This window comes from Copadichromis virginalis, linkage group LG20, assembly GCF_057382275.1.
Source record: "Copadichromis virginalis isolate Kocher_CV1m ecotype Utaka linkage group LG20, C_Virginalis_male_GT1.1, whole genome shotgun sequence".
Taxonomy (NCBI): Eukaryota; Metazoa; Chordata; class Actinopteri; order Cichliformes; family Cichlidae; genus Copadichromis; species Copadichromis virginalis.
Window position 1 is genome coordinate 12,221,913 of NC_140637.1, and position 70,120 is coordinate 12,292,032.

The 70,120-nt window shown below is 40.4% G+C and overlaps 4 protein-coding genes and 1 long non-coding RNA gene across 7 annotated transcripts in view; 4 read left to right on the forward strand and 1 right to left on the reverse strand.

Annotated features, from left to right (window-relative positions):
* The window catches only part of tmem240a (transmembrane protein 240a), a 15,686-nt gene extending 1,351 nt beyond the window's left edge, over nt 1-14,335 (forward strand). The window contains exons 2-4 of the mRNA XM_085444156.1: nt 1-58; nt 3,567-3,775; nt 13,670-14,335. The exon at nt 1-58 is cut by the window's left edge and continues 49 nt beyond it. Of these exons, the coding sequence (XP_085300282.1) occupies nt 1-58; nt 3,567-3,775; nt 13,670-13,824 (422 nt within the window). The 3' untranslated portion in view covers nt 13,825-14,335. The remainder of the gene's footprint in view (nt 59-3,566; nt 3,776-13,669) is intronic.
* A 13,756-nt stretch (nt 14,336-28,091) lies between these two features.
* On the forward strand, nt 28,092-31,361 carry LOC146684428 (succinate dehydrogenase [ubiquinone] iron-sulfur subunit, mitochondrial). Its single transcript, XM_085444193.1, has 8 exons — nt 28,092-28,253; nt 29,067-29,200; nt 29,310-29,395; nt 29,512-29,648; nt 29,759-29,875; nt 30,541-30,642; nt 30,757-30,879; nt 30,961-31,361. The coding sequence occupies exons 1-8, from the start codon at nt 28,194-28,196 to the stop codon at nt 31,039-31,041; spliced, it is 840 nt and encodes a 279-aa protein (XP_085300319.1). The 5' UTR covers nt 28,092-28,193; the 3' UTR covers nt 31,042-31,361.
* A 2,343-nt stretch (nt 31,362-33,704) lies between these two features.
* Nucleotides 33,705-50,530, forward strand: atp13a2 (ATPase cation transporting 13A2). Of its 3 annotated transcripts, none has more exons than XM_085442897.1 (29): nt 33,705-34,028; nt 37,728-37,804; nt 38,215-38,382; nt 39,070-39,128; nt 39,239-39,305; nt 39,383-39,462; nt 39,626-39,703; nt 39,782-39,851; nt 39,999-40,133; nt 40,227-40,293; nt 41,216-41,347; nt 42,114-42,275; nt 42,544-42,654; nt 42,750-42,796; nt 42,878-43,066; nt 43,165-43,371; nt 43,542-43,646; nt 43,974-44,130; nt 44,251-44,362; nt 44,476-44,600; nt 44,740-44,918; nt 45,376-45,468; nt 45,551-45,630; nt 45,776-45,928; nt 46,072-46,168; nt 47,405-47,628; nt 47,776-47,927; nt 48,099-48,271; nt 49,224-50,530. In XM_085442897.1, exons 1-29 carry the CDS (start codon nt 34,016-34,018, stop codon nt 49,386-49,388), a joined length of 3,477 nt encoding a protein of 1,158 aa, XP_085299023.1. In that variant the 5' UTR covers nt 33,705-34,015; the 3' UTR covers nt 49,389-50,530. The 3 variants fall into 3 exon arrangements, with proteins under 3 accessions (XP_085299023.1, XP_085299025.1, XP_085299024.1); XM_085442899.1 differs by lacking the exon at nt 33,705-34,028 and adding an exon at nt 36,719-37,097; XM_085442898.1 differs by lacking the exon at nt 33,705-34,028 and adding an exon at nt 36,719-37,092.
* A 435-nt stretch (nt 50,531-50,965) lies between these two features.
* szrd1 (SUZ RNA binding domain containing 1) lies at nt 50,966-54,214 on the reverse strand. The gene is made up of 4 exons (XM_085442900.1): nt 54,082-54,214; nt 52,805-52,854; nt 52,316-52,579; nt 50,966-51,595 (listed from the first exon to the last, which is right to left on the reverse strand). Exons 1-4 carry the CDS (start codon nt 54,127-54,129, stop codon nt 51,484-51,486), a joined length of 474 nt encoding a protein of 157 aa, XP_085299026.1. The 5' UTR covers nt 54,130-54,214; the 3' UTR covers nt 50,966-51,483.
* Nucleotides 54,215-68,083: 13,869 nt separating this feature from the next.
* On the forward strand, nt 68,084-69,202 carry LOC146684431 (uncharacterized). The gene is made up of 3 exons (XR_014917320.1): nt 68,084-68,281; nt 68,413-68,572; nt 69,038-69,202. It is a non-coding gene; the product is annotated as an uncharacterized LOC146684431 (long non-coding RNA).
* Nucleotides 69,203-70,120: the final 918 nt, after the last annotated feature.

Here is a 70,120-nt window from a genome sequence, read left to right on the forward strand (position 1 = left end):
ACTACATCTTACCGCATCTACGAGGGGAGGACCGCGTCTGTCATTGCAACTGTGGAAGGTAAATGCCATCATCCAGCACGATATTCGGGTTAAACATGGTGTGCTTCATGGTGTGTGTGCACGCGTGTGTGTTCTCTTCTTTAGTCGTCCATTCTTAATTGCTGAAGAGGCCTCGAAGATTTCCGGCGGTGAAGCCAAACCTGTCGGCGCTCTCACAGGCTACACGACTGTCAGACCCGTTATTATTCGCTCGATCTCACGTTTGATCGCCGTGTGCTGCTTTTTTCTTTTTCTTTTTTTTATACCACCGGTGGCGGTGAGGATTTCTGATTTTGCTCCATACACGAAGGTGTATGTCGGAGCCATAAATAGGTAATGAACTACGAGCGATGTGAGGCCGTTTCAAAAACAATCTGAGCATCAAGTGCGCCGTGCTATTCACACGCAGGCCTACACGGCAAGAATATAACCTGCTGGGGCCAATTATGATCCTAAGTGCCGAAGTGAGGTGGTTATGGCTTAGGAAGTGCTACAGGGCTGAGGGAGCTGGCTGCTCACCAGCCTACCTGTTTGCTGTCACGGTGAGAGCGGGGATTGAAGTGTGGAAAAACAACAGCATGACACTCATTAATGTATTAATTTGGATTTAATGAGCATTATTACGTGTTTTCCATCATCATTAAGCACTTAATATGACACAGGCTAGATATATGGGTGAGCCATGGCACAAGTGGGCCTCTGTGTTGTGTTTTTTTCTTCTTCCTCCTAACTCTCCTCAGTGCCTGAGGGTATGGCAACAATATTAGAGCAGGATTTAAAGTAAGACTCCTATTTTACAAACGGGTGCACACCTATAGTGTCCTCATGTTGGATCCTGATTGGTCTGTGCTCTGCAGACAAGCAGCTAGAAGAACACACAGAGGCTTTAGAGGGAAGAATTTTCACTATTCATATTGGTGCAAGCTGAACAGATGCACACTCAAAGAAAACAGCAGCCCATAGTGTTCATGCTGCAGTGAGGGGGCTGATGTGTTAGCAGTTCATTAGCAGCATTAAGAGGGCAGTTCCACAGTGTGTGTGTGTGTGTGTGTTTTCTTAGCCTCTAAATCCAGAAATGGGTCACCATCAATCATAGGCAATTATATTATGCTTGTCCAAGTCAAAGTTTTGAAAGGCGTCTAATACATGTGATGTGATATAGTTTACTCAAGGCCAAAAAAAAAAATAAAATAAATTGCATGTTTGGGTACAGCTCTGAGATGAGATGATGCATCACTGATGGGCTTTTTTTCCTGGAATATTTAGACAGGCATGTCATGTTTGCTACTGCTGAGAGGCCAAAGGGATTTCTTTCAGTAAGTAATGCAAAAAGACTAATGATTAAAAAAACCCTTCTCATATAAGTGATCAAATAAACCTCCATGCTAATGAACAGTATGCACAGTAAAACCTCTGCTCCTCCTGCTAGTGCTCAGGTAACCACAGTGTCTTTCACTGACCTGGAAATACTCCTGAATGAGAGCCAGTCATCTGTTTTCACACAAACAGCAGAAACGTGGGATACGTGGATGAATAGAGCAGAGCGTTGACTTCGCCTGCCTGCCCTTCCATCCATGAGGCGTGGAGGTGTCGGGACGCCCACAGTGCTCACCTTATCAGGCTTGAGGACACAGCCAGTGTCATTTTATTTGGCAGTGCTCATGCTCTGTTTTGGATGTGGTTGTAGGATCTATGATGGGCTCAAGCCTGGCCTTAGAACAGCTGTATCCGTGATGGGGAAGATACAGGAGTGGACTGCGTGTGTTACACAAAATTCTTGACCTGATTTTTTTTATATTGGGGGAGGGAAAAAAGGTGCACAAGAAAACTTATGTGCTACAAGAAACTTATAAGTATTTCAGCAAGGTCCTTCTTCAGGGGAAATAAATGAATCTGGATAGACATTTTGGGTTATCATTACACATTGCTTAGCTTTTTTTTTTTTTTTTTTTTAGATGTTTCCCTGTTAATGGACTTCAGAGGCTGCTTTGATCCCCCATGTGGTCATACTTCTTTAGCAAGATGCTTCAGGTGCTCATCTGCAAGATCTATTTGTGTTTTAAAGTGCTGTAGAGTTCCTGCAGCGCAGTGTCCAGAGATTATCTGTCAGTCACGCAGCGTGGGTGGAATTTACATTAATGAAGTTCAAATTTGTGCTTGTCTGTAGCTGCTCATGATACAGAGAACAGAGTCATACCTTAACTTTTAACGCACTTTTAACAGTCTTAACTATAGTAATGTCAGAGACAGAGAAATCTAATCAAACAGTTGCAAGCCATTCAGATTTACAGAAGTTAGAAGCTATTTTAAATTGCTGCAGCATGTCTTTAGTCTAGCAGGTCTTCACAAACCTCCTTCGGTCCAATCCTGCTATCAAAGTAATGTCCCAAAGAGCGTGAGTGCATCTGGACTCACTTCCAACAGGTAAATCTCTCAGCTCCCACTGCGTTCCCTCACCGTGTTTGTCAGACAGCTGCCTGTGTTGTTATATTGAAAACGCCTTCATCCCCTCCCAGGAGGCCAGGCAATACCTGTATAGTGAGGCTTTCACATCAAGTGAATCTATTTTACAGTAGCGGGGAGGGCAGTTCTGGACAATGAGGCAATGTGATAGCCATAGCTAGTTACTTGCTACAGTAGTGGATGTACAGAGCTTTATGGATGTTCTTTTATTCTTTATTCAGATCCTACTGTGTGTATCTGTATATATATATATATATATATATATATATATATATATGTACACTCTCTCTCTGTCTCTCTCTATACACATGTATATATACACATATGCACTGGTATCTGTCTATGTATCTCTCTCTCTATTTCTCCATCTACCTCTCTCTATATATATATTTACTTGTAATGCAGCATAAGCTGTCCTCTTCCTCTCTGTGCATTATGGGTGGAACATTTCCATGCGTTCCCCTGTGAGATGTGAACACCTGTTTAGTAGCAATCAGGCACCCTGTGAATTTGTGGTAAAGGTATAAAATTGCCTTCTTTCTTGCTTCTCTTATTTGGAGCAAATTAAAGAGACTTTCTAACAGGAGCTGGTTTGGCTTTAAATTACACTTTTAATTCTAAAGTAAAGTGAAAAAACAAACAAACTGATGTTTACAAGATCACACCAGAGCACCCAGTACAGTTTGCATTATATACATGTCCTATTTGCTCAGGAAGGCATTTATTGAGCTGGTAGAATATGGGAGTAAATGCCTTGCTTAGAGGCACTTCAACTATCGTCACTGAGAGAGGCAGAAACCCTTCTGTGTTCAGTCCTTGAGCTGCTTCTCCAAATTTAAAAATCACAACTCTGCCGTGAATTTTTCTGCCTAAAGTGCAGCCCGGAGATACCCATGGGTTCCCTGAGAAGGCTTCTGGGGTTAACAGCAAAGTGCGGATTTGTGCAATCTTATCATAATTTAGAAATCTCCAGACACCCCCCTAGTTAGAAGGGTTATATAAGATGCAAACATAGAGCATAATTAACTCTTCCATCACTTTGCCCTGTCTGCCCTCGCCCCCAGGCATCATGTCCACTATGTAATCCCATACGATGGGGACCATTCCTTGGTGGACTCTTCAGAGAACTACTTTGTGAGTGACAGTGTGACCAAGCAGGAGATGGACTTAATGCTGGGACTGCTACTGGGCTTCTGCATCAGCTGGTTGCTGCTGTGGTTGGATGGAGTCCTACACTGTGCCGTCAGGGCCTGGAGGGCGAGCCGATACTACGGTAAGATGGACGCTGCCTGCTGTTTATCTGCTGCTTATACGCAAGCTCAGCAATACTTTAACATCATATAAGTTTTTATTCATTTTAGTTGAACATCCTGAGGCACAAATGCTTGAAAGACTGGAAAAAATGTAATATGTAATGAAATAACGTGTATTTTATTGCAGGGTATTAGCAAAAACGCAGAAAGATCTTTTCGTGTAACTATCCGCAATGTATCTGGATCTCTAAGTGCTTGCCAGGTTAACGCAGCAGTTGGTAGAGCTCTGGAAAATGACCTTACCCCCATTGCTTGGCCCACTTTTGGCTCTTCTTGCTGATTTTTTTCTCAGTTTACTGCGACCTCTTGGAAAAAAAATCACAGCGAAACCTTCCAACTGCGATGATTCAGACGTAGGCACATCAGACAAACCAGCTGAGCTGAAGCTAAATTTAAACGGCTGTCCTCTTTTTCTTCTTTTTTTTGGACAGTCCACATATCTCACACCTTATTTCACTAATAATACTTAATTTGTTTGCAGGAAACAGCAGTCATATGCTCATGTAATGGCACTGTCATTAAGTGTAATTTCTATGCTCGGGATGTATTCAGCTCATTACTTGATAGGACAACATAAAATCACTCTTTAATGTTGTCTTTCCCAAACTGCTGACTCACATTAAACTCCCTGCAGGTATGTCATTTTTAAATACATTAGTGCAATCACTTGTGTCTATTGCTGCACGCTGGTATGTTATTCAGCATCGGCCTCTGAGCCCGAATGTTGTGTTAGCATTAAGCCAAACTGAACAGCTGACATCTTCGCTTGGATTAAAGTTCACATATTTAAGCTCAGTTTACCTGAGAAGAATTAAGCCTAGTTCTAGACTTAAACTTACTTATTTTTGCATTGGAAGATGTGTGTCCTTTTAGCCTAGGGCTAGGTTTACATCAAGTGTTTGGATAAACGGCTCACCCAGAAAAGTTCTGTTTAGGGTCTGTGATAAGTTAGAGCTTTAATGATCTCATTGGGGATGCTATAAGAGCAAAATAGCAATGCAAGTAAAACAGAATATTAATGGGATTTTAAATATGTAATATAGATGATGCAACCTCCAATTAAAACCTCCATTCGGTTGAACTTAATTGGGACGACTAGACAAAGTGGCTTTGCAGGGTCCGACTTAGCAAATTAACAATTATGATTATGACATTCGTGGCTAGATAACTTCCTTGTTTGAAAGTTCAGCCAAGCATAAGTGTAGACTAATAATAAATAATGAACATGCGTAACACTTTTCCAAAACAAGTAAACAGCGCAAGAGGAAATGAAAAACAAAACTTTGGGGAAAATGTATGGCAGTGCTAAAGATAAAGCTGAGTGTTCAGAGTGGATCTATAGGAAAACCCTAACTTTGCAAGCCTGAGATGCATTGACTTTGTCCTTTAAAAGGTTCCAATCTCAACAGGGATTTTCCAAGCAGCAGTCATGGGGTTAACCAGTCACACCACATCAGTTGTTCAATTTCCAGGTAGGCTCTAAATGGAGATGAGGATTTAGGTAATATGGTAGATTTGATTGATTGGCCTGAGAGCAGTGCTCTGAAACAACTGTAATATGTTGATGTCTCTTCTACAATGACTGCAGATCTAGAGCAACGTGACATTTATGGAGGCTCCAAAAGAGAGAAAAAGAAATCTCAGCTTAATAAACCCCTCTTCTTAAATAAAACTTTATTCCTTCAATAAAACGTTTAATGACAGGCCTGCATTTTTGGTTGTGTTACATGACATCGTTAATAATGCTATGTGGAGATTTGTGCATTGTGAGAAATTTTTCTGTGCTGACATTTTCACTTTGCTTTACAGTTTGGTTGAGTTACATAAAAATGGAATCTCACAGTCATACATCCCAAGTCTAGCTTCTTATTACAGAACAATCAGGGACCGAGGATAGACACGTGAGGAACTCCAGAAAAAGTAAAGACCGTTTTATCTTTTTGTGCATTTTGCACCACATCTATGGTGCTAAAAATATTCAGATAACTGGTTTAAATACTTACAAAGGTGTAAAAGGCAAAGGTGTACTAAAATAACTTTAGTTGTACTGACTTTCCAGAGTTTCTGGTAGTGGAGTAGTATCCACTGACAGCTTTAAAGCGGCTCCAGCATTTAACTCGTTAAAGAATGACAATTAGACACTAAAATTCAAAAGATTTTGATGACAGCTCCATAGCAAATCTGTAAAGGTGCATGATGCATCAACACTTCTTGTTTATGTCCAAAAGTGAAGCCAACTTATCTCAGAAATAAGAGCTGCCATCTTGCACTTGTGAGTGTCTGCGCTGTAGTAACTGGGGACATTGTGCCGATGCCCCACTTAACACAGGATTTAATGGAAGTTGATGTCAGCAGCACAGAAATATTTTGGCTTCACTTTTGGGAAGCTGTTGTGACCTCCATAGTGGTATTTATTTTCTCATATAACTTTCATTTATTCCAACATGTATTATGTTTACCAATAACAATGAAAAACAGTTCATAAAATCTACATCTGCTATTGGAACATCTTTGTGATCAAGTAGTTGTGTTTTCCCAGCTACACTGACAGAAAACATGAATCTGGGCTCTTAATTATGAGTCTTTCATAGTAGACATATCAGCCAACGCCATCAACAGATCCTCTGTTCTGTTCATCTCTCCCACTTAGCCATGTGAGTGTGATATTAAACCAGCACGTTCAAGATCAGAGCCCAGAAACCAAAGCAGCTGAAGCAAATTCAGCCATCATTATACTTCCATCTTATTTTGGTTGTGACATATTAAAAAATGTCAAAAAAAAAAAAAACAACCTCCACTGAAGGTATTTCCAGTAATATGCTGATTGGACCTCCTCTTCAGCTGAAGGTGGGTGGAGCTGTCCTAGGATTTACGTGAGGTCACCAGACTAAATGAACTACAAAGAATGGCTGCGCTCCATTTGGCTGTGACGCTTATTAAGCAGTTGCAAGGTTGGAAAACCTTTTTAAATGGAGTCCAGGCGTGATATGAGGTGGCCAGTTCAATTTAAATCAATATCAGTCAGTTAAAGCAATCTTTTCAGAGGCAGTACCTTTTTCCACATGAATTCAGACATTCACTCACACACACACACATAGCAACATGAAATATGTGTTTACTGAGATGCTTTTAACACGGACACACAGACTAATCAGTTCACGTTAGCGTGTGTCATTCTGTATCTGTAATAGAGCTGCCGTGTACACCACACACTATACAACACCGTGCACTTGAGAAAGCTAACAAGAGAGGCATTTCAGTGGAAGGTGTAACTGGAGGTTGTAACTTTGTGAGTTGGATTACATGGATACTCTAATAGTCTTTCTAGCAGCAAGTTTTGCCACTTGGAAGCAACATTGAAATGGGCTGTTATTTGGAAAGTTACTTTGAAGCATTGCCTAAATAAGCTTTAATCACAGTGGTCACTAAGGCATAAAAACTGCATGTATAGAGTCACTAATCCAATCTGATAAAAATGCTTATAAAGTTTCTGACTTTGCTCCAAATGATGGTTTTAAAGAGCTCTTTCCCCTTTGGAAATGATACTTCTACTACCATCTTTGCTCATCAAGTGCCATATCTCCGGCTCTCCAAGATCTTTGCTTAAAAGTATAATAATGAAGCGCGTGGGAGCATCAGCGCAGTGGATGACAAAAAGGAAAACTGTCACCGCTGATATTACACTGAATGAATGCGGTGGAAGTCCTGGAAGTTAACTGATTAATGAGGGAAATCTGACCAAACCATTTTTTATTTTAAAGCAAACACTGCTGTGGTGTGATCATCAGTGTGATACACAGTGATGAGTGACAAATCAAAGAAAAAGCCTGAATCTGTGAGCCCTACAATGAAGGGATCCAGTGCCTCTGTGATGCTCCGTTGTATCCACTTAGCACGACGGGTCACTGCAAATCAATTCAGAGATATCCCAGATTTTCAACCTTCAAGAAAGCAATCCACAGGGCAGGAGATGTTGCTAAAGGGATTCACAGGTATTAAAGCGAGTCTTTATTGTCGGTTATTCTTTTAATTTGTCACCCATATGTGTAAGAATACACACACAGCAATCACCAAGACTGGTTTAAACCAGGCTTGAAAAACAGAGAGTGAGATGACTTCACTCCCACCATCTGCTGCGCTGTAGAGAATGCTACATTCCCACATACCGTGTGTTTAAATCCAACTGAGTGTGATAGTTGCCTCTTTATTTCCCTCTGTCGGCACGCTCCCTCCCTGAAATATCCGTCTCATTTCTCTCCCCATCTCCTCGTGACAGATGAAGGATGCATGTTACTTTTGCAAAAGAAAGCAAACGCGGCAGATTTAATGAGACAGAGCATGTGCTGTACAGCTCGCCGGCACCGTTAGGCCTATGCGCCTGTGCGGGCTCGAGCAAAGAAATGAAAAAGCTTTCAGTGGTGCCAAAGTTAAACAGCCACTAGACGCACGTGTGAAATCATGACATGACAGCATGAAGTCCCTCACAGCTCACGATCATGGTGGGTTCTCAGCCTTTTCCCACCCCGCCAGGATTGAAGTCATGTTTGGAAACGCTCATGAACATTTAGCAATTCTTTTGCTGCAATTCAGCCGAGTTTGGAGGCACCGAATGTTGAAACATGGAGAAAACTGCACTATCCTGTTGTCTCTATGCTGTAGCGGGTACAGAGAGTTTGGGGCAGGCCCCACGATGAGGAGGTGGCCTGGATCTTCAGTTTTCAGGATAAAGTAGATGATATGTGACCTGGATACTGGGACCGCCATGGAAAAGCTCCCCAGGCGGGATGGGAATCTGTCAAGAGCTGATCAAAGAGTGACAGTGATTTTAAAATGCACTAATATGGGGCTTTAGGATGGAGGTTTTACCATTCGTTTGCAGCTATAATGAACAACGTGCTCGAATAGTAAAACCTTTGATGTTTGCTGGCTGCTGCTGCTTTGCACAGTCATGGAATTGAGAACAATGCTGGTTTTCTGCAGTGCATTAGTACAACAGTGCAAAAATCATCATAAAAAACACCCAGGGAAAGAAGAACATCCATATTCATTAGCAGCACTTATAGAATGGGGAGAATAGTTGGGGCTTTTTTGGCACTTGGAGGGAATACCCCTCATTTCTCTGTATGTGCCGGTGCTAGGTCACACTCGTTTAGCCTCCCCGAGATGAGGAGCGAAGGTGAGGCTGACAGAGCGGGGAGGAGAGTGTGTGTGATGGTGGGGAGCAGGATGGAGATGCTGTCACATCCCCACCCCCACTTCACACACACACACACACACACACACACACACACACACACACACACACACACACAAACTCCCCTCCAAAGCTAAAAATAGAACGAGGGGAAGAGCAGCTGGAATAGCAAGTGAGAAACGCGCACACACACATGCGCACACACACATGCGCACAAACACATGCGCGCACACGCACTCACGCATACACAGCGCACTCAGATGCACACTGTTCCCTTTTTTCCTCCTCCTAATTCCTCGTCTAGCTCCTCCCTCTCTCCCCCTCTTCTTCACTTATTGAATCTACTCCTGTCTGTTTCCTTTACAGTGCTTCCTGCTGCAAATACATTTTCCTGTTATTGCTGCCTTGCCGTGAACGCCTAACTCGAAAGGCCAAACGGAAAAAACGCAACAACGATCACACAAATTGAGAAAACGATGACTTAGCACCCCCCCGCTCTAAATTTAAAGCATAACAATTGTATCTCTGCCTCCCTCTTCTCCTGCCATGCCATTATCATTCCTCCGGACTCAATCTCCACCTCCATCCTTTTATTCAAATGAGAGAAACCTGTCTTGGTTGCCCCTTTTCCTTTGGATACCCTTCAGAGCAGTCCTTGTGGACAGCATACCCATTCACAGCTATAAATAACTCTCCCTTTCTCTCCCTCTCCTCCTCACCTCCTCTCATCCACAGAACACTTCCCCCCCCACCAGCTCTTGCCTAACTTCACCACCACCCCCTCTTTTCTTGCTCATCCTCTAGCAGGGCCATTTGCTATACTGGGTTTGCTGTCTGGGGCTCTCCCCTCCTTCTCTCTCTCTGCTGTCTCTGTGGACCTCGCGCCGCCTCGCCGGCTCCAGTTTATAACCTGACAAGCACAAACGTCTGCCCCGCCACTCCCCTCCTCACATTATGCACCTCGCATTTGCAAAAATAAAAAATAAAAATGAAAAAAATAAATTCTACTTTGTTTCCAGGCACAGACACAAATTTCACGCCAGGTCGGCCTTTGAGACGCGTATTCTGTACGTGTGATGTGATGGCTGCTAATTGGGTGGAGTCAGATGGATCCGTTGTGTCTTAAATATGTATAATGTCATATGTGAAATCCATTTTGGTGTATGGCAGCGATGCCAGGACACAGTCACCGATGCAACAGTCGAAGCACAAATGTGAACGCTCAAGGGCAATGCCGCGGCGCGCGTGAAGAGTGACGCCATTTACAGTTCACATGCAATATTTCAAACTTTCTTCTTCTTCTTCTTTTTTTTAATTCTCGTCTCGGTTTCTCCGTCGTAAACAGCTCGCTTCTGCTCCACAGAATAAAAAGCTACGTTTGTTGTGAAGACAAAATAAAAATGTAACATCGTTGTGCAAAATTCACAGACATAAACTGACTTTTATTTAATTTTATGTGTAATGAAATGTGATATATATAAATTTCCTTTCTTTTCATTACGCTTATACCAGGCAAAAGAGGAACATTACTCGTCTGATTCTCTTTTTGTTTGTTTGTTTGTTACATTCAGCTCGTCCATCTTTGAGACTGTTACACACAGTAAGTTTACCCGTTTGGCCATCGAAACATTTAGCCCAGAAATTTGTTCATTTCAGAGCAGAAAAGTGACGCGTGAGCCATCACGGTTCTCGTCATCTTATCTCCAAGGATGAAAAATAGAAACTATTAAAGGACAAATCGACGCGCAAACCTTTGCTTTTAAAGCCAGTGTGAGTCAGGCCAAAATGTATTTATATTTTCAGTCAGTTTCCAACTGCACAGTTTGCTCATTTCAAGTCCCCCCCCCCACACACACAAATATCTTTACTGAATTAATGCAATTAATGCACAGATGTCTATAAAGAGAACAAACAAGCAAACAAAAAGTCGACTGAGGATCATCTTGATAAATGATTCTCCATTGCAACATGTTTATCGTGCACAACTGCTTTAGAACACGTCTGGAAATCACAAAAATGTACTAACAGATAGATCATCAGATATCACTGACACTGACGTCACATCAATTTTAGCAGCTGGATTGTAGATAATTCAGGAAGAGCCCCAAATACATTGGAAGAGTGAATGTTTCCTCCTGATAAGTAGCCTATTTGTCTTATTTAATTCTTCTAATAAGGAGGGTATTTGTCGGCAGATATTACAGTGCAAACAACACCTCGTGGAGGAGGTTGACTCACACTCATGTAAATATCCTAATAAACAGACACACCAAAGCGTCATCATGCAGGTTGTATTGGCAAATTTCACCAGTATAAACTAATGGCATTTACCACAAAGGGTTTTTTAATTTTTTTTTTAATTTCAGTTGGTTTTGTAAATACAGATTCTTGATTTTTTTTCTTCTTTCTAGTTCATAAAAGTTTAAGAAAGAAAGATCATGACATTAAGGTCAAATAAAAGGAGGTTCATGGGTCTGAGATCAGTCCAGCTTGTGTGTCTGGTTGCTGATATGCCTTGTATACTCTAACTGGATTTAGAACCAGAAAACCAGGCTAAGAAGGATTTTAGGATTTTACACTATTGTGTGTGTTGAGCTCATGAGTGTGTCGTCTAGCTGCTCGGCTTTGGTGTCTTTAAACGCTTGCATTCAGCTTCTTACATCGACACAACTGCATGTGCGAATGACAGTGCAGCTTAATAAACCACATACTCACGTCCCCATACTTTGTGTTAACATCATCGCTGAGGCATTTTCTTTAGTTCCACTGTCTAGCAGCTCAGTCTTTTGGCTATTTTTATATGAAATATTGACATTTTCATGTTTTTGGGTCTTTTAAAAGGCTCAAACTCTGAGTTCCTCCATTACATATAGAAACGACACAGAAAAAAATGTTTTCACATTTAATTTCTCATTCCCATTGAACATTTCCTATTTATGTTTCATATAAGACTTGAATACTCCCCCTCCTCCCCCTCCTCCTCCTCCTCCTACTACTAATAAAAATATTTGTCTTGAAACACTTAAGTGTACAACCTGAAAGTTGAAGAAAGAGGGTTAAATGATTTTTTAAACTGAATCTAGGGCAAAATTCATACAATACTACTACCACTACTACTACTAATAATAATAATAATACTAATAATAATAATTATTATTATTTTATTTATAGGCGCCTTTAAGACCCTCAAGGTCACCTTACAATAGCACAGAACAGTAGCAACAATACAATATAATAAAACATGGAAAAATACAATTTAAACATAAGGTAAACAAGAAAGAGAGGGGGAAACACAAGCATGAAAGTATAAAAGCTGAGCAGGGTAAAAATGGACTAAGATGTATAATGACGTGTATGCAGTTCTGAATAGATGGATTTTGAAACGTGATTTAAAAGTAGAGAGAGAGAGTTTGTAGTCCGGAGATCTGGTGGAATACTAACATGTTACATATAGGAATTCGGGGATCTATGTGTTGCTATAGTTTTATCTCGATTAGTGGTTCAGCTAAAAGTACTTTGAATGAACTTTGTTAGTATCCTACTGTACTATAATCAATGACTGGCAACTGATGCAGAACCTCGGTGTAATTTCATTAAAAGTACTGCCCTAATTCTGACTTGAAAGCGTCACACAGTTGGTGCACATTTGTTGCCTGTACTTCCATGATGTGACTCTCCCGTTTTACCGCATCCCAGGTGCTTCATTGGATTAAGATGTGGAGGCTGTTTGAGTGCATTGTCGTGTTTAAGAAACCAGTTTGCAATGATTCGAGCTTCATGAAATGGCATTATTTGTGACATGGCATTATTTTGGTGGAAAGCAGCCATCAGAAGATGGGTACACTGTTCAAAAAGGGAGAAACTTTGTCATTACACCACCAGCAGTGTCAAGGCAGGATGGATCCATGCTTTGATTTTGTTCACACCAAATTGTGACCCTACCATTAAATTTGTCGCAACAGACATCAAGACTCATCTAACCAGACGACGTTTGGTGAGGCTATGGTAATTGTAGCTGACAGGTGTGGTCTTCTGCTGTTGCAGCTGGTTTGCTTCAAAATTTTATATATGTTGTGCATTCAGGGTGCATGCATGGCTACACGTGGTTATTTGAGCTACTTAAGTTTTGCTACCAGTTCAGAGTAGTCTGCCTATTCTCCTCTAACACCAAGACATTTTTGAGAGCTACTCACTGGATATTTTCCCCTTTTCAGACCATTGTCTGTAAACCTTAGAGATGGTTGTGCAGGAAAGTCTCAATAGATCAGCAGTTTGTGAAATACTCAGACCAGTCTGTCGGGTACCAACCACCGTACCCTGTTCAGAATGACTTAAATCACCTTTCTTCCCCATTCTGATGCTCAGTTTGAACTTCAGCAAGGTGTCTTGACCGTGGCTAAATGCATTGACTAGCTGCCATGTGATTGGCTGATTAGATATTAACAATTCTCAACAATCAGATGAAGAAAGGGATAAGGTTATTAACGACCCACAACATTTTTGCTTTTTTTGTATTTTCAGCTTGATGTATGAGCAGGTAAATCGGCCCGTGTGATTCCATATCCTCTGCACTTTTGCAAACAAATTAAATTATGACTTCCAATAAAAAATAAATGACTTACTCAGTCACACGTAACTTCTTTTCATCTTTCTTCTTCAGATACTCCATCCTGGTCATGGCTGCCCCAGTTCTGCAACCTTCGAGACCTCCGTCGCCGAGCCCAGCTCAGACAGCTGGAAGACTCCAGTGGCAACATGGTCCACATCAAGCAGAAGCTCTACCACAACGGCCACCCAAGTCCCCGCCACCTCTGACTTTAAAACAAAACAAAAAAAAGAATAAACTAAACAAAAATAATATAGACGACCCCTGCCCCTCCCCTTGTACCCCTCTTCTCCTCCCTTCTAAAACACCTGTGACCCTTCCCAGCTGCCCCAAGGCCAACTGTTGCCTAAGAGACCCTGAAAACTACCCTCCCACTATTCATAACATGGCCCCCCAAAACCCCAATGACAGGACTTTCTTTTGACTAAAACCAGTCCCTGTCAGCACCTAAAAAAATTAATTTATCAATTAATTAATTACAAAAAAAATCCCAAAATGGAGCAAGATGACGATTATTTGTTGCCACTAAAATCTTGTCTTACGTCCATGTCCACCATTGTGGGAGGAAGAAGAAAAAAAAACATTTTTAAGGGTGTTTTTTTCTGTATAGAGACATTTTCTGTGTTCATTGTTAAACTTGGCATGCTCTTTTAGAACAGGGTAAGATGTGGGTAGTGTATGGAACGGGGCGGCAAGACAGGTGTCATTATATATACATATACACACACATATATATATATATATATATATATATATATATATATATATATATATATATATATATATAATTTTTTTTTTTCTCTATTGGGTGGGACCAGGATTTTGTTGGCACAGGGTAGGGTGAGTGAGGCTGGCGGGTGGGTGGGTTTTTGTGACGGTTAGAATGCTGCTTCTGTAAATAGTTATAAAAACAGGCAAGTGGGATCTGACAGTGTTTAAAAAGGGGGGTGGGAGGTGGGAGAGGGGTGTTGGGGGGTTCTGTGTGAGTCTTTCATCAGTAGAAAAATTAATGATGGGACTGTGGGTAAAGTTTGTAGGAATGGGAAAAGCAACACGAGTCTGTTTGGAAAACTGGATGTGAAACCATGTGATTTCTGCTAAAAACACACACACACACACACACACACACACACACACACACACACACACACACACACACACACACACACACACACACACATTAATTAGCTTTGTTACTTAGTGAATTAACTGAATGTATTAATTTTTCCTGTAAATATGTGAGGGAGAGGGGAGCGAGCATGGTTGTGATCCGGGTTCTCTTTGCTACATTATTGTTGTTTAGTAGACACTGGAGGAGAAATAAATGCCAGCCAAGATGAGTCAGTTCAACACATTTACGCACACACACACACACACACACACACACACACACACACACACACACACACACACACACACACACACACACACACACACACATGCACACACGCCTGCTCATGTTCCGCTCACTGTGGGGAGCACAGTTCAATTTTCTTTATCCAATTCCCTCTCACTTATCAGGAGCAACCAGCCTATCAGCAGAGGGAACCCTCACCCAGCCCCCCCTCCCCTCACCCTCTCTGTCCAGACATTGCTGTTGTGAGGATGAAATGTCTGTTTTATTAAAAGTGCCATTGAAGCACAACAGTGACCTCTGATGTTTGATTGTGTCATTCCAATCATATGAGCGCAGATGAGGACGCGTTCTCATAGCGAGGGGTGATTTCAGAGCACCACCAACAGACTGATTATACAGAGAGGTCCTGCTGACAACTTCAGTTTGGTTTAATATTATTCAAATAGAAATTTCTAAAGCACTGACTAACATCACTTCTGCTGTGACTAACAATGCCAGTGACGCCTGGATGCAACTGAGAAAAGCCCTCCATCATTATCCAGTGGAGCATAATGACAGCTTGTGGAGGCAGCGAGGACATTTAGAAGAATACTTTGGCCCTAATGTATATGCTACCAGATACATGTCCTTCGGTCGTCATCGACAGATGCTGGCTCCACGTGCACTCACAGTGTCTAATTGTGCATAAGTTGACATATTTTAAACGAATGCTTCATTTCAGTCTGGAAGCCAAAAATATGTTTTATGAGAAGACGGAAAATCTCCACTTTTGTGACAAATTATTGATTCATTTTGTTCCAGTTATTATTAGGTTAAACGCTGTTTTAAAGTGTACACACAGTCAGACTTTGGAAACAGCACACGAGTATAAGGAAATACAGGAATAAGGAATGCAAAAGTTGGCCTGTGCCAGTTGTTCGAACATACTATAGCCCAGAATCGAAAGATTATTTTTATCTTGTTGTTTACAGCACATGAAATATACCATGTTGGTAAAAGAATATAGTATCGCTATACTTACAGCATGTGATCAAAGTGGTTATTTTGTTGGCTTTAGCTTATGAACTCTGATGTGCTGAAAGAAACTTCCCATCTTCATTGCTGAGAGTCTGAAGGGCAGACTGACAGACTGTACATAAAAGATGGTTACGCCCCCACCTTGACGTCACCCATTGGTTTAGAAAGTCCAGTATAGCCCTCAGACAAGCGTGTTTTCCAGCTGCTTTTGCTCAAATGGAAGCAAATTGCCAATGCAAGGTAGCCATGTGCTAAAACATTTACAAAATGATAATGTTGTACTGAATAAGACTTGAAACTATCAACTGTATCTGTAAACTGTTTCCTGTAAACTCAACAGGAAATTACTTACAGACATCAAAGAGTGGAGAGCGAGACGAGGGAGTTGGCCGATATCCCCATGCTGGTGTTGTCCAGCATCGTGTCTGACCAATCAGTTAGCATTAGCCAAGAATTAGCTAATGCTATCTTACAAATGATCACAAACAAACCAGCATGAGTAACTTAAATTTGGCTGACAGCAAACCTAACTTGATAAAATATTTGTTACATTGAATAAATTAATAAATAAACATTTGAAATCCTTAATATTTGCTCCAGAAGAGAGTTTTAAATAAACAAGGGTATCTTTTTCTTTTTCTTCCTATGACATCACAACAGTGTGACTGGTCAGTAGCAATGCTCATCCTGGACCAACATTATTATGATGATGCAGGAACAATAGCACCAGGGGGACACCAGAGACACCTTGTCCAATAAAAACCTTTTTGCCAGCAGAGGGGTCGTCCCCTCATGGCCATTAGACTACAGGCTTAAGGCACTTCCACACTGACCTTTTTTTTTTAGACTCTGTTTTGAAATCCTTTTTTTGTGAACAGGTTAAAATTCTGACATCATAATCTATTTATATCAACCTCGGTTCTGGAAGAACTGCTGAATTCTTAATCTCCTTCTTCTTCTCCCCACATCTCCTCAGTGAGAGCTGCTACACCATCACCAACCTATACTTATTATACAGTGGGGCAAAAAAGTATTTAGTCAGCCACCGATTGTGCAAGTTCCCCCACTTAAAATGATGACAGAGGTCAGTAATTTGCACCAGAGGTACACTTCAACTGTGAGAGACAGAATGTGAAAAAAAAAAAATCCATGAATTCACATGGTAGGATTTGTAAAGAATTTATTCGTAAATCAGGGTGGAAAATAAGTATTTGGTCACCTCAAACAAGGAAAATCTCTGGCTCTCACAGACCTGTAACGTCTTCTGTAAGAAGCTTTTCTGTCCCCCACTTGTTACCTGTATGAATGGCACCTGTTTGATCACCTCATCATCTGTATAAAAGACACCTGTCCACAGCCTCAGACAGTCAGACTCCAAACGGCGCCATGGCCAAGACCAAAGAGCTTTCGAAGGACACCAGGAAAAGTATTGTAGACCTGCACCAGACTGGGAAGAGAGAATCTACAATAGGCAAGCAGCTTGGTGTGAAAAAATCAACTGTGGGAGCAATCATCAGAAAATGGAAGACATACAAGACCACTGATAATCTCCCTCGATCTGGGGCTCCACGCAAGATCTCATCCCGTGGGGTCAAAATGATCATGAGAACGGTGAGCAAAGATCCCAGAACCACACGGGGGGACCTGGTGAAAGACCTGCAGAGAGCTGGGACCAAAGTAACAAAGGTCACCATCAGTAACACACTACAACGGCAGGGAATCAAATCCCGCAGTGCCAGACGTGTTCCGCTGCTGAAGCCAGTGCATGTCCAGGCCTGGCTGAAGTTTGCCAGAGAGCACATGGATGATACAGCAGAGGATTGGGAGAATGTCATGTGGTCAGATGAAACCAAAGTAGAACTTTTTGGTATAAACTCAACTCGTCGTGTTTGGAGGAAGAAGAATACTGAGTTGCATCCCAAGAACACCATACCTACTGTGAAGCATGGGGGTGGAAACATCATGCTATGGGGCTGTTTTTCTGCCAAGGGGACAGGACGACTGATCCGTGTTAAGGACAGAATGAATGGGGCCATGTATCGTGAGATTTTGAGCCAAAACCTCCTTCCATCAGTGAGAACTCTGAAGATGAAACGAGGCTGGGTCTTCCAACATGACAATGATCCAAAACACACCGCCTGGGCAACAAAGGAGTGGCTCCGTAAGAAGCATTTGAAAGTCCTGGAGTGGCCTAGCCAGTCTCCAGACCTCAACCCCATAGAAAATCTGTGGCGGGAGTTGAAAGTCCGTGTTGCTCGGCGACAGCCCCAAAACATCACTGCTCTCGAGAAGATCTGCATGGAGGAATGGGCCAAAATACCAGCTACTGTGTGTGCAAACCTGGTAAAGACCTATAGTAAACGTTTGACCTCTGTTATTGCCAACAAAGGTTATGTTACAAAGTATTGAGTTGTATTTTTGTTATTGACCAAATACTTATTTTCCACCCTGATTTACGAATAAATTCTTTACAAATCCTACCATGTGGATTCATGGATTTTTTTTTCACATTCTGTCTCTCACAGTTGAAGTGTACCTCTGGTGCAAATTACTGACCTCTGTCATCATTTTAAGTGGGGGAACTTGCACAATCGGTGGCTGACTAAATACTTTTTTGCCCCACTGTACATTCAGGCTTGTTTAAATTTGCCAATGTCTACTCATTCAAGCTACATTGGTATAATATAATCTGCTGTACTGCCAGTTGCTATATACTGTAGTCCAGCTTTAATTGCTTCTCTGTGAGTAGCAGTAGCTACTGACTCACCCCAAGTAAAATCTCCATGTTGGTGTCGTCCCTACATCATCTCTAGAGAGGACAACATCTAAGCCCTCCTCACTGACTATGTCACTGGACTCGGTTTCTTGCATTACATTAGCAGCTGTCTCCCTCTACTCACAACAGATTCTTGTATGCTGGAACCTGGGATAACCTTCAGCATCTATAAGAGCCTCAGTGCATGCAGTATGCCCTTCAGCTTAAGTGCAACAATATCTGGACCAACAGACCAACTTGGCCTACTCAGTCAGATCCTTCACAGGCTCAGCCGCTCTCAGCATTTTGTCCTGTCAACATTTGATTCAGCTGGTTCTGTTTCATGTACGCTTGTTGTTCTAGCAGTTAATGCAGCAACATCTTCGCTCTCTTTAAAGATGGAGTGGCTGCTTCCACCTGAAAACTACTTGTTGTATAGTTGGGGTTCTGTCTTAATTTTGTGCAAGTAAAGCAGCTTGTGCTTGCTCCTTAGCCATTGCCTTGCAGTGTGTAGGTGCATAAATAAACTGCAGTGATGTAGCAACGAGACACAGTTGAAAATGAATGAAAAGAATGAAGCAGTCAGGGTTGCACTAATTTCAGATTCAATGTATATCGTTAATTTTGGAGTGAAAAACTGTAGGACTTGTACAAAGTGTGACCAAGCAATGAGCAAACCATGCATCACATGTGCCGGAGTACACTTGCCATGCCAAACCTGACACCTGCTTCCATCAGAGGTTGTTTTCTCTGAACACTGCGCTGCTTGATGGCATCATCATTGTAAAGGTAAGTCAAAACTCCTTGCAGGAAACACATTTGTTGCCAGGCTGGTTTTGAATTAGTGAGGCTAGGTTTTTACAATTAGATGTGCTGCCTCTGTGCTTTGAAATGTCTGAACCCTCCTGCCCTTTGTTCATCTAGATCAGCTTTAAATTCCTGGCAAAAACAGTCTGCACAATAGTCACTTTTGAGCTTTAACCCTATCTGACCTTTAACTCCATCTAACCATACCTAAAACTTGGTATTTTCACAGAGCAAAGTAATCTGCTTGTGTTGCTGGGGACATAAACATCATTTCATAAAGGCTGTAAACGTGATACTGCACCACTGTGGTTTCACAATTGAAAGCATTATACACACTACAATGCAACTCGAGCTAGCAAAGAAGTGTCTGGGGACTATTACTTCCCTTTGCGGTGGTAAATCACCTCAGCCATCCAGAACCAAGACAAGCACTAACTGTCTCTCTGCAGTTAGGGGGCCAATGCAAATTTGTCAAGTACAGCTAAACCATTTTTTAAAAAAGTTTGAAATCCCATCCACGTTGGCATTAAAGGCCCAGTCATTACCCACTTCGTGACCTTTTTAGTCACAGCGGTGACCTTTTCATGGCCAACAGTGTAAACGGTAAATAAAGCACCAATAAAACGCCAATGTGTCGCTTTGCTCCCGGTGCAGTACAGGAATGCACTGAGGGTGCCATCGAAGTCCTCACTACTTCACTCCCGCAATGCAAAAATCATGACTCATAAATATATGATCAAAAAAACAGGGCATCATCACCATGCATATGGCACTGCAGCTGAACTCACTGTGGCTCGCTTACACAAGAACGCGTTAGCTTCATCTGCGAACAGCAAGACGCTGCAGAAGAGAACATCAAAGAGAATGAAGATTAAAAACAACATTTACTTAATTAGCCAGTAAAAAAATAAATAAATAAATAAACCCCATACCATTTCCACATATACCACTATAACAGTCTATCATATTCAACCCTATTCAAGAGTCAGTATTTAACAGCTGATTCGCATGATCTAATTCATTGATTGTTAATGGAGCACAATAAAGTGCTTCCCCCTCTCCTGCTGGTGTTGGCTCGCTCAAACACCTTGTGGCAGTGACTCCATTGCTCCCCATGGGTGCCACGTCCCCACCTGTCACAGTGGCACAGTCCATGCTTGAATGGAGAGCCAGTTTCTGAGAGGAAATGGAAAAAGAGGGAAAAAATAGAACAGAATTTCACTGCCATCTTAAAGATATAAAGTAAATATTTATTTATTGTTATAAGCATTATAAATGACCGATTACATTGTTTTTTTATATAATTTGTATATGCCAATGATGTATGTAGGAAATATTTATTCATAACCTGTGCTTTACAGTATTGTGATACCATCACTCATCATGGTAACCTTTTTTATTTTCTTCATGGAGTCATTTTGAACTAGAAATAAAATGCATAGCATTACATAGATTTATCCCTGACAAAACCAAACGCAGTGTTAATCAACACTACATAAATTGACAGCAACAAAAAAACCTTTTAATTATTCAAAAGACAGACAGAGCCATACCTTTGTGAGGAGAGTTGCTTCCTGTCCAGATGTACTAGGATGTATTCTTACAGGACTTTGTTCTGCTCAGGGATTCAAGTCGTCACAGGTAATTCCTCTCGTTTCTTTCAAAGTTGCTTGTGTGAACTAGATAAAAGTGGAGTCAAGTTAGCTTTATTTGTGTGGTACATTTCATACACAGGGGAACTTGGTGTATTTTACAGTAAATGCATAAAGATAAAAGATTTCAGCCTCTTATAACACACGAGAGGAGAGAGAGAAGACTATGGAGTATCTCGGTGGCGTATGTATCGTCACTTCATTTAGTTTTAATTCTCTGTACATTCAGGAGCTGGATAATCTGATTTTAGCTATAGTGAGAAGGCTGGAACATCTATATATAGACTCGAGTGCAGCATTTGGTATTTTTTGTAACAGCCATTTCATGTGCATGTGAATATGGGCTGAAAAGTACATCAGAATGATAAACCATGTCCACTCAGGCTTTTATGTTTGAACTTGGAGCATAATTATAACTTGCAGAAGTGAAAAATAGTCAAACCAAGCCTGAAGATAACCATAACTTTGCTTTTAGATATACTAAAATTAATGTAGTCATTCATTCTTAACAACACATTGGTATTTCAAAGCATCTCTGAAAGCGTTTGCTTCTTTTTTTTTATGTTACATTCAAGAAATCCTCTCAGAGTCGGCCTGTTTGGCAGAATCAACAGGATGCATTACACATGGCACATGAATAGACAACTGAAAGCATTTATTTTATTTTGAAATTTTATGCACTTCCAAGTTGATGTTGGAAAACCCACGGAAAGGCTATAGATTTCTTAAATTCAGTTTTATTTATATAGCACCAAATCTCGACAACACTCACCTCCGGGTGCTTGATATAAGAGAAAGACCCTGGAATTATAGTATAGAAAACCCTAACAATCAAACGACTGCCTCTAAGTAAGTGGAAAAGAAAAACTCCCTTTTAACAGGAAGAAACCTCCAACAGCGCCTGGCTTAGGGAGAAGTGTAAACGTGTCGTAATCGTTTCAGAGCAGTTAAAACTTTCCTTTCTGTCATTTTAAAGCAGTTTACACATTTAATCACTGAGATATTTTAATATAAGCAAAAGAAGCACAATTTCAAATGAACATCTCAGTTTTTCTACATCATAAATAAATGTTGTTTCAGTAAATCAAAGAAGTGACACAAAAAACTCATATTAGTACTCAGTACTTTACTAGTGTAAGCTAATTTATGGAGCCCTAACTCACTAAAATATCCTATTTGGCCACACATCCTGCATGTAATTCCTCCTTGTGATGATAATGATCAGCGACAGTTGGATTTTATTAGCAGTACAAACTAGAGAGCAAATTATTTTTCCTGTTTGGAAAACAGTTAACCTGGAGGTCTTTCAGTCCAAGACGATGCATTCATCACCCACCCACAAATTGTTGCTGCCATCAGGGTCAATCAAGCAACCTATGCTAGAAAAAAATACATTTTTGAACGAATGAGGATCACTGCCTCCCACAAACTCCTACAGTGCTCCTGTGGTGAAAGTGTGACAGAGCCTGACAGGTCAGACAGAGATTAAGCATGGCTGTGAGTTTGTCCCAGACTGAGATGAAGGCCCTGAATCGCTGTCCAAACACTGCTCCTGCAGTCCTGCCAGCAACGCAGCACAATTATCACACTGACTGCTGCCTCGATGGCAGCTCCAGTCACTGCTGCCCTGTGAGATTCCTGCTTAAAGCGCTGCTGAGTGAGATACTAGAAGATAACATAGCAGTCATTCTGAGGATTAAGGAAAGAACAAAGTCATTTCCTCTCTCACCTCATAGACTCAAGGACAGTCTGTCTGTGTTCAGCAGCTTTCAGGTTCATCTGTTCTGTGATCAGATTTCTGGTTCCTGTAGAGCACAGGTTTTGGCCTCTGCTGCCACCTTTTTCTTACAGCTGCATTTTATGTTAAACGTTAGCTGGAAAGAAAAAAAGAAACAGATATTATTTAAATGTATATGTTTTGACCACTCCTGGCATTGACCTACTTTTAATTAGGGTGGATTTGTGTCTTTTGTCCTGTCCTCCTCCCCTCACCCCCAAACCAGTTGTGGCAGGGAACCTGGTTCTGCCACAGGTTTCTTTGTATTAAAAGGAAGTTTTTTCCTTCCCATTGTCACCAAGTGATTGGTAAAAGGCGTTTTTATATAATTTTAGTATAATTTAGCATGGAAAGTATTTCAGTGGAAACAGTTGCTCTGGTTTGGGGGTAATTTTTGTGGCTGCTTTTATTAAGGCTGTTCCTCATCGAGCATCTCTTGTTGTCTTCCATGAATATCTTGTTGTGGTCGCTGTAAACAAGTGCGTATAGCCAGTCTCTCTCTGAATAAATAAATAATTGGTTTTGTTGTTTTGCCACTTGGGGGCAGTTGAATAACCTGTAAACACAACATATTATTTTCTTATTAAATAATGATGGTGCAAAGGAGAGCAAACAGTTCCCTGTTTGTGTGATATTTAATGGGAGCCCACCTGCTGTATGTAACCTCTGACGCAGTGTACAGTAACAACTTGAAGAAAACACATGGCACTGCTCAGTGCTCTACCATGTTTCACCAGCTAGTTAGACAATGTGGTCGTGGTGTTGGAAATGGTGTCAGGTCTCTCCTAAAAAACACCTCCTGCTGCCAAAAGCAACACAATTGAGGTTTGGTGATCCCAGCAGCAAGTTAGCTAAAATATCAGCATTGTTTTTCTTTTATCATAGACTTCACTGCAGTGTTATAACTAATGAGGACTGCCCCATTTAGCTGATATTTATTACTGGTGTCCATTTAAAGGGAAAACTGTTGCCTGAGCTCAGCCACACAGACTACCAAGTTGTGCCCTCTAGAGGTGGAACATAATGTAACCATTTACAGTCACATGCATTACTTTTGGCTGAACCTGGTATAAAAGGCCAAAGCGATGGATGGAAAGGAGGTCAAATTCTTGCTTGCTCACGTCCTCTCTTCTACTTTCTTCCTCCACTTTCCATTTTCTCCTTATTTTCTCTTCTTCTGCTGTCCTTCATCAACCTGACTTAGATTTCCTTTGCTTCCTTTTTTATTCTTCTCGTCTTGGCACTCTTTTTGTCACTTTGAGTGCGACATTTTACTTTTTCATTGAGCTATCTCTGTGAGTCATTGTTTGTTTTTTCAAGCTGTCCTTTTAGCTCTGTAGGATATTTGTCTCCATCTGTTTCATCTTGGTCAGGTTCTTCAGCTTTATCCATACCAGCATTATTTCAGTCTTTAATACTGGTAAATGTCTCCAACGTTATCCTTGGGGTTTATTAGATTTTTTTTCATGGCCCCAGTGAGCTGCATGTACAAATAGGTTTTCAGGGTGAGGTTGGCCACTACAGGTTCACTATGATGACCCTCCTCAGTTTTTCGGGACATGTGATTCAGGGTTGGATCTGTCATCAAGGGCTGATTGTGGCCTAGAGTATACAGGGAACTACCCTGGCCACCATTTCTCTCTCTCCTCCTCTCCTCCACATGGCAGACAGGCTTCTGGGCTGATGGCCAGAGGCAGTTTGCTTGCTCATTCAAGTGTACATACCACACCACTGATTTACTGAGTTTACAGTTTTTATCTTTTTGTAAATAAATAGTTCATGCTTAGCGTACTTGCACGAACAATCTCTTTTGTTGCAAGCTGGAGACACTTATGGATTCCTCCCGAATTTAACATCGTAAATTTTTCATGCACTTGAAGTTACACCCAAACACTGATCTGGTTTTAGCACAGAGGTAAAAACAGCACACAGAAAACACACCAACTGTTTAAACAGAGACGTGTTAAAAATATCAGCTCAGCTCAGCAACAGACGTACATTTTCTCTTTAATATTGGTACATGGACAACAAAAGGCTGGAAAAGTAAGAAGCACTAAAAAGAAACAGCTGAAGTTCAGTTTTGCAACTAACTAGGTTAATTGCCAACAGATCAGTTACACCATTGGGTGTAAAGAACATATTAGAGCTGCAGAGTTTCTGAGGATTGAAGATGGGCAGAAGTTCATTAGTCAGCAGAAAAACTGGGTCTATAAATTGTGGAAAAATTTCAGAATAATGTTCCTCAATGTAAAATTGTGGAAATGGTGAGTATCTCGTCTTCTACAGTACATGGTATCATCAAAAGATCTTATCTTCTATAATCTGGAGAACTCTCTGTGTGTCATGGTCCCAGGACTTCTGACCTGATGTTTTGAGTTTTGACATTCTGTATTAAGTTCATTTGTATTCTTAAGATCCCTAGGTTTTCTGTTCAGTATTGCTTATTAGATTTCCCCCCTGTGTTGTCCTCTGTGTCTCCCTCTGTGTGACCGTGGATATAGTGATTTGAGTTATTGCGCTTTGCTTCCACACCTTGCGTGTTCTCTCTCTCTCTGCCTCTCTTGGCTATCTCTGTGTACTTTCTGTGTTATGTCTAAGGTCCGCATCTTGGCATCAGCATTTTCAGTTTGTGTCCTTCCCACTCTGTCATGTGTAATTGTCCTCAGCTGTGTTCTCCGTGTGCTTCCACTTCCCTCGTTACCTTCTGTGTATTTATGTCAGCATTCCCCCTCTGTTCTGTGTCGTGTTATCCCTCATGCTGTGTGAGCCTTTGTGTGCCTCTCTGTGAAACTTTAGGTTATATTTTCCCAGTCTAGTTTAGTTCATCATTAGTTGTATCATTTTCCTGAGTCTACAATAAACTGCCTTTTTGAGTTGATTCACGTGTTGCGAGTCCTGTATTTTGGGTCCAATCTCTTGCCTGCACGCAGTGATTCATGACACTCAATCAATATTAGATGACTGTGATCTTTGAACGTCTTCAGGCAGCACTGCGGCAGCACAGTCGTGACTATTTCATGCAAATCCCTGCATAGGCACAGTTCACTTCATCAACAAGTGCAGGTTAAAGCTGCAATCATGCAAAGAAGAAGCCATATGTGAAAATGATATAGAAATGCTGCTGTGTTCTCTGAATTAAGACTCATTTAATATGGTTTAAGGTAAAGTGGAAAACTGTTCTATTCTCATGGGCACATCTGGAAAGGTGCCATCAGTGCTGAAAGGCTTTAGGCCAAAATTTACTCCCATCCACAGGGAAGGCCTTGCATATTTCAACAAGCCAAACCACACAGTGCACGTGTTCATAGTATAAGAGTCTGGGTGCTAAACTGGCCTGGTTAAATCCTACATCAGACAAGAATGAGACAACATTCCTCTCCTAGAATTCCAGCAGTTCAACTGGTCTCCCCCATTCCCAAACATTTACAAACTATAAGGAAAGGAGATAATACACAGTGGTAAACATGGCCCTCCTGTCCTAACTTTAAATCTGTTTGCTGCTATCAAATTTAGGATGAGCTAAAATTGTACATCTTCTCTGTTTTCTCAGTTTTACTGTAAATAAAATATGGGTTTATGAGATTTGTGAATCATTGCACTCTGTTTTTATTTACATTTTACACAGCATCCCAGCAATTTCAGAATTAGGGGCTTGAAAAGAAGATGCTGTCATCTTGACCCCTGTCAGTCAGCAAAGATGGGCAGTAACGCGTTACTTGTAAAGCGTTACTGTAATCCGATTACTTTTTTCAAGTAACGAGTAAAGTAAGGGATTACTATTGCAAAAACGGTAATTAGATTACCGTTACTTTCCCGTAGGAACGCTGCACTACTGTGTTGATTTTTTTTGCGAGGATGTCTCATGACAGTGACGTAAGCGAGTGCAACATTTGTGACAACAGACGTGTGCAGATAAACAATGGATAATATATCGAGTGCAGAGAGAGTATGAGCGTGCAGCGTTTAAAGCGTGGAAGTACTGACCTTACTTTGAGTTTGATTCCATAAAAAGTGACAAAAACATTAGCGTCCGCTGCTCACTGCGTGGGAAGAAAACTTCTTTTTACAGCGAAAAACCCCCTAAACTTTCAAGCAAGCGCAGAGTGCGCTACAACGTAATGGTAAATTCACAGAGAAACTCGCGGATTCTTCAACTGACCGCTGCGGCTCACCTGCACCAGGGCAAACCTCCGCCTACCCAACTCCTGCTTTACAGGTGAAAATAGAGCAACAGGACCACTAGTCTTTGATTTTATTTATTTTCTGCTGTGTTTTACTTGCATCTATTTGAAAGAGTGAGTGTAAACACAGAAAAAATATTTTATTTTATGTGCTGGAATGTGCAGAAAATAGGTTTAAATGTTAAACAAATTTCTTCCAGTCAGTGAATGTTGCATTTAATTTAATTTTTGCTTGATGCATACAGTTAAAATATTAAAACTAATAAAACAAGTTTTAAAAAGAGACTTTTCCATTTTTGGGGGAAGTAATCGGTGATTAGTTACTGATTACTTTTTTCAAGTAACTTGACCAACACTGGTGGACAGGCAGGGTGTTCCTTGAGATGCTTCATGAAACTGCAACCAGCATGTTGGAGTGACGTTCTGGTGACTCTGCTCTGTATTACGAAAATAAACCATGTAAAAGAACGTAAAACATTTCGGATTAACTTAAATTTTGAAAATATCTTAAAATATGGTGTCTTTATAGATAGATAAATAGTATTAATTTCCTCATATAGCAATGATTAGGGTTTTGGGACAAAGAGAACTGATTACAACCATAACCTAAGATAAATTACTCCAAACAACAACCTTGCATTTTAAAGTATGTAACTGACCCGACAATGAGAGTTGTGAAAGAGTCTCATACATATGCTACTTTCAGGTGCTGTCGGAAAAATATGAATGAGTAATGATTAAACCTACCCCTACGGCCCAGCTAAGTGATTAAGCAGAGTTTCATACATGATTGTTTAAATGTTAAAATGTTCTCGTTTCATGCTTCACGTAATTCTGCACGAGCTTTAGAGCAGACTAATATGCTTGACGAATTTAAAGAAAGAGGGGACGTGAAGGCAACAAAAAAGACGTTCCCTGCGTCAAGCACGTAGGGGGCGTGGTCTCGGCTTACATCAGGAGCACAGACAGCAGCAGCAGTTCACATAAAGTGACCGAGACTATTGTGGCTGTCAGAAATATCCAGGCAGAAACATGTCGGTGGCGTGTCTGAGTAGAAATGTTTTGGCTTTTAGGAATTCTAGTGTGATGGTGGTAAGTAGAAAAAAAAAACCCCAACAAAAAACATCTAATTCGGTATTTGAAGGCTTCACTGACGTAACTATTAATGGCTTTTTTGTTGGTTCGTGCACTGTTTACTTTTTTGCTAGGCTACAGGATATTATCACAAAGTGTTTATGCCTATGTGTAGCATAGGCCTTTTTGTATCCTATGCCTATGTGTAAATCTGACAGTACTTGACAGAGTCAGCTGTCAAGCGAAAACTGTCGGATAACTTTTTCTCCTCGTAAAGACCTCTTTGTTGAGTGGTAGTGCACATAGGTTATACACTTCATAACTTCTAATAAATATATCAGCTATTAATGCATTAAATTGATATTTTATTGTCCTGGAAGAGTCAGTTAGATAACCAAAGTCCGCAAGGTGATGTAACGCTTTCAGTTCAGTTCTTTCAGGCCTCCACTAGGGGGAGACTCCATACTATCTTACACAAAAGGAGCGTACAGTAAGTAACTGTGTTGTGTAAATACACAACGCGACAAAGACTGATCTGAGGGCATCTAAGTGTATTGTCTGTCATTATAACTGTAAATTAAATGCCCTTGTTGCTGTTGTTCATACGAGGGAATGCATTAGCACTCGTACTAGATAGACTCTTGTATTCCAGGATACTCCCAGATTAGTTTTACATGGCACCACCAACAGGAATGTCACATCATGAGGCGTCCCTTTGTACATATCTAATGTTTTTAATCGGACTGTACTGTTATACTGTTCTTATTCAGATACCTTGGTAATGTTCAGTTCAGTTCATTTGGGATTGTTTGTTTACTATCTGTGGTACAGATGGTGCGCCATGCTCAGACTGCAGCTGCTCCGGCTCCTGAACCCAGGATCAAAAAGTTCCAGGTTTACCGCTGGGACCCCGACAAGTCTGGAGACAAACCACGAATGCAGACGTATGAAATCGATCTCAACACGTAAGTCATGAACTGGTCATTGAACAGAAGGCTGCTGAGCAGTATGTTTACTTTTTACTGCACGTTTTATGCCATTGTCTAATCTACTGACGTGTCCTCATTATTACAGCTGTGGGCCGATGGTTCTGGATGCCCTCATTAAGATCAAGAATGAAATAGACCCCACGCTCACATTCAGACGTTCCTGCCGTGAGGGTAAGAGAGGCCATTTGGATTCTGTTTGCACATAATAATGTGAACAATTTCTGAATGAAAGAAATCAGTGACTTGGTTTCAGACTGACTGTCTGTGAATATCTCAAATATCTTCAGGTATCTGCGGCTCATGTGCCATGAATATAAATGGAGGAAACACTCTGGCGTGCCTTAACAAGATTGACGCCAACACTAGCAAACCCACCAAAATCTACCCGCTTCCACACATGTATGTCGTCAAAGATCTGGTGCCTGTAAGTACTGCTAGTCGAGAGAACCCATCTAAGTTTAAAAACAAGCGATGTGGAAGAAAGTATATTACAGTTTATTACATTCATCATGTGTCTCTCCTTATTACCACCAGGATATGAGCAACTTCTACGCGCAGTACAAATCCATCGAGCCCTACTTGAAAAAGAAAGATGAATCTCAGGAGGGGAAGGAGCAGTATTTCCAGTCAGTGGAGGACAGACAGAAGCTGGTAGAAAAAGAAAAAAACTTATTCTTTTAATCTCTACGTGATTCACATGGTTAACACAAGCAACATTGAAGCCATGTGTCAGTACTGTATAACACGCTGAGAACTGATCGCGTAACCCAGAGATGTCAAACTTATTTTACACTGCTGACCACATACAGCCAACTTTTATATGTAGGCCAGACCAGTGAAACTCCACTTTCTGTCAGTCTTCAGAAGTTTAACTACAGATTTAATCAATGGGATATCTTATTATAAGATGAAGAAGCTTCATTTCAACAGTGTGCCTTGGTTTTTCTACATGATGAAGAAATGCTGCTGTAGTAAATTGAAAGACATCTGTCAGCCTGACTCTTTCGGCTTAAATTGTAAGAAGTAAATGTGTAAAATTACAGAAATCTATAATGTAATTACTTTGCTGTATTGTGAGATGTCATGGGGGAACCTTTTGTCATTAGGAGAAGCTGTAAAACCTGAGAAATGCAGTTAAAAGTCCAAATTTCTGTCTTTCTTCACACTGGGCCGATTCTGGCCCCCAGGCGTCATGCTTGACACCTCTGGTTTAACCATTAAAATAAATAATTAATTTGGTAGCAACGTTTTAGGAGCTGTTGCTAATTTGATTAAACAGGCAGAATAAGCTGGTATTTGACTGTCTAACATAACAGGATGGCCTGTACGAGTGCATCCTCTGTGCCTGCTGCAGCACCAGCTGTCCCAGCTACTGGTGGAATGGAGACAAATATCTTGGACCTGCTGTCCTCATGCAGGTAGGTAATATATTATATTATTATTATAATGTTAGGGAGATAGCTCTTTTTTTTTTTTTTTTAACTGCTGGTGGAGATGCCATTGATACTGAATTTGGTGTCTTTATCCCACAGGCGTACCGGTGGATGATTGACTCCCGTGATGAATTCACAGAGGAGCGCCTGTCTAAACTTCAGGACCCCTTCTCGCTGTACCGCTGCCACACTATCATGAACTGCACTAAGACTTGTCCCAAGGTGCTCCAATGTGACCAAACACACACTTCCTCACAGTTAAGACTTTCAGTTTCTCACTCTGTCTGACTCACTTCTCTACAGGGACTCAACCCGGGAAAGGCCATCGCGGAGATCAAGAAAATGATGGCGACTTACAAAGAGAAGAAAGCAGCAGCTTCATGAGCGTGTGAATATGAAACTGGCTCAAGATCCACTGAGAATACCTCAAACTTAGGAGGCCAGCTGTAAACCTTGCTTAGAACTGTACATTTTGTGCTCTTGATGAGTGTCTTATGTGTTTGAATGAGTCCAAGTGTGTTTAAGTGAACAGGAAGATGGAAATTCTGAGAAAAGGACGCTAGAAATGCCGTACAAGTGTTGCGACATGTTGGACTACAGTTCTGCTTTTTGCATGCTGTACTACATTTGCTTGAAATTGTATCAGCTTGTTAATATTTATATGCATAATCATTAAACTCGAGTAAAGCTTGATATGGAGACCATGCTCGTATGCTGATCACCTTTGTAACTTGCATTCCTAGGGAAGGATAATGAGATGAAAACATATCAAATGTTTTGTCACAGTGACATAATTTTCTGCTCATGGCAAAGAGGAAGAAATAACCTATGGTGAAAAATCTGCACCTGTTGTCATAATGACAACAAGCGCTACCCGAATTCTAAATTTTGATGTCCTACACCTACAAGCTGCCCAACAGCTACGGGGCTGCATGTGTTATTGGTCTGTAGTAAGCCGATTTCACTGTGTAAACGAGAACTTTTTTTTCGACCATAAATATTCTTAGCAGAATGAGTAGTGGTAAAATGTTACCAGGTAATATTACACCCATGTTATGCTAAAGCCATTTACACACTGTCTCCATACCAGCCTTTGTGGTGGTGCTCTGTCATACTGCACATTCTGGTATTGATCCAACACTAAGTAAATACAGGGCCAATATTGTCGATACCAGTACCAATACTTTTAATCTTTAAAGGTACCGACGCTCTTATTGGTATTAGATACCAGCTATGCCAGAAAGAGCAGTGTGTCATGAGTTTGCAGATTTTAGACACATTCTAATGACCACTAAAACAGATTTTTTTTTACCTCCCATAATAATTAGTTAATACAGTAATTCACACCTTTCAGTTTTGCATGTATGTTGAAAATGTGTTTTTTTGAAGACCTGAAATGTGCCTGTCTCTAACCAACTTTAGGTCAGCTTCTCTTGTTTTAATGTGTTGTAGGCTATAAATAAAATAGAGATGACAGTCAATGCAAAAAGATTCAAATATTTTTAGTAGCTCATGTTTCAAGTATATGATTTCATTGGCAAGTAAATAATTTATTTAACACATTTATTAATTTATTATTAATTTATTTAACTGCGTGGTGAACTTGGATAGAAACAAAGTATTGGTCCTTTCGCGCTGGTATCTATACCAATAAGAGCGTCGGTATCGATATTTGGATTGATCCACCCAAGGGCGTAGATTTGGCATGGACGGAAGGGACATGTCCCCACCAATATCCAGCAATTATTGAATTTTCCCCACCAATAATTTGATCTCTTCGAGTACAGAAAAACTCTGTTTAGTTTTAGCAGCGCCAAGCCTGCGCTGCAAGGAGGAGAGGAGGATGGCAGCGCAAAGGAAGAACCTGGATATAAGAAAGTATTTTTCAAAGAAACCTGTAAGTCACTTAAAGTCAAGTTCACTCATAAAATGTGTCCGTCATAATAACGTTACAGGCTATGCTAGGCTTTGGCCCACATCAGTCTAAAATTGTAACCATGAATAACGTGTTTTGGAAACTAACTGCACAACAGGCAGCACTATTAGTTATCTCAGTCTCAGAGCAGCATTTCTAATTTTGATTGAAACTGTCAGAGAAAACGGCAGCCTCGAGCAAGCCAGGATATTAGTTTACAGAGGCTGTTAAAATTATACGTCTAACCTTAAAATTTCATCCTAATGGTACTGAGATATTCATAGGGTTAATTTTGAGACAATATATCATGAAGTAGCCATGATTTTGCAAATATTCCACCTTGTAGTGCAGTTTGCAGAAATTGTTTTAAAAATGCACTCACCCAACAAACATTACTGATGAGTGACTCATCAGTAATGTTTTTATAGTGTGCCTAAAATGTTGCATAATTTTGCTGAGAAATCTTTTACTTTGTGGTAATTTTAGATGAGTAGTTTTATGGACAAAACCCACCAGGTCATTCAGTGTTCCCTTAGTGCTAATGTATATAAGAGATGTTGGTGTAATATAACTGAAGTAATGTTGTTAAGTCCTTAAAGTCATATTCTTTTATTGTCATGACTGTATTTGAAGCTATTTTTTATTTTTGTATGATACCTGATTTATATGGAATATGGCTGAAGTAAAATACATTTAATAGTAATTTAACATTATATAATTAACATATAAAACTATGAATTGCAATTTTAAATGGTTTAAAAGCATGTAGAATAGCATATGTAGGCAAGTATATATTCTCCCTTTTTATCAAGAAGCAAAGACAAAAAGGTGGTTCGGTGGTTGAATCATCCGTCCCCACCAATGCCAAAACAAAATCTACGCCCTTGGATCCACCCGCCTCTACTCTTGGCGATGGCTGAATACGATTGGTTGGTATTTATATTTAATTAAACGGGTTTTCCAATATTAGGTCATAGCATTTTATTTGTTATTTTTGGCCATTTAATAAAAATGTAAACTTTTCTTTTGTGTAAGGCCAAAGTTAATTTGTTGGATGCCAATTTTCATTCTAGGGACATGTAATCATGACGTGTTGTTTTTGTCATGATATGCGTGATCCACATGAACTGCACCTAAAACAACAACTGTTCACGCATATCATGACGGCTTTATTTGGAAAAAGGCGCCACGTGAAAGAAATGAGCAGATATTTGTGGTCCTTACCAAACCAGCAGTAAACATCACCGCTTCGCGTACCACGCTCTTTAACTTAATGCTATTTCTGCGTCGTCACAATTTTGGACGAGGAGGCTATCCGTAGACATGTGTCATTGTAGTTTAGGTCGCTGCATGGTTTGAAAGAAGCTTTTATGACCGGGAGCAGGAAACTGTTTGTCATTAACATTATGATGGTATGAGAGGTATGCGGGATCTGACGACGGGATGAACGGGAGCGGTAAGTGCGGATGCTTTAAAGGGAATGTTTCCTGCAAACATACACACTGTGTTTGCTAACTGTTAGCCACAACTCTGTTATCTCGCCGGCTAGATACGGATAAATGTTGGCCACTGATGGCAAAAACTAACGGTCATCTTCTGTCAGCTTGCGTACTAAGGTCCCACTTTCTTATTTTTTTTCATTTGATCGACTGTGTACTATGTCAGTATAGTGTCAACAAAGGACAAAGGGCTGCTAATAAAGATAAGCATCCAGAATTACTGGAAATTCAACTCTAATGTGAAGCGAACCACCTTTCATTTCTTTATATTTTTGTAGAAAAATGGGGAAAAAGGTGCAGCGATTTATCGAAAAATGTGCAAACGTAAATGAAAATACAGTATATAAGGCAGCAACCTAGTTTTTACAGTTCTAGCAAGCTAGGAAGTAACCTTTATTCTTCAGCACAGTCTGAACTCTGTTAGGCATCTTTCATAAAAATGTCTTTAAGTAGTCTTCAAGAATAGTTCTCCAGGCTTCTTGAAGAACATTCAAAGCTCTTCTTTGGATGTTGGCTGCTTTTTGTTCTGTTTTCCGTTTAGATGATCCTACATTGCTTTGATAATGTTCAGGTCTGGGCTCTGGGGACAGTCCAGTTCATGACTGATAGTGTTCTACTCTGTGTTTTTCTATAAATGTGTGCTTTTACTGCACTTGCCATTGCCATAAACCCATTGCCAATCAGACATTTTCAATTCTATGCATTGTATGGCAGGTCAAAATCTGATGGTACTTTGCTCCATTTATAATTCTATCAGTTTTGACAAGATCCCAACACCACTAGATGAAATGCAGACCCAACCATAACAGAAGCCTCACCCTGTAGACACTCATTGTTTACCTCTCTTCTCACCTCCTCCATACTTACTGACAACAGTCACTCTATAAGACCTGCTGCCACTGATTTTTCGGTCAAGTTCTTGTGAAATTTCAGCCAATAACATAATACCCTGGAGATGAATTAATGCTTATCCCTTTAGACCTTGGCAATCTAAAGACTTCACCATTGCCCTACTTTTGCTACTTACAAAAGCACTACAGAAACTACTGTTTCCTCAATTTACTGTTACTTATGGTATTGCTGTTGTATCTGCTGCAGCTGCAGATACTAGCACCTTTCAGTTTGTGTGCCCTTTTGCAGTTTCATAAAGTATTGTTTGGGCTCCGAGTCAGTAAATTTCACTGCTGTTGTTGCTAAAACTGTTTCTAAGTTGCTAAGATGTAACAAAGGAATTTACTGGCCATATCAGGATGGCAAGGTTATCCTTTGGGTGTACGGACTCTTGGTCCCGGCAGAAAAGCCCAGTATTGGGTTATTTAATTTCAAGGATTTGTTTTTGCATCCTCAGCTCAGATGACTGTCTTGTGTCTGTCTAGTCTTTTTTTTTTTTTTTGCACACAGGGCATTTCCTTTTTGAGACACTGCAGAAATTTTACTCTGTGTAAGTTCTGTATTATCGTGAAATTGAAAGTCTGGGCTTTCTTAAGTTTTGTAAAGAGATGACACCTTACATGGGTGACATATTTGAATGAGTTGGTGACTCTTAACCGGATGAAATCAAGCACTGATTTTTACAAAGAAAATTGGTAGAAGCTGGTGAGTAGCAACATGTCGTTAAATGAGCCATTCCAAATAGTTAGGTACACAGAAAACCGTGGTGAATGACTTCAAAATCAAGGCCCACTGTGGTGAATGAATAGCTGATACTTTACAGGCTTCTTTTGGTTGAGTATGGCCTAGTTCGACCAAAGTGAGCATGTGATTTGGTCAAATTGCCCAACTTGGATAATCCTCCACATGACTGCAGTACAGGCATGGCAGAACAGATGACTCGGTTGTTTCTTGTGGTCAGGGTAGTGTGCGTGTGTACATGCGTGTGTCGTACATCATATTCTTATTATGAACATGCAGCAGTTATGGTATCATGCACAATACATTGTCTTAATGATAACTTGATATGTGCGTGTGTTTCTTGTTTTTCCAATCAATATCATCTTGGTCTTGAAATGAAATGAGGTAAGCAACTGTAAGTCTTTCTAGAAGCAAACCCTGGTAGTCAGGAGTCATGTTGAAAATTATTTTGACAAAGCACTGTCTTCAGGTTAATTATAATTTTAATAGAAAGACAGAAGTTTGATATAAACCAGTTAAAACATTTGGCTGTAAAAGGCATTTTTCCCCTTAAAAATGTAGATTTTTACCTCCGTAGAGTTTCTCTCTTTTGTTATCTGTTGAAATGTAGTTAAATGTAGCTAAGGTGTACTGGGACATAAACTAGATGGGTAGGTGATCTGGGAAAGGCGCAGATTAGCCCTCTGCTATCTCCACTTTGTCTTTTATCTTAGCAAAGCACACGATAAGAAAGGCAGAGAGCAATCACTGTTTCTCAGCTAGCACTGTCCACAGTGTTGCAGCAACATCCAGTGTATTTTAAGATAGCTGGTGGCGCAAACAAGCACAGAAACGTAATTGTGTTGTTGTCTCTAACTGTTGCTGTGTGTGTGTGTGTGCGCGCGGGTATGAACCAGATTAACTCGTTCTTTTAGTTTTCAAACAAGGGAAAGCAGCAGTGTAATGTCTGTGCCAGAAAACAGCTGTGAGGTATTGAATGGCCCTCATACTGTGCTCAGGTGCGATTTAATTACTGTGCCGTTCCCATGGTTACCTCACCCGGGGCGGTGGGCGGGTTGCACTCTGGCTGTTAGCTACCTTTATAATAATAAGATAAGATTCCCCTTTCCCCAGTACATTTTTTAATGTAACTGTCCTGTCCATTTGTCCGCATGCGTAGTCTCAGATATGATAAAAAAAAAAAAACTAGATTAAAATAAATAAAAATGAACGTCCTGTCTGCAGTTTTCCGGGTGACGTTTCGTGTGACGGGTTTGTTTCAGAAGCCGGTTAGACTCGTAAGCATGAAGAGCCCGGATCAGTGCAGGCTACAGGGAGCCGAAGCACCACTGCAAGGTGGTCTGATCCGTAACTTTCGGGAAAAGGCTTAATTTTAATCGCGCTTTGACGGTAAGGTCAGTCTATTCCTAAATTGTGTTTTCAAATTAAAGGAATGTGGTTTTCTTTTCGATACGAGCCAGCTGTTTGGAAGCGGAAGTCTGTTCTGAAAATAGCGTCGTTTATTGTGCTTTTGTTTTGATTTTCGCTGTTATCGGCATGAGTTTATAGCGAGCTTTTCACCTCTTTCGCGCTGTAAAGTTAATGTTTTCGTAAAACCTCAAAGTGTTTCCAGCTTAATGAGATGCGCGGATTGACTTTATTAGAGTTTATGGTGACTCTTGAATCTCCTAAAAATCATATACATTGTGATCTTACTTATTTAGAAGTACACAGATGAACAACTGTGAGATGTTTTTACCCGCACTGTCCTGGACTGGAGAGCTCTCCCTGTTCAGTTTAGACTACATTGCAGAGGCAAAACATTTTTTAATATTTGTATCTGAATTCCTGCTCAGGATGTCTCACATTAAAGAAAGTCTTCAAGTTTGCGGCATGGACCGGACACAAGCTTTGCACTGCGTTTTGTCAATATTGACTTTGAAGGCGCGCGTGTGTGTGTGTGTGTGTGTGTGTGTTTTATGCTGCTTGGTTCATGTTAATGTTTTAACAGACGCACCATTCACCCTGCATATCCTGTTCTGTAGGTAGTGTGGTGGAGCCGCAGAGCGGACTCCCCTCACCCAGTCCTCGAGACCCCCTACTGAGTCCTGACACACACATGGTAAGAACCTACTCAGTGTTTCTGATTCCTGTTGTGGTGTGTGTTGTTTGTTATCTAGCTGTGAGTTAGATAGATATAGAAAAGAAAAGGTTAAACTGGGAAAATCAAATGCTGTATAAGTGAAAGTGCAGAAACTGATGACTTGATGTTGTGCCCAGCACCTGTCACCTGTAGATGCAGAACTTGCGTTGGTCTCTGTGGCCTTGTTATAAATAACTTCTATCATTTGTGGTTTTTAGTATCACTTCCAAAGACAATACAAGACACAATCTGGCTTCCTACAGTGGCTTTTTAACATGCAATGCCACCAATGATAAGTTGACTAGATTTATGGAAATGAACCGCTGTGTGGATGTGAAAATGAGTCTGATTTTGAACCTGAAATCCTGTTTGGTTCTCTCTCCCACCAGGATGTTCAGGGGTATAAGTGGGTGCGCTGGCGGGTGTGGTTGTGTCGACTGGCTGCCCTGCTGTCCTTAGGGCTCCTCCTGCTTGTGTTTCACTGGCGCCCACGGTTTGGTGTCTTTGCCCGCTGCAAGTCCTGCCCTCCGGCTTTGGCGGATATTCTGCTTCTCAGAGTGAGATAATCAAACAGTTCCTATGCTGAAGTAAACTCAACCTGATGGCTGGCATTATTATCACTGCCTATCACTTTGTTCCACATTGTCCTTGCAGGACTTAATCTAGGCTTCTTATTGCAAAAACTGGCTTGGTCATAGAGTATTAGTATATGTATTATGTATAGTTGTTTACACATTCTCCAACAAAAGATTCCAGGAAGAAACAAAAATCCTTTTGGGGTTGCGTCAGGAAGGGCATCCAGCATACTAGCGTAACTTTACGTAACTTTTAAAAAAAATATATGCTCGCTAATATATGCAATGATAGTTCCATTCCAAAGTTTTAAATAGGGCGTCATCTCCAGCTTTGTATTCCTGGTGTCCTGCATTCACAGTTTGAAACAAGCTTTTTTAGCTCCTCTCTCATTAAGACCAGCTTCCTTTTACGCCAACTGTCTTCAGATTGGCTGCCAAATGTAAACAGAAGGTTTGAACAGCAGGTGGGTGAATCACTGAAGTACTGGAACTTTTTAGTGAAATACTCCTGCTTACACTAACCTGAACAGTTATTACTTTACTTTATTTTGTGATGTTCTGATCACCTAGATTGAATGGCAGTTTTCTGTTAGATACTTCCTGTCTTGCTTTAAGAAAGTGTCCAGTTTCCAACTCTAACTGGTGAATTTGTGTAACCTTTTCCTTCAGGACAGTTTTGGCCAGCAGCATGTGGTGGAGGTCCTTACAGAGGAGATGGAGGAGGGAAGGTGAACTACTTGTCTATATATTCACACAACACCCTAAGCCTTTCAACTGTGTACATATATCTAAGAGAACTGTTAAACAAAACTAATCTAACTTGGTTGTTTCTTTCCAGTTTGGAGTTGCTTGGACAGTCAGAGGATACCGAATCCAGAGATACAGTTCAGCTGTACAAAGAGGAGGTAAAGCAGATGTTTCAGCAGAACCTTTTGTCCTGAACGGTACTTCTCCAAGATCTGACAGCTTTATTGTGTTGCAGAAAACACTGCTGCGGTACTACCTGTTTGAAGGACTGCGTTATGTCTGGGTGGATAGGAAAGGCGCGTTCTGTCGCGTTAGGTACGGAAAAAACTATAATGCAGTGGGATTCAGCTAAACTAGACTCATGAGTTTGTGTGTCTTAAATAAAAAGAAGAACATACCCCCAAAACTCACTCTTTTAATAGTCTAATGCACTCGTTGTGTTGTGGAAAAAAAAAAGTGGATTAATTTGTTTTTATAGTGTCCTCAATGAGGACTGGACCTGCAATAACCTGCATGGCTCCCAAAAGGGACTGAGTCCCCTGGAGCAGAGCTTTAGGTAGGAAACACATGGACACAACACATTCCCTAATCTCAGAGGACCATGCTGAATAATCAAATGCACGATTTCTTTCAGGAGAACCATATATGGAACAAATCTTATTGATGTGCCTGTGAAGCCTTACCCAAAGCTGCTGTTTGAGGAGGTGGGATACATGATTACCTTCATACCGATTTCTTTTTCATTTGGCTTTTAAATATTTGATGTAATAATTTATTTAAAAAGCTCACATGATGCATCCAGTTATATATATTTTTTAACATATTTTTTTCACTCTTTTTTGTTTCTGTAGATCCTCAACCCATTCTATGTGTTCCAGATGTTCAGCATCATCCTCTGGACGGTTGATCAGTATTATATTTATGCCATATGTATATTTATTATCTCTGTCATCTCCATCGGTATCTCACTTTATGAGACCCGGAAGGTGAGCCTGTTATCAGAAACACACTGGAATTGTAACTGACTGTGTTTAAGCACAGAAACGAGAGAATAATGGTATTTATGTTTTTGTGACCAGCAAAGCATCACGCTTCGCAACATGGCCCAGCTAATCACAACCGTCACTATTCGCAGAAAGTCGGGAGGTGAGGGGTATTTTTGTTTGTTTGTTTTTTTTAAGCAGATGTTTTATAATATGAATTTACTTTTTTTCCAGAAACACAATTATTTGTGGAATGTTTAACTGATTGATACTTAAAATAACTTTGACAGGAGTCCACTAATGTAATTCATGTGAAGATGGAAGAGCAGTCGATATGCTCAATAAATAATAAATAATATTAAAAAGTTTTAATTGTTAAAGCCAAGACAGTCACTGAGAGGAGCATGTTTATCAGTTAAAAACACTTCGATTTGCTGATGAGATAAAAAAATAGTGTTCAAACTAAATGAAACTCATTTGTGTCGGTAACAGTTGCTAACTCTTAAACCACAGATGCACCCTGTTAAAACAGAATGTCAGGTCTGATCATTTGGACCAGTTACAGTGTACAAGTAATTTGTTAAACGGTTTAACTGGCACATGCTTGTCCTCCCTTTATGGTCCTCTCTTTATGCACCTACGTGGACAAGGACCTTGACAATGTGCTTTACCGGCTGTAGTTGTGTAACTTTGTTATTCTATCTCATATACAAACATGTTCTACTAAGCATCGCTGAGTGCAAACAGAAAAACTCCCCAGGGAAACTTTAAGCTGTTCCCTTGAGGCAAAAACCAGCTGAGCTTTTTGTTTGTTTAACTAGTTTGCAAAAATATCCAGCAGCTATAGAAATGTAACAAAAAAAGAGAGAGTGAGAAAATATAATTTGGTTCCACATTGCCTATAAGGTTACACATGCAGAAACAGAGAAAAGTACTACATTAAGCACATTAGTGCAGGACTGGTCACGAGGACAAACATTTGCAAAGGAAGTGTGAAATTATCATGTTCAGTAGGTTTTTGATTCTGACCAGTCACTCCAGAAGCCTTCGCATAGACATCTGTACTGGACTGTGTGTTTTCTCAGAGGAGGAGTGTGTGAGTTCAGTGGAATTGGTCCCCGGCGACTGTTTGATCATCCCTCAGGAAGGTATGCTGCTGCCCTGCGATGCTGCCCTGCTGGCTGGGGAGTGTCTTGTCAATGAGAGCATGCTCACAGGTAATTAATTGACCTTAACAGCACCTAAAGACATTTTCAAACAGCCATTTTGAACTTTTCTAAGACATCCTGCAGATGTGCACGTGAGAGCAAATGTTTGGACATTTTATTTGCCAGTCTGTGTAGTGTATGATAGCTCTGTGGCCCATATGATGTTTTAAAACGGGTAATAGTCGGATGAATTCGTAGATCTTGCATCATGCCTTCAGTGTGTTCTAACCAGGTAGCACCCTGGCCTAAACCAAACTGAGTCGTTCCAGTAGTGAGAATAAATGTGAGGCAGACAATTTCCTGCTTTTTGAGAGACGACAGTTTCTAACAATGTCCCTATGTAACTATCATAACCAGGTCCTGACCCGATTCTCCGCATCTGGAGTTAATGTGTGGAAAAACAAAATCGATTGGCTGTGCTCCTCAGTCGTCCTGTTATTTGCTCGTCGTGCCCACAAGACTAATTTAAAAGTGTTATCAAGGCTAGAGTCAAGTCACATTTCACAACCTTGAGTGTAACTAAAGCAACAAATTGGCCATCAGAAGGGATTTTCTTCACTTCCAAACTACTTTACATGTCAGTGCTAGTTATTCAATGAATGTTTAGTGTAGGAGTCTGTCCAAAAGAGGGTACATAACTTGCTTCAGACACATTTTTATTATTTGACCAACTAATGGTCGTGGCGCTTGGTCATAAAGGTGTGTTACTAATTCTTATTATAGCCTGACTTTTGAGGAATGTGTGCAGTAATCTGCTCTTGTCATCTGTGTCCAGGCGAAAGTGTCCCCGTGCTCAAGACTCCACTGCAGGCTAGTGATAGGAAGTACAGCTCAGACACTGAGCGCAGACACACCCTGTTCTCCGGTACGCAGCTCATTCAGGCAAAGGGAGGAAGACCAGGAGGCGGTGGGGCTGTTGCTGTTGTTACAAGCACCGGTGAGTAGAGAAACCGATGATGTGACTCGTTCTTTTAGAGTTTATTTTGCAAGTTGAAGGGACCCTGTGATGCTTTGACTCCATGCAGAAATATTTTTCACTGAGGCAAGACGGATCAGATTTTCCTGAAGTGATTAATAAACATGAGTATAAAGAAAATATAAAAGGGTTTACAGTTGCAAATAATTATACATTCAATATATTTTGGCACTTAAACTGTTTATACACCAAGTGAAACCACTTCTGTTTGTATGTGGATTATCCACAGGGTTTTTCACAGCCAAAGGTGACCTGGTCAGCTCCATTTTATATCCTCAGCCAATCGACTTCCGCTTTTACCGAGATGCCGTCAAGTTCCTGCTCATCCTGGCTTCAGTTGGTAAGAGCTTTAACAGCAACCTGGTTATCATTGAGACATGAAGCCTTTTGACCCAATAACAAGTTTTTCCAATATTCCCCATCTCACTGCTGCAGCTCTCATTGGAACCATTTACATTTTTGTGGTCCTCTATAGATCAAATGTAAGTGGCATCTCTAGTGACTGCATGTTTTGCTCGCATAGTAAAATACTATCACTGACATGTGGTTGGATGTGTATCCAGGTGACCTGGGCAGAGCTGGTTATTAGGAGTCTGGATATTGTAACCATTGCGGTGCCTCCCGCTCTGCCTGCTGCCATCACTACTGGCACAATCTACGCTCAGCGAAGGTTGAAGCAACGTGGCATCTTCTGCATCAGTCCACCGCGCATCAACATCTGTGGCAAGGTCTCACTCTTCTGCTTTGACAAGGTGAGGAGGGAGAGTGTTGCTAGAAGTGTGCTGTGTACATAGAGATGAACCACAGCTACTTTACATGTTGCTGGTGCTTTGTACATCTGTTTTCTTAGACAGGAACATTGACAGAGGAGGGTCTGGATGTGTGGGGAGTGTTGGAGGCGGGGCCTGCCGGTTTTTCAGAGCTGGTGCCTGAGCCCAGGCTTTTGCCTCCGGGGCACCTGAGGTCTGGCTTGGCTTGCTGTCACACTGTTGCGCTGCTGCGTGGCCAGCTCCTCGGAGACCCTTTGGAGCTTAAGATGGTCGAGTCCACTGGTTGGGTATGTTACCGTGTTACTTATTTCAAAGTGCTTGAGCTCGCATGCATCTCATTTAAAAATTTGGATTTTTTTTAAATAATTGATGAAAATGTATGCTTGGAGGCTCTTTCAGTTTCACAATCTGAAAACATTAATGGGAATTGGAGTTCATTTTTTTTCTGATTTTGCAGACTCTTCAAGAGCCAGATGGAGATGGCAGTGTGCTAAATGCAGAGTTTGGAGGCCACAAAGTTTTGGCAGTAATGAGACCACCAGATCAACAAGCTTATGGAGCAGTGAGTATCCCTGTTATCACTGATACAGGTTGATCAGTAGGATTTATTAAAGCGAATGCTTACTGACTGTAAAGTTGTTATATGGGCAGCGGTTGTTTTTCAAATAGTTGCTCCTGTGTTTCGGCTGCTGATAATGAAAGATGTACTTGGTTTGTGCCTCTTTTCTAATGCAAGACAGTTGGTAAGCAGATGTAGCCAGGGCAGGTGGATAAATGAAAACGCGTAAGCTTAAGCAGCGTAATTTTTTTTTTTGTCTGCTTTGTCTGCCATTTGGAAAGATCAAGAACTTGCCGAAAGTCTTCATTTATTCTTTCATTTTGCTCTCAGTCCACGGATGAGGCGATGGCAATTGTACAAAGGTTTCCCTTCTCCTCAGCCCTGCAGAGGATGAGTGTGGTGACAGTGACCCACGGGGGGCGCTCAGCTCTTGCTTTCATCAAAGGATCTCCAGAGATGGTGGCGAGCCTCTGCCAGACTCAAACAGGTTCAAAATTGACACAAATCATAACTATAGCTTTAGTGACATTTACTCACGTTTTGTTTTTTTGCAGTACGTTTTCCTATTTTATGACATTTGTCCAAAATGGAATGTTTGCATTTCCAGTTCCAGCACAGTTCTCCAGCAAACTGCACAGCTTCTCCAGTGAAGGCCTCAGGGTTCTCGCAGTCGCCTACAAGCCATTAAATGTGAACTCTAACTTAAGCACCATTGAGCGGTAAGAACATAGTCTATATTTCTGGCTTAATTGTGGCACAAAAACTTATCCATTTTTTAAAAAATGATCTATAATAGTTTAATATGTTTGCTGATCAAGCTGTTTGTCCACAGAGGGGAAGTAGAGAAAGACATGCACTTTCTGGGTTTGCTGATGATGAAGAACTTGGTAAAGCCTGAGAGTGCCAAAGTTATCAACATCCTGAGAAAGGCGAACGTTCGCAGCATTATGGTCACTGGTGAGGAATGTTTTTGTATTCATCACTGACCGTGCAACTTATAATATTTCTTGTTATAAGATAGTAAGTTGTAGGAATCGACACAGATGGGTTTTTTAAAAGTCTTTTTGTTCCATCTTGTGTGTCTTTTTAACCATAGGGGACAATGTTCTAACAGCAGTTAATGTAGCAAAAACCTGTGGGATGGTGGGATCTGACGAGAAGGTGATATTCATCACTGCAACCCCCCACACTGCCCAGTCCATGCCCACCCTGAGGTTCAGCCTGGAGGAGGAAGCGGCTCTTTCTGGCCAAAGTTCAGTAGAGGTCATCACTCAGGTTGGTCTTGCTTAAATGGGACACTCCACTCTGGATTGTACTCTGTTGCTAAAATGTTTGTTACAGTCATACTAGCAGCTATGAAATTATGAAACGGCTACGTTGTGAAAGAGTTCCGGTTGAAGTGTTGCTCACTGATGTCACGCCTGGTTTCTGTGTTTGTGCCTGTGGCCTGCAAACATGGAAGTAAATGACCTCAGTGCTCAAGTAAAGTCGAGGACTCATATTGTTGCCTGGTTATAGTTCATTTTTAATGGAAGCAAATTTGTGCAGCTTTGAAGGCAAATGAAATGGTATGATCTTCATCTCTCTCTCATGTCAACACATTTCTAAACAGCTTGAATGCTTTCTGTTTCTATGACAGTTGTATGCATAACAAGTCCAGCTATGGCCTACTTTTTTCAACTGGCAGGATTCATTCGAGTTACTGTTACTGATGTCTCTCCTCCTCTCTCAGGGTTTGTATCAGGATGGTTTTGTCTATCACTTGGCTATCAATGGCAAGTCCTTTGCTGTCCTCTGTGACCACTTCCCTGAGTATCTGCCGAAGGTAATGGAAACTGTGTAAACAGGAATACTTTGACAGTGCACCGCACTTGCACGCTAATGACTTTAACCTGCTGTCACTGCAGGTTTTGATGAGAGCCACGATATTTGCACGCATGGCCCCTGACCAGAAAACCCAGCTAGTGAAGGAGCTGCAAAAACTGAAGTGAGTACAGTTTCTGCAGCATACACAAACTAGAAAGGAGTTGACACATAAGGAGAACAAATGGGAAATAAAACAGAGTAGAAATATAATGAAAGGGAATCATTTTTATAACATTAACTGTGAAATACTGCTACTGTTTCTGAAGCTACCGAGTGGGGATGTGTGGAGACGGGGCCAATGACTGCGGGGCACTAAGAGCTGCTGATGTCGGGGTTTCTCTTTCCGAAGCTGAGGCTTCAGTTGCTTCACCTTTTACTTCCAAAACTGAAAACATCAGCTGTGTGCCCCTGCTTATCAGGTAAAGACTGAGATTAAAAGCCTAGAAAACACAAAGCAGATGGGGGAAGTCTTTTTGAAAACCAACCAAACTTCTCATTTGTGTCTGCAAAAAGAAAAAGATCTGTCCTTTTTTTCCCCCCGTCCTACTCTTTTTCCATTCAGAGAGGGACGATGTTCTCTGGTCACCTCCTTCAGTCTCTTTAGATACATGGCCCTCTACAGCCTCATTCAGTTCTGCTCCGTCATCATCCTCTACACGGTGAGTATCAGCAGATCACAACTCCCTCATCTTTCTCTGCTTTGTCCCCGTAGATCACCTTAAACATGAAGCTGCAATTTATTGCCAGCTTTTCATCCATTGTAGAAATAAACCAAAACATACATTTTATGGATAAAATGACTGAAATAAACTAAAAATGTATGAAAATATGTGTATAAATAACTCATAATAAACGTTACACATGTTTCAGATAAGCAAAGACAAAGATAACACAAAACAGGTGTAATGATACCTGCATTTTGGTAGGTCTGGATAGCCAAAAGCTATCCGGCTATCCAGACCTACCTGGCCCTGTGGGAAATGGTTATTACCCCCTCTTCATCCCACCCTCTATATTAATTATGAATTAATGTGATTAGATGCATTTTTTTTTTTTAAACGATGAGTTCAGTTTCACACCCAGGCCTGATTACTAGCAGATCTGTTGGATAAAGAAATAACGTGACCTGTTTGACAAGGCGAAACAGGCAAAAAGATCTCAAAAAGCAGCTTAAAAACAAATTAATCAACATCTATCAGTCTGGAAAGGGTTAAATATCTGATGGTTTGGGACTCCAGGGATCCACAGAGAGAGACATGATCCACAAATGGTGAAAACTCGGAACAGTGGTGGACCTACAGTGGCAAGCCTACCAAAAATACTCCAAGAGCTCATTGAAGGTCATCCAGGTCACTCATGCTGGAAAACCCTCCGCTTTGGCTGAATGAAAGCAGTTCTCCGAAGAAAAGTTGAGCAAAGTTCCTCCACAGCGATGTGAAACATTCATTGCAAGTTATCACAAGTGCTTGATTGGACTTCTCGCTGCCAAGGGTCAAACCCCCCCCCCCAAAAAACAAAAAAGTACAACCTGGTCTACAGGTAGTGAGAAATGAATGTGGCCAAAAACTTTAATAAAACGGCATGAGCGAAAGCACACTGCATTCTGTTCAGCTCTCGTCAAAAAAAGCAGTTTTAACTGTTATTCTTAGAAGCAAATGGAAATGACTGTGTATGTGGAGCTCCAACTTTAAAATGTGGAAAATGTTCTTTCACTTAATATTGAACACTTTGGTAGCCCATAAAATGTGACCTGTGCAGTCTCTTAACACCAAATGCCAAACAGAACCACAGTCCGGTTGACTTGATCTGCATGAAAACAAAACAAAGTCCTAAATCATACAAGTTTGTTTTGTTTTTTTTTCTCCCCTAAATAATCATTCTTGATGTGTGTCCAGGTGAAGACGAGCGTAGCAGACCAGCAGTTCCTGTATTGTGACATTCTTCTGGTGACTCTGCTGGCCATTGTGATGGGAAGAGGAGGCCCTAGTGAAGAGCTGTACCCTTCCAGACCCGCGGCTAGTCTGTTGGCCCTGCCTGTACTGGGCAGCCTCTTCATCCACACCTGCATGATTGCTCTGGGCCAGCTGGCTGCGCTCTTCATCACAACCTCAGAGGAGTGGTCAGCAAAATAGCTTTTATTTCTCATCAGACTGCCCTCAAGAAAACTGTTTACGTTGACTTCTGTGTGTTCAGATGCAGATTTAGAAAAAGAGCATCCCACGTGTTCTGCACTTTAACTCTTATTTGTCTCTTCCTTCATTTTTAGGTATATTCCTCTCAATGCGACTGAGGTTGGAACAGCCAATCTGCCAAACTTCGAAAACACCTGTGTGTTTGACATATCTGGTTTCCAGTACATCATCATGTCAGTGGTGGTCACCAAGAGCTACCCCCACAAGAAACCCCTCTACCACAACAGTGAGTGAACATGTTCAAATGCCAAAGGAGGATGATTTCAGTTTGGGAGGGCGATACATTTGGACAAATTTAGAACTATTCATGAAAGTCATACTGAGTTCAACATTAGTGAAACTTATCACTGATGCAGGACAGTTGAGTCACAAGTGTTTTTTTCTCTCCTTTTCCCAGTGGTTTTCCTTATCCTGCTGTTCGTCCAGTTTGGTGTGACAACCTGGCTGGTGTTGTATCCTGGGGCTGTCTTTAGCCGGTTACTTCAACTGTACAACATCTCTGACATGAATTTTAAATTGCTGCTCGTTAGTCTGGCTGCTCTCAACTTCCTCATTTGTTTTGTCGTGGAGGTGAGTGATTTGTACGGAGCTTCCCAGATTCCCCGTCTGTTAAACTACACAGCAAAATCAACGAAATCAGACATCTTTAAAGTGGCTGTGATAGAAAGCTCGTAATATTCTAAAGTGAACATGTTTGCTAGAATAAGGCCCTACTGTAGACTTTTTTTTTTTTTTTTTTATTATAGCACATTTTAAAAGCAGCAGTGCTGACCAAAGGAGTGATGTGACCATGCTTTCTGATGCCTGTTAAAAGATGCACAGCAGCATTTTGGACTAACCACACATAGTCCACTCTAGAGGTGTTGAAGGCCTGAATAAAGAAGATGGGATTTTTCTTTAGCGAATTGATGTAACTGATAGAACATTATTTAACAACTGTGGCCACATTTGTTAAATAAAATAGATAAGCATCTTAAAAAAAATAAAAATAATTAACAGTGAGGGAACAATAAGAAGCAAGAGGGCACACGGTGTCAAGGTTTGTGATACCATCTTGTAGACTGTTAAACGGAGGCTGCAGTGGGACAGAGGGATCAAATTAAATGGGGTAATAGTAATAATGATGCTTTCATTGCTTTAAGTGAGATACGATACTGTGCAAAAGTCTTCACACTTCATTTCCTTATACTTTGCTTTCAAGGAGCCAGGCTTGTTTTGCAAAGTTCAAGACTCTGAAGTTCTTTCAAAATTTTCTTTGGACACAGACTTGCTTTTTAAAAAAAAAAAAAAAAAAAAAAAACCCAAACAAACACACTTCCCATTATAAAAGAAGTGCTGGGTCTAAAAAGTAACTTATATTAGATGAACATAAAATAAACAGAAATCCAGACCTGAGACAGTAATAATTTGTCATTTTCTGAGCAAAATATAAAGTATAGGGGTGCCTCAGTACTGTTGTGCAGTACTGTATATCAACAGATTCCCTGAATTATTCTACCACTTCCATGTTTTTTCCTCCCAGGTGCTGATAGACCTGGGTCTTTTGAACTGCCTTCGACTGCTGCGAGGGAAGCGTCCGTCTAAGAAACAGTATAAACAGCTGGACTCTCTTCTGTCAGACTCTACATCATGGCCGCCTCTCAATCAAACTCTGACCCCCACAGATACAGTTCTGTGCTGTAGCTAGCATCTGCTTGGCCTTCCGTGACTGTAATCTGAGCCAAACTATGCCACAGATGCCCAAACTACATCCCCAACTTGACCAACAATGCAAAGTCTTCAATAATAAACTATTTTTATTTAAGCTGCGTTTTTTTTTTAACAAGTTATTTCCATGAATTTAATGTGTTTTCCAATGCAAAGCACTGAACGTAAACATTTTTTTTTCCCAAATCATTTTATTAAAGTATTTACAGGCAGTTTGTGTTCGCACTTGGCTAAACCCGTCTCCTGCTCTGTCGTTAGAATTCCTGAACAAAAAATCGCTTACCAGTACTGTGAACTCACCCTCAGTTTCTTGAAATACAGTAACACAACCAAAAAAAAACCCAGGAAGTAAAGATGTGATACAGGAGGCACAAGCTGAATTCAACCACTGTAAGAACTTTTTGTGTTTATGTCACACCATTTAATATGGCTTTGAAATCTCCTCTGTTTCCAAAAAAATAAAAAAAAAATAAATCTATTGAACACAATGGTCAACTGCTCTCTGGATCGCAGCTAGCTGCTCCATTTAAGCAGTGGACCATCACTCACCATTCTTGTGACTAAAATGCTGACGGTGGGAAAAAAAACAAAACACACCCAACATTCATACACCTTGGGGCATAGACATCATTTCAGTTACATTGCAATTTATAGAGCACGGTTTCTAAGTGCCAACCCAAGCTTAAATACGGACATTAGCTGTATGAGCAATCAACCCTGCTGGAAAAATACAATCTTATTCATTCATTCAGCCTCATTCACTTGACCTGAGTTCCTACATGCTGTACTTCAGTGGGGTGTATGAAGAAAAGAAGCACGCCGCCAACAAGGTGGAGTTAAGACAGTGAGGCTTGAGAGGTACAGCAGTAAATTCACCATCTGACCCTTCTTTAAATTGCTGCCAACATCACCTTCAAATAATGATTTTTAGGTTGTTTTATTAGTTTTTGATTTTAAAAAAAGGGCTTTTGGTTCTTTTTTAGTTAAAAAATACTGCTCTGACATTGCTGCCCTCTTCTTAAAGAAAAAACTGCAGGAAAGCTACTTAAAATGGACTTCAATCCAACATCTCATCTTTTTTGCCTTTACTTTTAAATAGAAATGAAATGACAGTCTAAGGAAGACAGCCAGAAAGCTTTAAAAAAAAACAAAAAAAAACGTAAACATACCTTGTCAGATATACAACTTCCACATAAATCCTAACCCCTGTTTTAAGAAACAAATGGCAATTTACATATTAGGTTGTGTCCTGATAAATCTAAAATCTCAGTCAAGTACTCATTAGCAGTGTGTGCATTTTAGACACCAGCTGCAGTTCCAGGTGTTTAAACCATACAAAGAACCCAACATGTAATATTGTCAGATTTTGCCACCAAATAAAGGTGGAAAACATATTTCCTATTTCTTAAAAACAGCAAATGCTATGTTTATTTTAAAAAACAAACTCAATATAAAAAGCTGCTCTAAACAGATTCTTGCGGTGTGTGTGTGTGAGAGAGACATACTTTTACCTGTTAGATATCAGAACAACCCTAGATTTGATAAAGACAAGCGAGAGAAAGATGAGATTAAAATTTAGTGAGCCAACAACTGAAAATTAAAAACACAAAAAGGTGACGTCTTATTGCTGGGAGAAAGCTGCTGCACAAGTACCAGCTCATCTCATTTTAACATGGCCCCTCATTTTTCCTCCTCTGTTTAAGTCTTTCTGTTTGTCCTTTTGGCATCCTCTGACGAAGCCACTTAGAACCGGAGGGGAGACAGATGGAGGTGAGGGGCTTTTCTTAAAGGGGAACATCACAGTGAGTCCAGAAAATGTCCATAATCACAGTGCCAAACAGATTGAAGTGGGGAGAGATGAGAGCATGTTTTCATTGGACTTCTTCCTGGAGTTCCTCGCTCCCTGTCGGTCCTAGACGGCTGTGAAAGAGGCCGACAGCAAGGATGCTTTACTTATAGATCCCCGTGTACGTAGGGAACTGAAGGAAGACGTTTTTAAGAATACAGTACTGCATTTGCTCTCAAGAGACCCTTTATCTCTCTCCCTCAGGGGCTGGGGGGCCCTCTAGGTGCACTTATCTGTGCTGTCGGAACCCTTGGGTGCCGTCTGGGCCGGTTGGCTGCCGGACAGTGTGACTGTTTGATCTGGTGTCCTCTGAAGGCAGTGTAGAGTTATTGTGCCCTGGTCTGGCATGAAAAAAGAAAAAAAAAAAGAAACAGGAATAAATTAGAGACAGCAGTCTTTTCCATATGCCAACAGCTTGACACAAACTGCACACAACTCACTGCCAGTTGGCAACGTTCAGTCATAGTTTTTGTTTTGAATGGACGTCCTACTCCAGAACTGTCCTACTTAAAGGATTCCTGTCGTGTCACGAGAGACAAGTACCAGCACACGATTTTACAGTTTTGTCTTTAAAAAACAAACTTTCAACTTTTACACCACTGCACTTTGGTTGCATTAACACTGATTCTGGCAAAACCCAAATCAAATGAATAGAACTTCCTCTTTTTTATTCAAATAATGTCACATTAAGTAATGCAAAGGATTAGGAAGCTTTCTGTGATCAGTGTAAGTTTCAACCAAAACCAAAAGATATATTAATTAGCCGTAATCTTCAGAGCGGGAGGACATGAAGTCCACCCATCCTAGTAACCGTGTCCTCAAAGCTCCTGTTTATCCAAGAGTATAGATTACAAGTGTCAAATCAAAACTGTAAATAAAAACAACCCCGTTTTGAAATTGTGATAAGAGACTCCCTTGCATTTTAGACTGAAACACAAACTTCATACTTGTGCCTGTGCATAGGTTGCTGTTCTGTCAAATGACTGCTAAGCTCCCTAAAGTAAGCAAGCATTTTGTTAGGCTGTGATTAAAACGCCTCAGTTATATTTGATGAGTATTACCTGTCTATGTTGGGCTTATCCTGTGGCGTCTCCTCTGGGCAAGCGCTGCCCAGTATTCTCTTCCTGGCCTCGGCATACTCTGCTTCTCTCTGGGCCAGGGATTTGACCTGCGGTGTAGGCCTGTTCTGATTCGGGCCTGAGGTCAGAGAACCGTTACTCGCAGGCCGCTTCAAAATGCGTATCTGGGGTGGAGGTGCAGCTGGTAAGGAGTCGTCCTGTATTACCATGGTTTTCTTCAGAGATCTTGAAGAATTGCTGGAATCCCTGGAAGCAAAACAACAGAGGCCGTCCATGTAAATTTACTTACATGACAGATGGGAAGAGGCCGCTACAAATGAGTGCTAATAAGTTTAGAGGATAGAATTAAAGTCTTTAAAAAAAGTTGTATTAACAAAAGCAGGTATTGCTATAAATGGTACAAGTATAGTGGGAACAGCAAGAAGCATAAGAACACAAATAACATTTTTCTTCAACCTTTAAAATCCTTACTTTTCTTTCTGGCTGATCCTTAGCTTCTCTTCCAACCGTTTTTCCATTTCCTGTGTGGAAAACCAGCATGCATGGGGATACATATAAACAAATGAAACTTTCAAGATAGGAAGAAGTTCAGCAGGCAATAAGTGGGAAAGTGGATTGAAGTTGGGATTCAGTTACAAGCTATTTATACATATTCACAGCAGCTGCCAAGTCATAACAGAGTGAGTGTTCCGCCTGCTAACATTAGCCGCCTGATGTTGCCAACGAAAACTAAATGTAGATGTTAGCAGAGGTACCGGCGAACCCCCAGCAAGATACGTTAAATCAACCCGCAAGTTCAACCTGAGGAGCTTCTGAAGTTCCGGCCAACCCCAACCAAGAGCCACGTTCGTGACGTCACCAGCTAACGAGCGTTTGCCAAACTACCGTGACTACAGCTACCTACTGTTAGCTGAGTGATACCAACTGACCAGTTGGGTGACATAACTAGATATCAAACCGGGAACTAGTTGACAACATGGCCGAAATAGTCGAGCAACAGCCTGGCCTTGTGAGGAGAGGGGGAGAACACGCTGAACAATACAACCACTTTCAATCAGGCCCCACGACAATGAACATCAACGTAGCGGTACCTATTTAAAGAAGCTTATATTCACTTTCTGACAAATTTCCTCCTTAAATTGACTTGTCGCCATCCACGGGCTGCTTTGGCTCTGACGTTACCGCGGGGATGTCATTTTTTCCAAGATGTTTTAAGCTTTAAAAATGTATGCCGAAATGAATATGAGGCAAATTTAGATAGGAATATGGACTCTGGTGCTCTTCTGCGAAGTGCCTATACCTGCCGACAAATAAACTGACTTTATTTTGACACATTTTCTACGCGAGCAGTAAATGGCTAGCTTAGCATTACATTAGCCAACTTGAACCTTAGCATTTCAATTGGAATTCCGGGGTTTAGCTCGCGTCAGAAGCCATAGTGCTTAGCTCGCCAACGTTAGCTAAAAATCTAGCACATTAACGACATTCAACGCGAAATTATTCCAAACAGCTTCAGTCGTTTGCTTGGCAAAGTCCGCGTTAAGCCTGGTTCAGTGTCAAGCTATTGCTACTTGTTCGCCAAGTTTCTTACAGCTAACATTAGCTTTAGCCACATTGTTGGCCCGTAAGACCCGTTAACGTTGAACAGCGTTATGGGAACTTCTTAAAGCTAACCCCTTCGTTAAAAAGAATCGCCTAGAAGCACATGTGTCTTTAACCGAAGCTACATTGAGACATTTGTTATTTACCCCACTATCAGCAGCTTCTTCCCAACTTTCAGCGATCTCCTCATCCATGTTACATTTTGCTCAGACACGCTGTAGAGTTAGGTGAACCGTCCTCCTTCAGGTCCGCCTCCCGGCTGCCTTCACACAGTGACGTCACGATCACGGATTTCCCCAGAGTTTGACGCTGATTTTTTTTTTTAAGGCCACACTACATTTCAGTACAGTCTCGGTAAACAGAGCATTTATATTATGCGTAAAGTTATGTGAACTGTGTTCAACAAAACAGTGACTTCTTCATTGTTAACAGCTTTATGATAACAAAAGGCGCACCGTTTTCAGAGACAGTATAAAGACAGAACTCGGAGGACATTTGCGTATTCTAGTGAAATTTCTTAGCCAAACCCCATATACAGATGTCAGTATTTTTAACCAGTTGTGCTACATGACATCTTTGTCATAAAATGACATGTACTTTTTATGCCCTTGCATTAACATCTGTGGTTTAAATTTTACATTAGAAAGCGAGGTAAAAACGTCCATGTGGCTGCACAAATAATATGGCTCGCTATTTAGTGAGCCTCAGAAATCATGAATTCATTCATTATTTTTCCATCTGTATTCCTTCTCCGTGCTAAGAAGATGTCTAAGAAAAAGTCATCAGTGTTCTTGAATTGAGAGAATAATTTCCTCAGCTTCGAGTCCTTTTTTGTCATATATGGCAGCAAAATTTGCTGGATTAGAGCTCATGTTTATAATCAGACCTTATATATTTATATATAAGCATATATTTTCTCAGTGATGATCGCTTCTTTAATTGCATAAAATAAAGAAGACCCACTGTCATTTGTAGTAGAAAGTCAGACTGATTGATGACACAGCAAGCTGTTAAATTATTGTACTGTACTTGTTATCCAGAGATCTTTATTGCTACCGGAGTTACATCTCCTTCCTCATTATCACAGTTTTGTTCATAGATAAGAAAGACTTTTAAATTGCTCTTAAAGTGATTTACACCGGAACCACCGGAGCTAACCTGGACAAAAAGAACATGAACTCAATAAACTCACTGATGTGCATGTCAGTTATAGTGGCAGTATGTGCCCCATTGCAGCCAGATATATTTCTGTTTTACAATGCAACAGAAATGTGCTGCTGTTTTTTGTTTTTTTTTTTACATTTTACTCATTTATTTTTGTAAACAGCATTTTATACTGTACATATTAGGTAGAATATGTCCTACATCTCATTTCAGTGGAGACATTTTTGTAGATTCAATACTTGTAGGATATTAGTGTTCTGAATAAAGACATGAAGGCGATCTGAGTGCAACACTTTGAAATAAACACAGAACTAAAAGTCAAGTGTTTGTTTGTTTTTTCGTTTACCTGGGATCTTTGAGGAAGGATTGGCACACAGCTGTGGCTGTGAGCACAGCCGCCTTCTGTTATGGCAGCCAATCAGAGAATAGCTGCTTTTAAGAAAAGATGGCCTTAAAGGGACAGGAGCTAAAACAGTGGATGTTGTTTGGAAGCTCACTGAGGGCAATTATAGGATACATAAAGATTATATTTAAACCATCCATCCATCAGTTTTTCTACTGTATAAATGGTAGAAACGGATGAACGTATGGAAAAGTGAACCATACAAAAGCTACCCTATAGATAAGGCAGAGTAAAAGAATAAAAATGTAGAGCATTAAATGTGCACTTTCAAATCTTTCATGTCATTTCCTAGTCCAAACAGCCTGTCCACTTTGTTCTCATGTTACAAATAGGTTAATGTCAAAATGTCAGTGAAAGATTAGATGCCCTTATAGTTTAATATTTCAGGCGTAATAAACACAAAGATATGACTATGGTAAATATCTGGAGCAGGTTTTCCAGAGGGTAATCGAATGCATGAAATAAACAACAGACACTGTATGAAAGTAAAAGTTGGATTTATTTGAAACAAAAAGTGAGTTCTCAAAGCAGAGCATTAGAAGAAGGAATGATTATAAAGGAGCTGCAGTGAAACGTCCAGCAAACTGAGTTTAGTTAGACATTATTCAGATTCATTCAGAAATACTACATTAGATGCTGTTGTATTTCTAACCTAAGCATCAGTCAAGGATGCCACAGTTAGTTTTGATTAACTTAATTTCTCTTTTTAAAAGCAGAATTTTATGTGCTACATGAGTGTTAAAAGTCTCCATAATAAGGATAATTCATCATTGCTGCTTTTTCTGCTTTTTAAGATAATTGTAATGCACTAATAACTGGGACATTAAATTCCTGTGTAGTTGCTGGTGAATGTTTGTGGAGAGTGTTTCACAAACTATAACAAGTCAACTGCTGCAGTCACTCCTTTTTAAGAAGCTGTGCAATCAGCCAGTCCTGCACAGTTTAACTGATGATTGTGTTTAGATGCATTTCTGAAAAGTGGAACACTCATCTAGGAGCTGCAAATACCGTTGAATGTACAAATCAGTATGTCTTTGCTACATAATGCTGGAAAACTAATTACGGGCTGGAAAGCCTAATGAAATCAGTGTGCAGCAAAAAAGGAAAAGGCTGTCTAGAGTTCAGAAAATGCTGTCAGTGCTTGATGTCAGTTAAGAGTGAATTTCCTTTGAATGAATGAATTTGGCAAGAAACATTCAGACACAATTGCATTTTAAAATACAGCTGAGAGCTACAGAGTTGATTTGAATTCTGTTCAACACAAAGATTTTCACTGTTAATGTAGCATTGTATAAATTCATGGTTTGTCCATGCACTTTTATCTTGTGATGGCTTCCTTCATTCTACGGGCATCGATGGATGTGGTATCCAGTCACGTATCCTATAATGTAAACAGTCACCAGTGCAGCTACAGCTCCTGCAACCTTCACTGCTATTCCAATGTTGCCGGTGCACATTCTGTTGTAGATCCTGTGAATGGCAGAGAAAGGGAGGAAGAATCAATTATTTAGTGGTCCAGGCTTAAAAGGTTAAAACAATACTTGTGGGTATATTTTTTGTATAATGCTGAATTTGAAACTGAATTTGCAATGCCCCCCATCAAACCTATACATTATATTTTTATGTTTTATCTCATGTGTGTAGTTCTGTTTCTATTCAGTGCATTGTAGCTTTGCTTCTCTATACCACTAGGAAATATGCAACTTTAATGTCATGCATCATTTCAAGTCTCACCTTCGCAGAACAGGCTGTGAAGCCTCCACGTTCATATTGATATTTTCCTCATTCCAGCGGTCGTATTGCACGCTGGGGGTACCGTTGGACTCCATGTGAAAACTTCTCCTTCCTTTCAGAGACTGATCTACTGGAATCACTGCTCACTCACTGCTTCCCTGTACAGGTTCACTGTGCTCTGAAACAGCGAGTTCAGAGAGAGTTGTCTTGGTGTATATAACACAATATCAAGTGTCCATAAAAGACTTTTAGGTCATAATCTTGATCATAATTTTGAGATTTGTGTGCAAATCTGTTTGATTATTACCACTAACTGATGTAATATTCTACACAGGAGATTGCCAAATGTTCAAAAATCAGTTTTCACTTCATATGCTAATGTTTATATAAAGATCTTGCTCACCTGTAGGAGTCTCAAACAGTCACCTCCTTGCTTAGGAATCTCTGCTCTCAGGCACTTTTAAATCCAAGCCTGAGATCAAAAGCCCTGCCTCCTGCTTGGTATGAGACCTTGGCCATAGTACATGTCAGTCTGTCATAAATGCTTTGGCTGTAATCTTGCTCTTCTTTTTTCACCTCATTATATGTCTCTTTCTCAGTTATAAAACCTGGTGTGGTTCATTATAGTCTCCGGTTTCATCCTGCACATCCTGTGCAGATAGTAGACTACAGATGAAATAAAAATGTTAATGGTGATGGTCATGATACTCCCCTGTGCCAGAGAAAACTCGATTTGTTGTCTTTTGTTGCCTTTTCCTTGGCTGCACTGCAGAGAGCATTAGTGATCCAGTTTGATGGGGTTGGAATAACAGCACCCTCTGGTGTTTGTAGCATCATGGCCAAGCGAAGCTTGTGTTTAAAAAAGCCGCTCATTACTTCAACGTTCAACACAGTGATCTCTGGTGACATCTAGTGGCCACAAATATGAAGAACAGCTTGAATCTAAAAATTAAATGGCTTCATTATGACTGACCAGTGACCACTCCATTGGAGTTCCCAATTCTGTCTAATATTGGGTCACGCTTGTCTTGCTTTGAAAATGGGGGAAAAAATATGTCTATTTGTTTCATTAATAAATTTAAACTATAAACTTTTCTTATTTAAACATGTGTCATGGTGTGGTCTTTCTTTGCTTGTGACTACTTGATGTTGGTAAATACAATAGATGAAAGATACATATGATACACATTATGGAATATGGTTCTGCTGTGAGGTCCTGCCTCCATGTACTTATACAATTAATCATGAGACAGGTATGTTTATAAATAAGATTATATTAGGCCAATTTTCTTATACATATTTTTGACCAGGGGAAAGGGAAAATGCTTATGAACTTGTAAAGTAAAAACATGCTGCATTTAGGATTAACCTGTTTGGTTTTATTAATTTAAAACAGAAGAAGCTGGAGTGCAGATACACTGCAATGCAAGTCGGTAGAGATGCAGGTATACGGTCTACCTGGGTCCCACAGGCTATCATCTAAAAAGACTAAACACATTAAATTGCTGCACATTTTGTTGAATAACATTTTAAGATTTTTTTTTAAAATAAAATATATATTTTATTTTTATTAAAATTTAAAGAGTCAAATGGAAGTCTTTCTAAAGTTTTTAAATGATATTTGTACTATGAAAAGCAGATTTTTGTTTTGTTAAAACATTTTACATTTTCACATTTACAGATAAAAAAAAAAGCCCCCCACACAAAACAAAAAGCAAACAACAAGAACAGAAACCTAGCAAACCCACTCGAATGACTAAAATCAACCACCTCCTCCCTTCCTCGCTGGCTCCATATCTCTCAATAAAATGATCAGTGGAATGATCAAACCCCACGAATGATTCATTTCCTTATAAACCACAGAATACAGTGTGTTGTTGTTTTTTTGGACGCACAAGCCGGAGCGTCAGCTTTGAGCGGGCATCACTACTAACAGGTCTCCTTACTTCTCTTACTCACATTTTCTTTGCATCTCTATGAGAGAAAGAAGCACGGTTTAAAGATCAGTTGCTTTTGTAGTGCATTCCTCTCAACTTCAGTAATTTGAAATGATTTATCTCAGATGTGAATTAGGCCTTTGTGCAGTAAAAGCGCTAAAAAAATAACGTGGAAAACTGATAATAATGACAGGGATGAATGAATGGATAAAGAACTCAAATATAACACAAATTTTGTCACCCAAAACCACAATAAAAAAAGCTTGGCCAATGTCAATAAAATGTCAATAACATAAGATTTCAATTGCAACTCATTTAAAATGTTTTGGTTTTTTTTTTTAATTTAAAACAGTGGAATAACAACACATCAAATGTTGTAACTAAGAATTTATTTTCTTTTTCAGGCTTTTACCTTTGATTTAAGTGGATTGATGGAGAATTTGTTTTTTAAATCTTTAAAAGTATTTTATACATTGAGCTTAAATTTCACAGCGATCATGTATGTCCAAACTTAACCAATTTACAAACCTTAAAATTCTTATGAAAATCAGACATGGTCACACTAAAGGCCTTTGCTGATTTGAGATGGCTCTACGAGCTTTGAGCCCAGCAGAGAGATTCTTCTGGGTTCACTGTTACACACGATAGTGAATGAAACTCACTAAATCTTCCCAGCTTTGTTGTATGCCTCCAGAGATGTAGTGGTTAACGTGTCTGCTTAATAAAGAATTGCTAGTTGGATTCCAGCAGCAGATAACTTTGGGGTTATGTCAGAAGGACACTGAGTGTAAAACTCTTCCAAATCAAACATGCAGAGCTACCTGCTGTGACAGGGAACAACCTACAGTAGTTTTTTGGCAACTTGAGGTTGCAAAACTTTGTCAAATGACTGACTACAAGCCTATGCAGTCATTTTTTTGATTAAGCAAACTTTGTTCACTGTGTAGTTCTTTATTTTTAAATGAAGTGATGATTGTAGCCAACAAGGAAGGAGCTTTCTCTACAGTGTATATCCTAATATTTTAAAAATGAGATTAAGGGAGCATTTTTCTTAAATCTCAGCTTTTCTTTTCTAGCCTTTGTAGCAGATTATTGTTGTTTCATAACTCTACAAAAGTTCTCGGTTATCGTCCTTGTTTCGTTGTTTTATTGCGAAAACCTTAGTTTAGAGAGGACACTTTTTGCTTTTTTGACAATTCTGTGCTTTATTGAAATAAAGTCTTGTGAACCACGTTATTTCTGTGCCTCTGCGGAAATTCCGCTAAGAGTCTGTCTTGTGCGGCCCAGTTAAAACACAGCACAGGAAGTCTGATTGGTTAGAATTCATACCACATAGCCAAGAATACTGTGAATTCTACTTACAGTGGGGCAAAAAAGTATTTAGTCAGCCACCGATTGTGCAAGTTCCCCCACCTAAAATGATGACAGAGGTCAGTAATTTGCACCAGAGGTACACTTCAACTGTGAGAGACAGAATGTGAAAAAAAAAAAATCCATGAATCCACATGGTAGGATTTGTAAAGAATTTATTTGTAAATCAGGGTGGAAAATAAGTATTTGGTCAATAACAAAAATACAACTCAATACTTTGTAACATAACCTTTGTTGGCAATAACAGAGGTCAAACGTTTACTATAGGTCTTTACCAGGTTTGCACACACAGTAGCTGGTATTTTGGCCCATTCCTCCATGCAGATCTTCTCGAGAGCAGTGATGTTTTGGGGCTGTCGCCGAGCAACACGGACTTTCAACTCCCGCCACAGATTTTCTATGGGGTTGAGGTCTGGAGACTGGCTAGACCACTCCAGGACTTTCAAATGCTTCTTACGGAGCCACTCCTTTGTTGCCCGGGCGGTGTGTTTTGGATCATTGTCATGTTGGAAGACCCAGCCTCGTTTCATCTTCAAAGTTCTCACTGATGGACAATAACCATATCCAACTTCTTAATAGCAATGAACTGGTCTGCATTGGTGCATCATATCTTTATTCTCTTTCCCCTCCTGCCCCCCCCTCTTTCTTAAATAGATAACTATCATATCTGATATCATATCTCACAGTACAATAATATTGAATGGGTTGCATTGTTGTATTTTGTCATGTTTCTCAGGTCTTTGTCTGAATTTCTACGAACATTATTGCTAAGGATTGTCTTATTGCATTGGAGTCACACTGGGTTAAATATGTACACTTGGGTTTTAAGGGGTATTTATTATTTTCTTATTTTTTTTGGGTTGTATGGAAGCCCCAAACGCAATTTCATTGTTCTTGACAATGACAATAAATAAATAAATACTAAATACTAAATACTGGAAGGAGGTTGTGGCTCAAAATCTCACGATACATGGCCCCATTCATTCTGTCCTTAACACGGATCAGTCGTCCTGTCCCCTTGGCAGAAAAACAGCCCCATAGCATGATGTTTCCACCCCCATGCTTCACAGTAGGTATGGTGTTCTTGGGATGCAACTCAGTATTCTTCTTCCTCCAAACACGACGAGTTGAGTTTATACCAAAAAGTTCTACTTTGGTTTCATCTGACCACATGACATTCTCCCAATCCTCTGCTGTATCATCCATGTGCTCTCTGGCAAACTTCAGCCAGGCCTGGACATGCACTGGCTTCAGCAGCGGAACACGTCTGGCACTGCGGGATTTGATTCCCTGCCGTTGTAGTGTGTTACTGATGGTGACCTTTGTTACTTTGGTCCCAGCTCTCTGCAGGTCATTCACCAGGTCCCCCCGTGTGGTTCTGGGATCTTTGCTCACCGTTCTCATGATCATTTTGACCCCACGGGATGAGATCTTGCGTGGAGCCCCAGATCGAGGGAGATTATCAGTGGTCTTGTATGTCTTCCATTTTCTGATGATTGCTCCCACAGTTGATTTTTTCACACCAAGCTGCTTGCCTATTGTAGATTCTCTCTTCCCAGTCTGGTGCAGGTCTACAATACTTTTCCTGGTGTCCTTCAAAAGCTCTTTGGTCTTGGCCATGGCGGAGTTTGGAGTCTGACTGTTTGAGGCTGTGGACAGGTGTCTTTTATACAGATGATGAGTTCAAACAGGTGCCATTCATACAGGTAACGAGTGGGGGACAGAAAAGCGTCTTACAGAAGACGTTACAGGTCTGTGAGAGCCAGAGATTTTCCTTGTTTGAGGTGACCAAAGAAAGACATCTACAGTACGTATACCTCCGACCTGCCCTTTCAACAATCCAACAGATCAAGAAGCGTAAACCTTTCTGAAACTTCCTGCAAGTCTTGTGCAATACTTATTTTCCACCCTGATTTACGAATAAATTCTTTACAAATCCTACCATGTGAATTCATGGATTTTTTTTTCCACATTCTGTCTCTCACAGTTGAAGTGTACCTCTGGTGCAAATTACTGACCTCTGTCATCATTTTAAGTGGGGGAACTTGCACAATCGGTGGCTGACTAAATACTTTTTTGCCCCACTGTAGCTGGACCTTATTTCCCTTTGTAAAGTCTGGATTTTTTTTAAGCTAATAATTATATAATAATTATAGTGAAAATATTTCCCTTACCTTTATGGAGGACCACAAGAGCCACACGCATCGAAATAAAGAATTCTGTAATTAAGTAATAAATTGTAGAATAAATTTGTAAATTCCTTTTTGAATTCCAATTTTTAAAAAAGTGATTTTAAAAATGTTTTTGAAAAACCTCATTTCAAAACCCATTTTTTAAATTGCAATTTAAAAAAGTGATTTTAGCCTCAGGATTTACACTTTGCCCGACATGGATTATGTGACGAATGAAGGGACCCTGCAGTGAAACGAGTGTGTGCCTCTTTATTCAGCCTCACCACCTGTTGAAGGTAATGTGCTAACATGACCAGTGTTGGACAGGTTACTTGATCAGTAACTAATTACTGATTACTTCCCCCAAAAAGTAATTGCGTTACTTTACTGATTAATTATTTTTAAAAGTAATTAGTTACTTAGTTAAAAACTAAGGTCAGTACTTCCACACTTTAAACGCTGTCATACTCTCTCCCGCACTCGATATATTATCCGTTGTTGATCTGCACACAGCTGTTGCCACGAACGTGGCACTCGTTTACGTCATTGTCATGAGACACTCTCGCAAACAAAATCACGGTTTAGCAACACAGTAACGCAGCATGCTTACAGGAAAGTAACAGTAATCTAATTATCTTTTTTGCAATATTTACTTTACTGGTTAAATGGTCGGGTTCCCGGAAGTTTAGCGCACCCAGGTTCCCCTTAGCAGAGAAGTTACAGATATAGGCACACCGAGGGATCAAACCTATGAAATCTCTGTTTCGACTCTGCTAAGAGCCCGCCTGTTATTACCTTGCGCTACATGACGGGCTAGTAGAAGCAATACAAAATTCCTATATTTAAAGTGCACGCTCGGGCTCTCTCTTGCTCGCTCGCTGTGTGTGTTTAATGTGTGCATACTTCAAGCGGTATACACGGGGAACAGTGGGGGGAGTATCCCCCCAAAGGAGGGACAAAGGACCCCCTGATGATCCTCTACCAATCACATGAGCCAAGGTGTGAAAGCAGGTGTGGGTCACAATCAGCCAGGGATTTGGGTGAGCACATTGGGACACCTGGCCCCACCCTATCATGTGATTTCCTGAGGTCAGATGGCCCAGGGTGTGAGTGGGCGTTAAGGCGTCTGGGAAGGGATCTCAAAACTGGATTATAGATGACAGACAGTTTGTATCGTAAACCACCGCCTCTGTTCAAAGATGGTCGCTCACAGTGGACATAAATGGCTTCTTTCACTCCTCTTTCAAACCATCTGTCCTCTCTGTCCAAAATGTGAACACTGGCATCCTCGAAAGAGTGACCTTTGTCCTTTAGATGCAGATGGACCGCTGAGTCTTGTCCCGTGGAGGTGGCTTTTCTATGTTGTGCCATGCGCTTGTGAAGTGGCTTTTTGGTCTCTCCAATGTAGAGTTCTGGGCATTCCTCGCTGCACTGTACAGCATACACCACATTGTTAAGTTTGTGTTTTGGAGTTTTCCAAATGAGTCATCAAGCAAACAGGCATGTGCTTTGACTGTGGGAGAAATTAAGACACGTTTTGTTATGCTTTGTCTTTGAGGGGAACTTAATTTTTTCCCCATTCCGTTTTCGGTGGTGAAGAGTGGGCACTTTCCTGGGAGACAAAGGACTCGCTTCAATTATTGCTACAGGTAATAATTGGTAGCACCACAATCACTCTTAACAAAACGTAATCACAGCAAATCCACACAGAGCACCTCTGTGAGACCAGCTCAGGGACTGCACTTAGCCCGACTAATATTGCACCAGCCCAGTAAAGAAAAACAAACCCAGAATAAAAAAAAAAACAGTTTTAAAAGGTGACCCTACTCTAAAACCAACCTGGGAGAAAAATGCAACGAAAAGGAGAAAGAGGAAAAAACTGTGACCAATTCACATGTGCAGCCTGTCCTGCAGGAGGCAATACAATATAAATTACATTGCAGTGCATTAATATCCTGTTTTAATGTCAAATACATTAAATGAACATACCTCCAGCTAACTACTATGTTTGCTGCACAACTTGCTTGTGGTCTTCTAAAATCACTTCTAAAAACATAAAATACAATAAACATCAAATACCTTTCAACAAATTAAAAAAAAAAAACACTAAAAGAAAAACTGCCTGTACCTTAATTTTCTGCTGTAAAGACATAACCCCAGTATGTGTGAATGGCTACTCAATCATCTCAGGAGCTTCACCTTCACAGCAGCTTGTCAGTGCAAGAGAGTGAAGAAGAGCACCTGCTGCTATTTCCTCTTTTATACCCTCCTTTGGGTCCCCTGGGTCCTAAAGCCTTCCCATTACAGAATTATACCTTATAGACACTTGTTGCTGCTCTCCTGGTTCAGAAATATAAATATGAAAACTTGGTTATTATGCTTCACACGCCCGACTAATCCCAACAAGACAGCTGAAATGAAACTTGCTTCCTGAACAACAGCATGGTTCTATAGAGGTTAAATGACTCCAGCTCTATCTTGTTATGAAAATGCCTATAAGCAGCGTGACCTGGACGAGGGTCATCTTAACTTCCTAAGACCCGAACTCTTCCACGGCATGCATTTTTAATTTCTCTTTGATATAGGCTGATTGGGACCCGATGAATGTAAAAACAACCAGATTTTTTTTTTTTTACCTGATTTTTGTTTCTAAGAATAATGAGAGCCACATATCAGGATATTCGTTTAAAGTTTTGATAGAACAGTGGCAGTATAATGTCCTCGTAAGTGGATATCAGGCCCTTGTAGAGCAAAATTAAGTTTTTTGGTCTAAATAACCCAAAATGTGATGTCCACATATGTGGACGCCAGGTCCTAGGAGGTTAAAAGAATAAAATATATTACCCCAAATTGATGACGCAGCCTTTGTAATAACTTGATATTCATTTGCTGTCTTTCATTTCTCTAGTAAATCAAACAAACAGCAAGTGGCATTATTTTAAAGACAGAAACATGTACAGCACAGGTAAACATATGGAATCAAGTACAATGTTGCATATGTTGTTATAAGTAGTAGGTATAAGTTATAAGTATAAATATAAAGCATTTTATTTTGTTGAATACAATATTCTGATTAATATCTGAATGCTTTGTGTACTCAGTTTAACTCTGAAGTGACAATGTAAAGACAGGAGAGCATAAAGGACTTCAAAGACACTGGAATATATTTACTGCTGTTTGAAATCCAATTACTTGTACATCAATCATCGCTGCTGTCTTCAGTTGTGATCTACAGTTAATAGTTAAGATGGCTGTATACATACTTCTCTATTGAAAATATCACTATAATCCCAAAGAAAGAAAGAAATAGATGACTAAGGTGAATCTTTATGGATCCTGAAAACTGCCAGAACAAATCTGACAGTATGTAAAATGTGAATCTTGTTGCCTGCTATTTTTCCTGGAGTGGAGCTTTATGAAAAATACTGGGGTTTGTTCAATGTCCATGAAGTATGCATGTGCCCAGTAATTCACTTAATAGTCTACATGATGAACTTGGTTAGAATACTTATGATCTTGACTTTTAACATCTGCGATCATGAAATAAAACAGTAGGAATAGCAGCTCTAGTATAGTGGACAGATTATGCAGCAATGTCGAAAATTATAGCTTTGAAGTGGGCATGGGTACTTTTGGAAATGCCAGTTGACTCAACTGCTTTGTATTTCCTGTATCAGCTAAAGATTACGTAAAGTAAGGGGGGAGAATTTGACTGAAATACCCTGCTTAGGTTGCTGCCACTTGTTTTGGTTAAGCAGAAGAAAATGAGCGAGCAATAATGTGGGGATTATAAAAAAAAAAGAAGAAGAAGAAAGAGATAGGGCAAGTTGTTTTCTTTCACCCAGCCAGCTTCAATCTGAGGAAATACATTTGAGAACACAGATGTTGGATCATAAGCTGTGGCTGAAAACTTTGGTTTGGTGCATCAAGCAGTTCTAGAGTAACAGTGTAGTTTTCAGAGTGAACAATGAAATGAAAAGACACCTAAGTAGTGTTGTCTTCTTCATCTTCACTGGTGTGTGGACTGCTAATGGCAATGTGATGATCCATGAATGAGTGTGTGCTTAGCGCTACGCTCTCCCCCAAGCTGATGTTTTTCTTGGTAGCCATGACAAGAAAGACGTCCCACGAATCCCAGCTTCATAAACACAGGCCCCCAGCACCCAAAAAAAGAAAAGAAAAAAAATTGGGATTCCTTAGGGGGGAAGACAACCCAGAAATCCCCCTATCAGGGAGAACCTACAGCATGAGCGACTGAGTGAGAACCAAACCGGTGCCCGTCTGTGGTTCAGGCTGCCAGGGGCTGGCCAGGGTTCTCTGCGCCACCTGACAGGCCGAAGAAAGCCATGCAAATTTGATATATTTGATTTCTCTGAGCACAACAAAATTTTTGAAAAGGAAACACAAGAACTGTGATGTGAGGCAATGTATGGTACTCGGTAAAGATTGGGGGGTGTATTAAATCAATGCCAGTGATGTCCATAGTGACGACCAAACCACAGGTAAGTAAAAACCTGAATCTGTAGATCTTTTTCTTTTATTTTTGTAATCTAAAACACAGAAATCCCGAAACTGTCAGCTCACAAAGTTGAAATTTGGTGTCAATTTGGCTTAAATTACCTAAAACGTTTAAGTGCATCTATCTTGCCACACTACATGTTCCTAAGCTAGCTAAATTAGTTTCTGTTAGCCAATCAAGTTCAAGCTCATCACATATCATCATTCAGGGTACGTTCACAGAGAAGTTCGTACTCATGTTTGTTTTTTCCTTTTACTTACTTCCGAAAAGAAAACCTAATTTCTGCCGTTCAATGGGCTACTGAACAAATTGAAACTTTTTAAAATTCAGTCATTATTATTATTATTATTATTATTATTATTATTATTATTATTATTACTGCTCTTGTATTCAAGTTTGTCTCTTAGTGTCAGGTGGGGCACACATTGATTTTAACACTTTACATATGAATGGGTAGGATGAGCATTTTATAACAGCCTGTGTGGTTTTTGTTTTTGCAGGAAGGCTAAAAGCTGTTTAATGTCTGATCTAACTGTGTCAGACATTTGCGTTCTCACGTGCATGGATAATATCTAGAAAACCTCAGGTCTGCAGTGCATGTGCAAAAGTGGTTAGAAAGCAGTGCATTAACATGTGTTTTGTCTCCTTGCGTAGCTGCTCAGTCCATCCAGACTCCTCTCCATATCCAACAGTGATGCCGGCAACTCAAATACAAGCTCTCTCCAAGTGATTCCTTCATCATCAACATCCACGATCCACCAGCTCAACACCAACATCTGGCAGCTGTGCATCCAACTCGAGGGCATCACCTGCTGTGCTCAGGCGCTGGGCCGCGATTTCCATCCCTTGTTGATGACCTCGCTGTATCCTGTGCTGGAGAAAGCTGGTGAGGAGACGCTGCTGGTCAGCCAGGCGGGACTGAGCTCCATGTGGGACATCAGTAAGGCCTGTGGATACGCTTCCCTCAAGGAACTGATCAATGAGAACTCTGACTACCTGCTTAATGACATTTCACTCAACCTTCAGAGACTCAGCTAGCATCCACAGGTAGTTATGTTTTTAACCCAAAATGGACACAGAAATGACTGCTGGAGGGTTTACCTGATTTCCTCCTTTGTCTGCTTTGTGCTGCCCTGAGCTTGTACTGTATTTCATTATAATCCTGTCTTGTTGCCCAGGCTCCACGGGTGTTGACAGTTATGTTGACTCACTCTGACTGCAGCCTGCTGCCACTGGTCGGGGACATCGTTCAGGATGTGCTGACGGCTCTGGATCTCAGCTACGAGCGCACAGCTGCTCTTTTCTGCTCCGTGCTGCACGCGCTCATGAAGGCACTGGGTAAGATTTCAACAGTGATGTCAGCTTGAGTCTCACATATGCTGGGAGTCAAAGAGGACAAGGAAGAAAATGTAACTCGTGGCATGCTCTGCCAAATTTTTTTAATGTTGCTTAACTTTATGTTTTCTGCAGTGCCTTTCAAAGTTTCTACCAAGGGGTACATTTCAGGATGTATAATTTGCTCGTTATCAAATTATCAGTATCTTTGGAAACATTTAATACATCGTGATGGTTTAAATGCTGAGTTGTTTTCTGCTGTAGAATTAATATTCATAATAATACTTATACAGCGGCACTATAGGTGTTTGCAGTTTTACAAGCCCTCACAGTAAAAATGTGTAAATTAAATGTCACTAATGGCTCTTTCCAAAAAACATCAGTGTCTGTGTCACACTGATTTGATCAGCTGACTTATTTTATTGTAACCAAACCTATGTTCATATTGTTGTCTTGTTTTTCCTTTAGCGAGGTGGTTTCCTTCCACTTGTAGCAGGACCAGTAAGTCTGACAGCTACAGGCAACGCTCCAGTGACCAGGAAGACCTCAGCATTCGCCAATTCCTGCTGAATTACTGCAAACAGAAAGAACTGGCAGAGAGCATTGGAATAGAGGATGATTATAACACTGAAGACCAAGGTAATAGGTCTGTCTAAGGGCCAGTGGAATATAAGCTATAGGTTGTAGTGGTGGTGATATTAGATTCAGAGTGTAGAGGAGATGGATCATTGTAATTAAGATTCATAGAAATCTGAACCTCACTGCAAAACTGGTGTAACCAGCATTTCATTGCTGGCCAGCACTCCTGCAGAGACTCACAGCTGATGACCCATTAGCAGTCCTCAGAGCCTTCAGGGTAAATAAAACAAACCTCTCTTTTCATTAAGTGAGTCAAAATTATTCAAGTCGTCTTTAGTTTTAAACTCTTAGTAGTGAAAGAATGAAAGATGCTGCCCAACAACAGGCTTATTTCATTCAGAAATAGTTCTATTATTTTCTTTTTTGGGTTGTAATGTGAAGACTCTTTAAACTAACATTTCTTCTATCAGCACAGAAAGATCACTGTGTGGATGCCTTCTTAGAGGCTGCTTTTCAAACTGTCTCAGAGAATCACAAAGTAGGACTTTGTGATAAATGAAGCTGATAGTTTTTTGTGATCTTTGGTGCAAGTGTCAGCTGATTCAACTTGTCGGTGTAAATTAGGCTACTCGTCAGCTCCTGTCATCAGCTGGAATATTTTTAAATTTGTTATTCATATTTTCATTGATGAACTGACAAATACAGACACATTAAGTCTGTAAACAGTCATTTATTCACTCAGAGCTGCTGCTGGGAAATTGTTTCATCAGCAACATGCAGCTTTTGGATATATCCAAGTTTTGTAAATACTACAATTCATCCAGGAGGATACAATGGGAAGGTTTTATTGAATTTTGACAGCTTGCTGCTTTTGTACATTACATTTTTGTGCATTACATGCCAGGTGCTGTGCGTGCTGGGTGAAACATGTGGGGACTTTGTGAGGAGGAGGGTTTCTAAAGAGGTTCTGCC

What these genes read in the sequence shown, in the direction of transcription:
- LOC146684428 (XM_085444193.1), top strand. Translation starts at nt 28,194, where the DNA reads ATGTCGGTGGCGTGTCTGAGTAGAAATGTTTTGGCTTTTAGGAATTCT. An exon ending in TATGAAATCGATCTCAACAC is followed by an intron (nt 29,201 to 29,309) that starts GTAAGTCATGAA and finishes TCATTATTACAG; the next exon opens with CTGTGGGCCGATGGTTCTGG. An exon ending in TGGAGGACAGACAGAAGCTG is followed by an intron (nt 29,876 to 30,540) that starts GTAGAAAAAGAA and finishes CTAACATAACAG; the next exon opens with GATGGCCTGTACGAGTGCAT.
- atp13a2 (XM_085442897.1), top strand. An exon ending in CGGATATTCTGCTTCTCAGA is followed by an intron (nt 38,383 to 39,069) that starts GTGAGATAATCA and finishes CTTTTCCTTCAG; the next exon opens with GACAGTTTTGGCCAGCAGCA. An exon ending in TTCAGCTGTACAAAGAGGAG is followed by an intron (nt 39,306 to 39,382) that starts GTAAAGCAGATG and finishes ATTGTGTTGCAG; the next exon opens with AAAACACTGCTGCGGTACTA.
- szrd1 (XM_085442900.1), bottom strand. Translation starts at nt 54,129, where the DNA reads ATGGATGAGGAGATCGCTGAAAGTTGGGAAGAAGCTGCTGATAGTGGG. An exon ending in AAGAAGCTGCTGATAGTGGG is followed by an intron (nt 52,855 to 54,081) that starts GTAAATAACAAA and finishes TTTTCCACACAG; the next exon opens with GAAATGGAAAAACGGTTGGA. An exon ending in AGGATCAGCCAGAAAGAAAA is followed by an intron (nt 52,580 to 52,804) that starts GTAAGGATTTTA and finishes TTTTGCTTCCAG; the next exon opens with GGATTCCAGCAATTCTTCAA.